Source organism: Rana temporaria, chromosome 3, assembly GCF_905171775.1.
Source record: "Rana temporaria chromosome 3, aRanTem1.1, whole genome shotgun sequence".
In the NCBI taxonomy this organism is placed as follows: Eukaryota; Metazoa; Chordata; class Amphibia; order Anura; family Ranidae; genus Rana; species Rana temporaria.
Genome location: NC_053491.1, coordinates 494,532,448 through 494,604,054, shown reverse-complemented (window position 1 = coordinate 494,604,054; position 71,607 = coordinate 494,532,448). Strand labels below are relative to the sequence as shown.

At 50.2% G+C, this 71,607-nt stretch overlaps 1 protein-coding gene, 1 non-coding gene and 1 pseudogene across 2 annotated transcripts; 1 reads left to right on the top strand and 2 right to left on the bottom strand.

Annotated features, from left to right (window-relative positions):
- Positions 1-14,189: 14,189 nt before the first annotated feature.
- On the top strand, positions 14,190-22,943 carry LOC120933840 (annotated as a pseudogene).
- Positions 22,944-24,717: 1,774 nt separating this feature from the next.
- On the bottom strand, positions 24,718-54,908 carry LOC120933838 (ribonuclease inhibitor-like). Its single transcript, XM_040347251.1, has 6 exons — positions 54,107-54,908; positions 49,798-49,968; positions 38,741-38,911; positions 32,916-33,095; positions 32,204-32,280; positions 24,718-26,080 (listed from the first exon to the last, which is right to left on the bottom strand). The coding sequence occupies exons 1-5, from the start codon at positions 54,361-54,363 to the stop codon at positions 32,238-32,240; spliced, it is 822 nt and encodes a 273-aa protein (XP_040203185.1). The 5' UTR covers positions 54,364-54,908; the 3' UTR covers positions 24,718-26,080; positions 32,204-32,237.
- Positions 54,909-61,194: 6,286 nt separating this feature from the next.
- On the bottom strand, positions 61,195-61,353 carry LOC120933877. The gene has a single exon (XR_005748141.1). It is a non-coding gene; the product is annotated as a U1 spliceosomal RNA (small nuclear RNA).
- Between the last annotated feature and the right edge of the window lie 10,254 nt (positions 61,354-71,607).

The window sequence follows — 71,607 nt, the reverse complement described above, 5'->3', positions numbered from 1 at the left end:
CCACCCCAGAGCACCCTGTCCCCATGTTGATGAGGACAGGACCTCTTCCCGACAACCCTGGCCGTTGGTTGTCGGGGTATGCGGGGGGGGGCTTATCGGAATCTGGGAGTCCCCTCAAATAAGGGGGCCCCCAGATACCGGCCCCCCACCCTAAGTGAATGGATATGGGGTACATCGTACCCCTACCCATTCACCTGGAGGCAAAGTGATAGTTATTAAACACACGACACAAGGGTTTTCAAAATCATTTATTAGTCTGCTCCGGAGGCCCCCCTGTCTTCTTTAGCTCTAATACCAGGGGGGCTTCTTCTTCCGCTCTCCGGGGGGGGTCTTCTCCGCTCTCCGGGGGTCTTCTTCTATCTTCGCCGCTCTCCGCTGTTGACTCGGCGCACCCCGGTTCTTCTCCAGCTGTCCGGTGCCTTCTCCTTCAGCGCTGGCTGCCTGCTATCTTCGTGTGTTAGCTCAATTACTAGCAGGCAGCCGGTGCGGTCTTCTGTGACGTCATCTTCTTCTCTTCACTTCTTCTCCCTTCTTCCGATGTTGACTCGACGCCTCTTCTCGCTGCAATGATGGAAGCGCGCCTTGCATCCCATTTATATAGGCCACACGGTCCCATCATGCACCTGGAGGGGTACTCACGTGGGTACCTACCGGAGCATGATGGGACGGTGAGGCCTATATAAATCGGATGCAAGGCGCGCTTCCATCATTGCAGTGAGAAGAGGCGTCGAGTCAACATCGGAAGAAGGGAGAAGAAGTGAAGAGAAGAAGATGACGTCACAGAAGACCGCGCTGGCTGCCTGCTAGTAATTGAGCTAACACACGAAGATAGCAGGCAGCCAGCGCTGAAGGAGAAGGCACCGGACAGCTGGAGAAGAACCGGGGTGCGCCGAGTCAACAGCGGAGAGCGGCGAAGATAGAAGAAGACCCCCGGAGAGCGGAGAAGACCCCCCCGGAGAGCGGAAGAAGAAGCCCCCCCCGGAGAGCGGAGAAGACCCCCGGAGAGTGGAAGAAGAAGCCCCCCCTGGTATTAGAGCTAAAGAAGACAGGGGGGGGCCTCCGGAGCAGACTAATAAATTATTTTAAAAACTCTTGTGTTGTGTGTTTAATAACTATCACTTTGCCTCCAGGTGAATGGGTAGGGGTACGATGTACCCCATATCCATTCACTTAGGGTGGGGGTCCGGTATCTGGGGGCCCCCTTATTTGAGGGGACTCCCAGATTCCGATAAGCCCCCCGCCCGCATACCCCGACAACCAACGGCCAGGGTTGTCGGGAAGAGGTCCTGTCCTCATCAACATGGGGACAGGGTGCTCTGGGGTGGGGGGGCCTGCAGTGCGCCCCCCTGCCCCAGAGCACCCAACCCCCCCATGTTGAGGGCATGCGGCCTGGTACGGCTCAGGAGGGGGGGTGCTCGCTCGTCCCCACTCCCATTCCTGGCCGGCCGGGTAGCGTGCTTTGGATACGGGTCTGGTATGGATTGTAGGGGGGCCCCCTACGTCGATTTTTCGGCGTAGGGGGGTCTCCTTACAACCCATAACAGACCTAAGGGCCTGGTATGCTCCTGGGGGGGAACCCATGCCGGTTTTGATTTTACAAATTGCTGTGGAGTTTTCCCTCAGGAATGCATACCAAATGCCGTCGCTGGAATGGGCTTTTACAAGGTGTTACTAACTTTACACTTTGTAAAAGCAGCCCTAATTTTACACTTGCAAACTAAAACTTACGGCGAAAAAACAAAGCTGAAAAGCTTTGTGGATCGCCCTAAGTGCTAATTTGCATACCAGAAGCGGCATTTCGACTCGAAATGCCCCCAGCGGCGGATGCGGTACTGCATCCTAAGATCCGGCAGTGTAAGTCCCTTACACATGTCGGATCTTCTGCCTAACTTTGGAAAACTGATTCTGTGGATCAGATCCAAAGTTAGAACCAGGGATACGACGGCTTTCGCCGGCGTATCCCTTTTGAGGATCTGGCCCAGGATGTCTGTCTTCCCTTATCACAGAACAGCAATCTGCCTTGTTTACATAGACTCACCGCCGTTCTGCCTCTGTTGGGAATGATTGGCAGTGATGGGGTCCGCTGGACCCCCTGATTGACTCCCACTGTGTCCAATCACAGTGGGGAACTGGCTGCCGACACAATCCTGGAAGAGGTAATGACATACAGGTACGTGATTTCTCCTGTAGGAGCTGCCCCCCCCCCACCGTAAATGTAAGTGGGGCGGCGGGCAAACGGTTAAAGGGTAACTCCACTTTTGTGGAAAATAAAATAGCAAATAAAAAAAATCTAACGTATACAATCGCTACACAAGTCACATTGTAATTGGATGTCATTAAAAACTCTCTTTCCTTTCCAATCTGCAGCGGCTGTAATTCTCTGTAAAATACAATATGGCCACCTGGAGGCGCTGTGTACACAGAATGTATACAGACCCCGCCCCCCCAGAAACATAATTTCCTGCTTGTGTGATTGGCTGACTGATTTTCCCAGAAGTCTGCACTAACATATATAAAATAAAATTTCCTGCGCTCAGAGCGATATACCATTGAAGTCCTTTAGGGAACGCAGCTGGAAAAACTTTGCTGGTGACAAATAATACAAAATAAAAAAAGAATAATATGCAGCAATTTCACACAATGAATAAAAAGTCTACTGCAGTCCCATAATAAAATCCTGGGGTTGGTAGATGTATCACAAAGGGTCACCAAAATAAAGTGGTCAGCAGAGCTCAATTACCATCAACCCCAAACGGAGCATCTAGATTGTCCTCCTAGTCCTCGGGGGCCGGACCATTCCACCAGAAGCAATGTTATACCATGCCACATAGAGGGACCTCATTGTACAGTATTTCAAAACAGGTATGTTTATATGTATCAAAATACTCACAAAACACTGAAGCATAAACTACATGTCAAGCCGATAATCAAGTCCGAGTTTCCAACCAACAAAATGGCCAACTTCCATGCATGGCGACATCACGTGACCAGGCTCTACACTAAGATAAAGTCAGATTTTGGGCATCCCCTGCGAGGAAAAATCGAATTTTCGGTTAGATACTCCCAATAGGAAATCACTTTAAAAGGGATGCAGACCCTGACCCTTTTTCTCATTAGAGCCCTGCAGGTGCAGCGGCTGATTGATTATAATAATGAAACCATACAGAATCACATATGGACACAGACAGACTTCAGAATAACAAAAAGGTCAGAATCTGCAACAAAGTTTCTTACAATTTCTGCAATGTACCGAGGTCACCCGGGGGAATGTTTTTTCCTCAATAAAAGTCTTTAACATATTTTTACTGTTAAAATTAACAGTTGTGATCAGTTCAAAATGTTACAATTGTATTTTTAGTATTTACAGAATATTTGTGTAAATTTAACACAATTTTATTGCATTTCAATTTAGAACATTTTGGTGCCGTGATTTTATGTAATTTTACAGATTGTTTTACAATGTAGGGTTAAATGTTAGGGTTAAGGGTTATGGTTAGTGTTGAATGTTATGCTTTGTACACATGACCGGTTTTCCCATTGGAATAAACGCGGATGTTTTTTCCGACGGAATCCCGCTCAAGCTTATCTTGCATACACACGGTCACACTAAATTCCGACTGTCAAGAACGCGGTGACGTAAAACACTAAGACAAGCTGAGAAAACAAAGTTCTATGCTTCCGAGCATGCGTCAAATTGTTTCTGAGCATACATGTTTTTTTTTCCATTGGAAAAGCATACAGACGATTGGAATTTCCGCTAGAATTTTTTTTCCAACGGAAAAATTGAGAACATGCTCTCTATCCAAGTCCTTCGGAAATTCTGAAAGAAAAAGTTCGATAGGGCATACACACGGTTGGAATATCCGAGGAAAAGCTCAGATCAGACTTTTTCCATCGGAAATTCCGACCGTGTATACAAGGCATTAGGCCTCGTACACACGACCGAACATGTCCGCTGAAACTGGTCCGTTGGACCAGTTTCAGCAGACATGTTCGGTCGTGTGTAGGGCCGACCGGACAATTTTCCGGCCGACCGGACAGGTTTCCAGCGGACAACTGTTTCTTAGCATGCTAAGAAACATGTCCGCTGGAAGCCTGTCCGCCGGACATGTCTGGTGGTCAGTACGACTCATCGGACATGTCCGCTGGCCCGAGAACCCACGCATCGCGTCGAAGTGAGTCGACGCATGCGTGGAAGCATTGAACTTCCGGGTTCGCGCACGTCGCCGCGTCATCGTCGCCGCGTGGAATTTGGTCTGATGGTGTGTACAGCCATCAGACCAAATGATCCCAGCGGACATGTCTGATGAAAACGGTCATTGGATGGAACTAATTGGCACTAGCAGATGGCACTGATTGGCAGGTGGCACTGGCAGGCACTAACAGGTGGCACTGGCAAGTGGTACTGGTTGGCACTGATAATGTAGCTGTGTGAAACTGCTCTCTGCAGCACCATGTGAAACTGTATGGAGAGAGAGAGAGGAGCTCAGATTCAGCGTGATGTCGGGGGTGGGCGGGCTCCAGCAGCTATCCAGCCAATGATCTCATCCCATTGGCTGGTGTTGGATAGCTGGGTCCCGCCTACCCTGACATCAGACCTCGCTAATGACAGCTCCCTTCTCTCTCTCCTTAATGTTTCACACACGCGGCGCTGCTCTGCAGACAGAGTGTGGAGAAGGGAGGAGGAACTTGGGTCTCCACACTCTACTGATGCAGATGTGTTAAATATAGACCACATTAGGATAATAATCGGCCGATGCCGATTTCTCCAAAATGGCTGAATATCGGCCGATATATCGGCCGGCCAATATATTGGTCAACCTCTAACTATGATAATACATATAAATACATCTTCATAAAATTTCTACAACACCCTTAACTACTTGCCGACCATCCTCCGCAGTTATACGGCGGCAGGTCGGCTCCCCTGCTCGAGAGCCCGTAGCTATACATCGCTCCCTGAAGCGGCCACTAGGGGCACATGCTCCCTGATCCCAACGCATGTGCCCGGCGGGTGTGATCACCACCGGGCACCCGCGATCGCTCGTTACAGAGCGAGGACAGGGAGCTGTGTGTGTAAAACACACAGCTCCTGGTCCTGTCAGGGAGAGAAATGCTGATCTTCTGTTCATACAATGTAAGAACAGAAGATCGTCATTTCCCCTAGTGAGTCCACCCCCCCTACAGTTATAACACACCCAGGGAACATACTTAACCCCTTCCCCGCCCCCTAGTGTTAACCCCTTCACTGTCAGTGGCATTTTTATAGTAATCCATTGCATTGTTATAGCACTGATCGCTATAAAAATGCCAATGGTCCCAAAAATATGTCAAAAGTGTCCGCCATAATGTCGCAGTACCGGAAAAAAATCGCTAAACGCCGCCATTATTAGTAAAAAAAATGTTTTAATAAAATTGCCATAAAACTACCCCCTATTTTGTAAACGCTATAACTTTTGCGCAAACCAATCAATAAACGTTTATTGCGATTTTTTTAACGAAAAATACGTAGAAGAATACGTATCGGCCTAAACTGAGGGAATTTTTTTTTTATATATTTTTGGGGGATATTTATTATAGCAAAAAGTAAAAAATATAATTTTTTTTCAAAATTGTCGCTCTATTTTTGTTTATAGCGCAAAAAATTAAAACCGCAGAGGTGATCGAATACCACCAAAAGAAAGCTCTATTTGTGGGGAAAAAAAGGTCGCCAATTTTGTTTGGGAGCCACGTCGCATGACCGCGCAATTGTCCGTTAAAGCGACGCAGTGCCGAATCGCAAACAGTGGCCTGGTCTTTGACCAGCAATATGGTCCGGGGGTTAAGTGGTTAACCTAACTCGATCCCTGACCCTAATCCTAACTTTATCCCTGACCCTTAACCCTAATTCTATCCCTGGCCCTTAACCCTAACTCTATCCCTAGCCCTTAACCCTAATCCTAACATGCAACTTTGGACACAAAGGTTCCTTTACAGCTTTGATGCAACTTTAATACTACTTGAGTGCCAGAGAGTGTAAAGTCGCATCAAAGTCACACTAAAATCAACAGAACTGTCATACTTTCCTATTAGCAAAAAAAATGCAAAATGCATTAAAAACACAACACTTGCATTTTTTTGTGTGGGTCCATTGAAGTATATTACACGCAAAATGAAATCTGCTCCTGGAAAAAGTGTCCCTGATCCTTTCCAAAACGCAGCAGCTAAAAAATGCATAAATGTAAATGTGTCCCATAGGAAACCATGTTAAATGGACTGTAGTGTGTTTCTGCAAAACACACAAAAAAATACATAGCTGTGAACCAGGCCTTATTATTAAAAAGGGCTTCCAGATTCTGATAAGTCCTCACCCCCACAAACACCAGCCAGGGTTGTAGGGAAGAGGCCCTTTTCTTCACCAACACTGGGACAAGGTGTATTGCATGGAGGTCTTCCCTGGATAGTTACACTCCATGTTGAAGGGATGTGGCTTGATATGGTTAAGGAGGGGTGTGACGGACCCCAGTACTCAAGAAGAGTTTATACATTGTATAAGTTTGCCTTGCCTGCTACCAGAACAATCTAAGACCCCTTAGCTCAGTGTTTCTCAACTCCAGTCCTCAAGGCGCACCAACAGGTCATGTTTTCAGGATTTCCCTCAGATGAAATTGCTGTGGTAATTACTAAGGCAGTGAAACTGATTAAATCCCCTGTGCAAAATAATGGAAAGCCTGAAAACATGACCTGTTGGGGCGCCTTGAGGACTGGAGTTGAGAAACACTGCCTTAGCTCACCCATTCACTTGTCAGGACACAGCATAGGGTGGTGTCTCCCCTATAGCAACTAATAGCTGACAGTGATATAATTAACATGAGCTAATTAACTAATCACTTAAACCAGCCTAGGTGACCAGACTATTCGGTACCTACACCCTGGATACAAAGTACTGTACAATACACATTCTCACAAGTATAAACACATAGATGAGAAGACAGACAGAAACAATAGGGGATCTATTTAGCTATGGAATCCCCATCTAAGCAATGCTTTGATTAATCAGGACTCATGGACTGCATGCCAATGTTCTACAACAGACTATGAGGCAAAGCTCATACAATGTCCCAGCAGTCTGATACAGTGCAATTAATGTATCTCCATATATTTCTTGCAGGATATTGTTGAGTCTGGTGTGTCGCTGTACGGTGTGTCTGGTTAGGGCAGACCCAACTGGGGTTCTCATGTGCCCCTAATAGACACAGAGTAACTTGAACGGAAAAGGGGCTGGGGGAACTGAAAAAGGAGTTTCCCGACCTCTCTAAGGGACCCCTCCACCCAAAGTAACTCCCCTCACAAGGGGGAAGCTACATGCTCATCATTGTCCCCCATTCCTGGCCAGCTAGGCTTGGAAAAATGTCTGGTATGGTTTTTAGGGGGACTTCAAACTTTTTTCTTGATTTTCATGTGGAGTTTCCCTTGCATACAAATCAGACTAGGAAGGTCTGGTATAGAATATGGGGAGGCCTCATAAAATTATGTTTTTGTTTTGTGTGGGGTTACCCTAAAAATTCATATCAGAACTAAAGGGACAGGTATGAGGAAGGGGGAACCCTTTTGTAATTTTTGACCTATCCTGGCTCCTTTGTTTCCATGGCTGGAGGTTCCCACCATGTATGTGAATGGGGCCAGTGACATTAATGGTTGTAAAGGACTCAGCAGTGCTGGATCCTTAGCAACCAGTTACAGTGGGAAGCCATCATGTGTAACAATGGAAGTAATAGCGAGATTATGTATGGCGTTCAACCCCCACCAAACTGGTAAATGTTCAGGGATTTGTATCCATTTGTGTTCAGACCAAACCATAAGCTCCTCCCCCTCTTCTCTTCTACATGAGAGATGGAGGTGTAATGGGTGCTGATTAGATCAGCCTCTCCACAGTATAGGGAGGCATAATGGCTGTGCATTTATTTCATAGAAACCAAATCAACTTCACTTCCCTGTTACAGAAAACAGCCGAGCCCTTTTCACCGGGAGCGATAATTGTCAAACATAGTGACCCCTCCACAGACTAATTATATTTCCCCAATGAATGTTTCCTCATATTTCTGTACAAACCCCGAGAGGGAAATCTCTGACACAGAAATCTTCATCTACAGCAAATATTCATCTACAAAGATATTTCTACTGAAGACAGAAAACCAGAAATACAACATTCTACAGATTTATATCTTGTTTACTGTGTTATAGCTCTGACATATACCGCAGTGCTGTACAGAGAACACTGAGCCAATCACATCAGTCTCTGTACAGAGGCACTTACATTCTAATGTGCCCTCCCCCATAGTCACACACTATTATTAAGTGGTCTTGCATAGCAAGAGCACTTATTGTAATCTCACATATATATTATTCTTATTCTTATTCTAGCCAAATTTGCCACCCTAACTCCTCCCACAGTTTTTACACTACATAGACGAGTAATATATCGAATCGTGCGGATTGTTCCAGCTCAGTGGGCTATTACTTTGTGGAACGTTTCGCTGAATCGTTCGCGAAATATCGTCATTTTTGCGGCAAATTTTTCCCATAGGAATGAATGGGAAAAGCTAGAGTGTGAAATGTCAGAAACGGAAAAATCAGCACATGATTTGTAAACTGCGACCACTCCCTCATTTTCAAGCCGACCTACACAAATCGTATATCAAAACGTTCAGCTAGCCCTGCTGCCACTACACGTGTTCGCAGCTCAGCGATTGATCAAACCGTTTTCACAATGTGACAATTTGTTTGCAACCTACGCCATCCATTATTTCAATGGAAGTCAATGGAGGTCAAAGTTTAGAAAACTAAAATCTGCTGGGGAATTTGTAAACTGCGACTGTGCCTTCAATTTTATTAGTTCAGAGACATACTATACATCAAAATGTAGGTCTGGGTCTTGTGATTCGTAAAATATAAAGATATTCGCTGTACGATTTATAGTTTTTAAAATACAACCATTTGAAGGACAAGTACCAGGCAAGAATCTGAGTCTCTGCTTAGAGTGTGTTTGCTTATGTTTACATTTGTTTCCTAGGAGACGCTGAGGTAATTAAAACTCCTCATAAGGGGATTCTATAACTCCTCCCACACAGTTGTGAGGTGTTTCTGTGAGGTAAATACCTTCATACACACAGCTGTGAGGTAGTTGTGAGGTGTTTTCTGTGAGGTGTTTCTGTGAGGTAAATACCTTCATACACACAGCTGTGAGGTAGTTGTGAGGTGTTTTCTGTGAGGTGTTTTCTGTGGGGTGTTTTCTGTGAGGTGTTTCTGTGAGGTAAATACCTTCATACACACAGCTGTGAGGTAGTTGTGAGGTGTTTTCTGTGGGGTGTTTTCTGTGAGGATTTTTCTGTGAGGTAAATACCTTCATTTGAAGGACAAGTATTCAAAAAACATTCCTCAATTTCTGCTGTGTTTACAGAGAGCCTGCAAACCAAACAATTGGTTTCCTAGGAGACGCTGAGGAGTTTAATAACTCCTCCCAAACAGCTGTGAGGTGAGTTGGCTCCTCCCACACAAGGCTGAGGGAACTTTCCTCTGCGCCAAAGTGTGTTTGCATATGTTTACATTGGTATCCTAGGAGACGCTGAGGTAAAATCCTTCATACACACATCTGTGAGGGCTTTCTATAGCTCCTCCCACACACTGTGAGGTGATATGGCTCAGTTTTTTTTGGCTCTGCGTAACTTCTGCATGCTCTGCATATAGCAACCAGTCCATAGCAACCAGTCCATAGCAACCAGACCATAGCAACCCTCCATAGCAACCAGTCCATAGCAACCACTCCATAGCAACCAGTCCCTAGCAACCAGTCCATAGCAACCAGTCCATAGCAACCGTCCATAGCAACCAATCCATAGCAACCAGTCCCTAGCAACCAGTCCCTAGCAACCAGTCCATAGCAACCAGTCCATAGCAACCAGTCCATAGAAACCATTCCATAGCAACCCTCCATAGCAACCACTCCATAGCAACCGTCTATAGCAACCAGTCCAAAGCAACCAGTCCATAGCAACCAGTCCATAGCAACAGTCCATAGCAACCAATCCAGAGCAACCGTCCATAGCAACCACTCCATAGCAACCAGTCCATAGCAACCAGTCCATAGCAACCGTCCATAGCAACCAGTCCATAGCAACCAGTCCATAGCAACCACTCCATAGCAACCATTCCATAGCAACCCTTCCATAGCAACCCTCCATAGCAACCCTCCATAGCAACCAGTCAAAAGCAACCAGTCCATAGCAACCAGTCCATAGCAACCCGTCCATAGCCATCAGTCCATAGCAACCACTCCATAGCAACCCATCCATAGCAACCAGTCCATAGCAACCGGTCCATAGCAACCGGTCCATAGCAACCGTCCATAGCAACCCGTCTATAGCAACCCGTCCATAGCAACCAGACCATAGCAACCAGACCATAGCAACCCTCCATAGCAACCAGTCCATAGCAACCAATCCATAGCAACCAGTCCATAGCAACCAGTCCATAGCAACCAGTCCATAGCAACCATTCCCTAGCAACCATCCATAGCAACCTGTCCATAGCAACCAGACCATAGCAACCCTCCATAGCAACCAGTCCATAGCAACCAATCCATAGCAACCAGTCCATAGCAACCAGTCCATAGCAACCAGTCCATAGCAACTATTCCATAGCAACCCTCCATAGCAACCACTCCATAGCAACCATCTAGAGCAACCAGTCCAAAGCAACCAGTCCATAGCAACCAGTCCATAGCAACCATCCATAGCAACCGGTCCATAGCAACCAGTCCATAGCAACCAGTCCATAGCAACCAGTCCATAGCAACTGTTCATAGCAACCCTCCATATTAACCCTCCATAGCAACCACTCCATAGCAACCAGTCCAAAGCAACCAGTCCATAGCAACCAGTCCATAGCAACCGTCCATAGCAACCCGTCCATAGCCATCAGTCCATAGCAACCCTCCATAGCAACCAGTCCATAGCAACCACTCCATAGCAACCCATCTATAGCAACCAGTCCATAGCAACCAGTCCATAGCAACCAGTCCATAGCAACCACTCCATAGCAACCATTCCATAGCAACCCTTCCATAGCAACCCTCCATAGCAACCACTCCATAGCAACCAGTCCAAAGCAACCAGTCCATAGCAACCAGTCCATAGCAACCAGTCCATAGCAACCGTCCATAGCAACCCGTCCATAGCCATCAGTCCATAGCAACCCTCCATAGCAACCAGTCCATAGCAACCAGTCCATAGCAACCGTCCATAGCAACCCGACTATAGCAACCCTCCATAGCAACCAGTCCATAGCAACCAGTCCATAGCAACCAATCCATAGCAACCAGTCCATAGCAACCAGTCCATAGCAACCAGTCCATAGCAACCAGTCCATAGCAACCAATCCATAGCAACCCTCCATAGCAACCACTCCATAGCAACCAGTCCAAAGCAACCAGTCCATAGCAACCAGTCCATAGCAACCGTCCATAGCAACCAGTCCATAGCAACCAGTCCATAGCAACCAATCCAGAGCAACTGTCCATACCAACCACTCCATAGCAACCAGTCCATAGCAACCAGTCCATAGCAACCGTCCATAGCAATTGTCCATAGCAACCAGTCCATAGCAACCAGTCCATAGCAACCGTCCATAGCAATCCGTCCATAGCAACCCTCTATAGCAACCACTCCATAGCAACCGTCCATAGCAACCATTCCATAGCAACCATTCCATAGCATCCAGTCCAAAGCAACCAGTCCATAGCAACCAGTCCATAGCAACCGTCCATAGCAACCAGTCCATAGCAACCAGTCCATAGCAACTGTCCATAGCAACCAGTCCATAGCAACCGTCCATAGCAACCAGTCCATAGCAACCAGTCCATAGCAACCGTCTATAGCAACCCGTCCATAGCAACCAGTCCATAGCCATCAGTCCATAGCAACCAGTCCATAGCAACCCTCCATAGCAACCAGTCCATAGCACCCAGTCCATAGCAACCGTCCATAGCAATCAGTCCGTAGCAACCACTTCATAGCAACCACTCCATAGCAACCCGTCCATAACAACCAGTCCATAGCAACCCTCCATAGCAACCAGTTTTTGATGGGGCAAATAGGATGGTGCAGTTTTGATGGTGCAGTTTTGATGGGGTATCTGTGAGGGCTTTCTATAGCTCCTCCCACACACTGTGAGGTGATATGGCTCAGTTTTTTTTTGGCTCTGCGTAACTTCTGCATGCTCTGCATATAGCAACCAGTCCATAGCAACCAGTCCATAGCAACCAGACCATAGCAACCCTCCATAGCAACCAGTCCATAGCAACCACTCCATAGCAACCAGTCCCTAGCAACCAGTCCATAGCAACCAGTCCATAGCAACCGTCCATAGCAACCAATCCCTAGCAACCAGTCCCTAGCAACCAGTCCCTAGCAACCAGTCCATAGCAACCAGTCCATAGCAACCAGTCCATAGAAACCAGTCCATAGCAACCAATCCAGAGCAACCGTCCATACCAACCACTCCATAGCAACCAGTCCATAGCAACCAGTCCATAGCAACCAGTCCATAGCAACCGTCCATAGCAATTGTCCATAGCAACCAGTCCATGTATATACAATGTATACATAGTTCTGTACTTCCTTTATAATAGAAGATAAATGGAAAAGTTCTATGTGCAGCTCATGGATCTATAGTGTTGTGTCTATGTTGTCTTGATTATGATCGGGGCTAAACATTACAGAATGTCTTTTTAGTCAGGGAAATATGAAACTTTTCTGGACGTGTCACGTCTACTACATACAGCCAGCAGGGGATGCAATGGATTCAGCTTACAATCATTTTTACTATTATGTTGTGAATAGCCTGTAGTCTGATCTGGTGTGTAAAAAACAGCACAATGAAAGAAAGATGAAAACCCTCCATTCCTTCAATTGGTATTTCCTACCAGCACATATTGTGTGCGACCAGGAGGTACTTGATATAGTCTGACCGGAATGTACTTGCTGTGACCAGGAGGTACTTGATATAGTCTGCCAGAATGTACTTGCTGTGACCAGGAGGTACTTGATATAGTCTGCCAGAATGTACTTGCTGTGACCAGGAGGTACTTGGTATGTTCTATCAGTACATGCTTGGTGTGACCAGGAGGTACTTGGTATATTCTACCAGGACATACTTGCTGTGACCAGGAGGTACTTGACATGTTCTACCAGGACATGCTTGGTGTGACCTGGATGTACTTGGTATATTCTACCAGGACATGCTTGGTGTGACCAGAAGGTACTTGACATATTATACCAGGACATGCTTGGTGTGACCAGGAGGTACTTGGCATGTTCTACCAGGACATGCTTGGTGTGACCAGACGGTACTTGGTATGTTCTACCAAGACATCCCTGATGTGACCAGGAGGTACTTGCTGTGTTCTACTAGAACGTTCTTGGTGTGATCAGGAGGTACTTGGTATGGTCTACCAGGACATGCTTGGTGTGATCAGGAGGTACTTGTTATGGTCTACCAGGACGTGCTTGGTGTGATCAGGAGGTACTTGGTATGGTCTACCAGGATGTGCTTGGTGTGATCAGGAGGTACTTGGTATGTTCTACCAGGACGTGCTTGGTGTGACCAGGAGGTACTTGCTATGTTCTACCAGGACATGCTTGGTCAATCAGTAGGTACTTGGTATGGTCTACCAGGAGGTACTTGGCATGTTCTACCGGGACATGCTTGGTGTGACCAGGAAGTACTTGATATTTACTGCCAGTACATTCTTGGTGTGACCAGGAGGTGCTTGGTTTATTCTCTTAGGACATGCTTGGTGTGACCAAAAGGGACTTGGCATGTTCTACCGGGACAGGCTTGGTGTGACCAGACAGTACTTGGTGTGATCAGACAGTACTTGGTATGTTCTGTCACTACGTAGTGGATGTGACCAGGATGTAGTGGGTGTGACCAGGATGTAGTGGATGTGACCAGGATGTAGCGCGTAGTGGGTGTGACCAGGATGTAGTGGGTGTGACCAGGATGTAGTGGATGTGACCAGGATGTAGCGGGTAGTGGGTGTGACCAGGATGTAGTGGGTAGTACGTGTGACCAGGATGTAGCTGGTAGTGGGTGTGACCAGGATGTAGCGGGTAGTGGGTGTGACCAGGATGTAGCTGGTATTGTGAAATAATCAAGTTTTGTGTTCTCAGAGGAAGTTGAGGAATCAGCAGGCAGAGGGGGCTGTAGGTGGTCTGCGGCTGGACATCCACTCTCTAACAGAACTACAGCGCAGGGGGGTCCCGGCTACTGATGACTCCCTGAAATACGGCTATACCCTGGGGGATGATGGGAAATACGGTAAGTTCAGTCTTTACATCTCCAGGCTGGTCAGTATACTATTACTACCCAATATTGGTGCTTCTTGGATACACTCTGCCCATACCAAGAGCCAACATCCTGACCATACGTTACACAACCCTCCCCCTAGAGTGTATCTAAGAAGCACTAATACTGAGGTACTGATACCGGGGTATTGATATGTGACTTGATACATCTAGAGAGTGATCAGGGTTCTCTGTATGCAGTGTTCAGTCCCTGCCCGGCCACCATCCTGATGCTGTACAAGGACCAGTCATTACACAGTGCGGTCAGCAGAGGTCAGCGTTGTGGGGTCATCTTGGACCGGACCTGTTACTATGCTGAGCAGGGGGGACAGAGCTCAGATCTGGGGTACTTTGTGCATGAAGGCGAGCAGGTAAGAGATTCCCTACAACAGGTAACATGGATCAATCCTTTCTATATTACATGGAGAGCTAATACCAAGAGATAGCGGAGGGCGCCAACATCAATCCCCAGCAACAGCCCCTCCCCCAAGGGCAAACGACTTCTGCCCCCAGGGCAGCTATAGCTTACAGTAAATAAGCCCTCCATGTACTGATCACCTCTCCACCATACACAACCCTTACAGTAGAGAATCCCTCCTTGTACTGATCACCTCCTCCATAAGATAGCTGTGTACAGTCCTTGAGAAATCCTCTACTGACCATGAACCTTCTCTGTGCTCCACACAGGATGTCCTGTTTCCGGTGGAGTCCCTACACCAGGCTGGAGGTTATGTCCTACACAAGGGGACGGCCACAGAACCCCTGAGGGTTGAAAATCGTGTGGAGCTGTTCCTGGATGAGGTATCTGTGGGAAGTCCTGGGGGTGTCCTCAGCTGCTGGGCTGTGATCTCACTATCCTCCCATCTCCACACAGGCCCAGCGCACCGTGTGTATGGAGAAGCACACCGCCACCCATCTGCTGAACTTTGCCCTGCGCCAGGTTCCGGGGGAGAGCGTGGCACAGCGCGGGTCTCATGTCACTGCCGAGCGACTGCGGTTTGATGTCAGCGTCACGGTGAGGAGCGGAGAACACGTAGGGGTGGGGATTTAGAAAACTGCAAACCTGTTCATCTGGGGTAAATTGCCCGACCCCTAGTAGGATGGACACTAAGGGAAGAGTTGCTTCTCCCCCAGTTCTCATTGTCCGAGGGGGACAGACACTGGAAATTCTCCACTACCAAGTCTCTCTTCCACTTCCCAGTTGGAGTGGACTCTTCCCTGGTTAGTGGTGGGATTGGGGGACTCTTTCTCCTCCGTGGTTAGTGGTAGGATTGGTGGATTCTCTTTCCTTCTTGGTTAGTGGTAGGATTGGTGGATATCTACTCCCTGGTTAGTGGTAGGATTGGTGGACATCTACTCCCTGGTTAGTGGTAGGATTGGTGGACATCTACTCCCTGGTTAGTGGTAGGATTGGTGGACATCTACTCCCTGGTTAGTGGTAGGATTGGTGGACATCTACTCCCTGGTTAGTGGTAGGATTGGTGGACATCTACTCCCTGGTTAGTGGTAGGATTGGTGGACATCTACTCCCTGGTTAGTGGTAGGATTGGTGGACATCTACTCTCTGGTTAGTGGTAGGTTTGGTGGACATCTACTCCCTGGTTAGTGGTAGGTTTGGTGGACATCTACTCCCTGGTTAGTGGTAGGATTGGTGGACATCTACTCTCTGGTTAGTGGTAGGTTTGGTGGACATCTACTCCCTGGTTAGTGGTAGGTTTGGTGGACATCTACTCCCTGGTTAGTGGTGGGATTGGTGGATTCTCTCTCCTTCCTGGTTAGTAACAGGATTAGTGGACTCCCATCTCCTCCCTGGTGAGTGGTAGGATTGGTGGATTCTCTTTCCTTCCTGGTTAGTAGTAGGATTGGTGGATTTTATTTCCTCCCTGGTTAGTGGTAGGATTGGTGGAAATCTCCTGCCTGGTTAGCGGTAGGATTGGTGGATATCTACTCCCTGGTTAGTGGTAGGTTTGGTGGACATCTACTCCCTGGTTAGTGGTGGGATTGGTGGATTCTCTCTCCTTCCTGATTAGTAACAGGATTAGTGGACTCCCATCTCCTCCCTGGTGAGTGGTAGGATTGGTGGATGATTCTCTTTCCTTCCTGGTTAGTAGTAGGATTGGTGGACATCTAGTCCCTCGTTAGTGGTGGGATTGGGGGACTCTTTCTCCTCCCTGGTTAGTGGTGGAATTGGTGGACTCTCCTTCCTGCTTGATAATAGGAGTTCCACATTTGTTTTTTTTGCACCTGTTTGCATGGAACCCCCCCCCAAAACAACCCCCAGCAAACTATTAAATATTCTGTAAAGCCCCTCCCAGGAGGTCTCGGTGAATATCACTTTTCTGTTGTGTTCTCAAAAAAGCCCCTCCCAGGAGGTCTCGGGGAATATCACCTTTCTGGGTGTTTTTATGCTGACAGATTATTTGTCCCTTTTTGTATATTCTCTCACACAGTCTGTATATTTTAGGGGCCGGTGAGCGGTCAGCAGCTGCAGGAAGTTGAGAAGAAATTCCAAGAGGTGATTGGACAGAATCAGGAGGTTTATACTGCGGAGATCCCACTCACAGACGCCAAAAATATCCCAGGACTTTTCAGTGTGGACAAGGTATGTACCCTGAATGGATGTAATCCATCCAGGGTCCGGAGAGTTCTTTTTACTATCGAGAGTCAGAGCAGTAACCTCTCCCCCTTCTCCAGAGCAACAACCCCCCCTCCAGAACGGTGACTCCTCCCCCTACTAACTGACCCCCTCCCCCCTCAGAGCAGTGACTCCCTCTATTCCAGAGTAATGATTTCTCACCCTCTCTTTAGAGCAGTGACTCCTCCCCTTACGGAGCAGTGACTCCTCCCCCCAGCTACTGTTCAGGCTCTGTAGGAAGTTTTCAGTCAGAGAGAGACCGTCTGAAAGGAAGCAGCTTCTGCTGTGCACCGTCTGTAGATAACCCACAGTGCTCTGGGAATTCCGTGTTAGAAGTACGTCTGTTAAATGTTTATTTGTGAAGCTTCTTGTGAGAGAAATTTAAAAATTCATATATTTTGCTATATTTTTATTGGACCATAAACTTCAACTGTGGACGGTCACCACCGGGTGATGCACAGATTGTAACCGCCCACTCAAGGAAGTGTGACATAATTGGGAGAAATTTACCATAGGGAGATATTGGCAGCAGCCATTCGCTGTACACAGGAGCGTCCATTGCTCACATGAAGGGAGGAGTTTGGGGGATAAGAAGGAGGAGAATTTTTATGATGGTGAGGCTGTACTTTGTATATAGAAGTGTTTGCTTTCTGGGTGGAGTTCCCCTTTAACAGACAGACCGGTGGTTGGACTGTACAGGATACCATTGGTGGTTGTGGCCTGGCATTCCTCTACCCCTGGTCTCCTCATTTCTCCTCTCCCCCAGGTGTACCCAGATCCGGTACGTGTGGTCTCAGTGGGCGTTCCCGTTCAGGAGATTGTGAGTCCAGCCTTCAGAGCCGATCAACAGACGTCGGTGGAACTTTGCTGTGGCACGTAAGAGACAAGTTTGTCCCAACTGAATGTGTGTCGCGTTTTGGTGTCTCCTTCCTGAAATTCTCCTGGATCGCCCTCCCTCTCCTGGTTCCTCCCGGGTTCTCATGAATACCCCTGACCCCAACTCCTTCTGGACCCTCTACCCTCCCCACACCCAGATTCCTCCTGAGATTCTCCTGGATTCCCCTTGAATTCTTCCTAAGATTCCCCAACACCCGCCCCCCCACACTTTCCAATTCCTCCTGGGTTCTCCTGGATTCCCCACCACTTCCTGAGGTATCCTGGATAGACTCCTCCTGCCAATTATTTTCAAACTTTTCTGGATTCCCTTCCTCTATCCTGATTCTTCCTGATATTTCCATGGATTGCCCCTTGATTTCTCGAGATTCTCCTGGATTATTCCACCTCCCCTTACAGCCACCATCCTCCCCCATGTCTCTCTTTTGAAATTCTCCTGGATTCCCTTTAGTTCCTTCTAAGATTCTCTTGGATTCCCTTTAGTTCCTTATAAGATTCTCCTGGATTCCTCAACCCTATCACCATGCTTTCCAATACCTACTGATTTTTCCAAAGGTTTCCTGGTTCCACCAATTCATGATTCCTCCTGAGGATTCCCTACCTCTATCCTGATTTTTCCTGAGATTTTCATCCCTTGAATTCCCTGAGATTATCCTGGATTTTCCCCCACCCCAAGATTCCTCCTCAGATTTCCTGCCACCAGTTTTCCCCACCCATTTCCCCTAATACTCAATTTTCTTCTGTGTTCTATTGGCCCATTGATTCTTCTTGGGGTTCTCCAAGACCCAACCCCTCTCCCCTTGAGATTTTAATAGGTTTACCACCCCTTCCTCCTGAGATTCTCTGGGATCCCCTTCCTGATCCTCTTGAGATTCTTCTGTATCCCCTAGCCACTCTCCCATCCTGATTTCCCCTGAGATTCCCTGGGTTCCCTAAATGCTCATGACCCCCCCCCCCGCATTTACTCTTAAAAACTCCCTTGTGTCCCCCCCCAAGAAAGATTTCTCCTCAGGTTCCCTGGGTCCCCCCTCCTGATTCCTCCTGAGATTCTTCAGTATCCCCTACCCTAGAGCCACTCTCCAACCCCCCTGATTTCTCCTGAGCTTCCCTCAATTCTCAATACCTCCCCTAAATTACCCCCAGACATGTTCCTGGGTTCCCCAAATGCTTATGACCCCCTTAATTCTTCCCCTAGACTACAGCCACCCCCAACCCCTCCAATTCCTCTTGAGGATTTCCTGGATTCCCCATATTCTCATGATCACCCCCCTCGGGATTCCTCCTCAGGTTTCTTGAGTCCTCCCCTTCTCAATACCTTCTGAGATTCACCTGTATTCCCTTCCTGACTCCTGAGGTTCAACTGTATTCCCCCCAGACATATTTCTTCTCAGGTTTCCCCTCTCCTGATTCCTCCTGAGATTTTCCGGGAACCCCTACCCTACATCCCCCCCAATTCCTCCTGAGGTTTCGTGGATTCTCCTAATTTTCATGATCACCCCCCCAGGATCCCTCTGTTTACCCCCCCCCAGACAGGTTCCATCTCAGGTTTCCTGGGTCCCCTCCTCAATACCTTCTGAGATTCATCTGTATTCCCATCCTGACTCCTGAGATTCAACGGTATTTCCCCCCAGACAGATTTCCTCTCAGGTTTCCTGGGTCCCCCCCTCCTGATTCCCCCTGAGATTCTCCTGGATCCCCTACCCTACAGCCACCTCCAACCCCCCCCCCAAATTCCTCCTGAGTTTTTTTGTAATACCCTAATTCTCATTGCACCCACCCCCCCATTTCCTCTGATTCCTCCAGTTCTCATGAACTACCCCACAAGTCCTCATAAAATTTCCTGGATTTCCTCTGATTCCTCCTGAGACACCCGAACCTCCCAATTCCTCTAAAAAATTCTTGGAACCCCCACCTCTCATTTCATATTGAGATTCTTCTGGATCCCCCTGATTCCTTTTGAGACACCCAAACCTCCCGATTCCTCTAAAAAATTCTTGGACCCCCCCACCTCTCAATTCATACTTAGATTCTTCGGGATCCCCCCTGATTCCTCCTGACATTCCTCCTGACTGTTTATATGCAGACACCTTCAGAAGACGGGAGCCATTGAGGATTTGGTGATCATCTCTGAGAAACCTCTGCTGAGAGGGATTGTCCGCCTTATCGCCGTTACCGGAAAAGAAGCCAGAGAGGTCAGATTTCTGAGGCCACGCCCAGCACACATCCATTCAATCCTCTGCATGATACAATTTAATTATATTATTTTTATTATTGATGATGATTAAGAATTAATGATCAGTGAAATTTACTGTACAATAAAATATAAGACCTCCCAGGGTCACCTTCATCCTCTGATCTTCTCTCCAGGCACGGGAGACGGGACAGGTTCTACGCAGGGAAGTGGATTCCATCGTTGAGCGGATGAAGATGATGACTCCTTCCCTGAACGACGCTCAGAGGTTGTCCAAGGAGGTCGGACTTGTGACGGATGTGAGTGAAGATCAGGGGGTGTCACAATTCACACCGGGGGGTGCATTAGAAAACGGGTAATGCTATAGAGCGGGGGGGGGGGGGGAATGTGGTCACATGACCTACAGACGAAATAGAAGGGGGTACTGAGGGGAAAAAAAACGATGGACACCAAAATAAAAATAAGGAATATCACATTGGTGGGGATATCTCGTTGATTGAGGGAGACAATCTATCACTGGAAGATCCAACAAAGCCGCCATAACCGTGTCATTGTTCCTTTACATTGCAGAGTGTGGACAGGCCTCCATGCCGCAGTGGCAGAGGAAGGAACTACAGGCGTCTCTCAAGGCTTTGCAATGATCGGCCAACACAGCTGTGCGGAAGGCGATAGGGAGAAAGGTAAAGGAGGGGCGGGGCTATTTTACACATGGGGATAGGGAGATGGGTAAAGGAGGGGCGGGGAAATATATTTTATACTGTGTGGCCGGATGACAGCACAGCTCTTCATTGTATAGAATCATCCCAGGTATAGGATCTCCTGGAATAGAGTGGACTTCAGTCCTGGGAGATCTCCTGCCACCAATCAGATTCTAATGCTCCTTTTCCCCCTCCCCCAGGCTGCAGAGAGAGTCCCGAGTCTGCTGGAGAGGCACGGTCAGCGTCCCGTCATCGTGGACTGTTTGGAGGAGGAGTCTCTTCCGGTGAGATATCGCCATTTCTTCTCCTGATATAGAGAATCTCATCCTTCATCCCTGGAACTCCACCTTCCTGGAACTCCCCCTCCCTCCGCCTTGCTGGAACTCCCCCTCCCTCCGCCTTGCTGGAACTCCCTCTTCCTCCCTGGAACCCCTTCTCCCTCTGCCTTCCTGAAACTCCCCCCTCCCTCTGCCTTCCTGGAATTCTGCCTCCCTCCACCTTCCTCAAACTCCTCCTCACTCTGCTTCCCTCCACCTTCCTAGAACTCCCCCTCCCTCTGCCTCCCTGGAACTACTCCTCTGTGCTCTTCAGGCACTCCCCCTATCAGTAGGCTGATTGTTGTTGCTCCCATCCAGTCTCAGTAGAGCAGCCTGATGATAGACAGCGAGATGGAAGGACAATAGAGTGTTAGTGAAAGGTGTGGGAGTGTAGTCATCAGAGGTTGGAGAACCTCCCATATTGTCTTCTCCCATTAGTAATTGTGTGTGTGGTGCCCCCTGCAGGTCCTGATGAAGACAGTCTTCCTGCTGTGTGAGCAGTGCCCGGGCTCGGCGGTGATGCTATTCAGCAGGCAGAGCTCTGGGAAGGTTCTGTGTGCATGTCAGGTGTCCAAGGTAAGGGGGTGGGGGGCTTTTATTTCACGTCGGATGCATGTGTATTTAGGAATTCCGCTCATGTGATCTCTTCTCTCCTCCCCCTCAGGGCCCCTCCCCTGTTCTGTCTGCCCTGGATTGGGCGGTGTCAGTCTGCTCGGTAATGGGTGGTAAGGCTGGCGGTTCGGAGGGTTCCGCCAATGAAAATGGAAGCTGTGAGAACCTGGATGGCGTTCTGAAGGCGGCACTGAAATTCGCACAGAGAAAACTCAGGGACTCTGGACATGACACACGGCGGGCGGGAGAGGACTGACCCCCCTGGTCTCCTATTGGTGGAACGTGAGAGGTTGATGGGGGACAAAGAGGTCATGTGACAGATGTGGACATCACACAGGAGAACATACGTGTATTTTGGGATGCTGCAGATGGGGTCATAGGGAGGAGTCATGTCCCTGAACACAGCTGGGTGTGGTGCCGCCATATTGGGGGCCCAATTCATAGCCAGCCAATCGGAACAGAAGGAGCCTCACATGGTGTTATCACATCTCACAGTGATTTGTGGGTGCACAAAGATAGAGGTTGGCCTTCCACCCTGGGCCCTCCAATGGGATCTGACTTCAGATTTACATTACTGCTGTTGGGTGTGACTTTCACATTATTAATGTATGTGCTTTGCTGTTCCATATTTCCATGGCTGTATTTCCTATGCAGATACATATTTTCTTTATGTATAACAAGGACAGCCAGTGGCATTGTTGCGGAATAGTGAAAATAAGAGGACCTGTCCATGGATGGAGTGCAAGAAGATCTGCGCTTGGGCCCCTCTCCTTTATAACAATGACTAGATCCCAGTGATCTGATAGGAACCCATCTGGGTAATATTGATCCAGCTGACACCATAGATGCCCCTTTGAGACAGGTCCTCTATCAGTGTCCCTTTAGCAGCAGGTGGAATCATTGGCTCTAGATGGGCCCCTGGCTGGTGTGCTGTATCTTTCCAGGGGGGCATCTGTTCTGATGACCCTGCCGTGTGTTACCATTTTTAAAACTAAATCTGTATTTATTTCTTCTTTAAGGGGCCCAGGAATTCAGAAACTGTCGGGTTATACTGCCACCTACCGGAAGAAAGGGACACTGGCAAACAAACTGTGGGCCCAGTATAGCCCCTCCTACTCCCAGTATGCCTTAGTTTTGTGGGAGTGTCCAGGAGAAGGGTTGCCTTTTCTCTGTCTATTTTTATAATAATAAAAGATGAATTTTGGGATAAAGTTTGGCCGTGTTCTGACATTGTGTACGGGTGGAAATCTCAGGAAGAACGCCATGGGGGAACAGAAAAGAGTCTTCACCAACCACAAGATTGGAGGAGCACAACTTTCTACAATGTCTTTGTATGATGGAGGATTAGCACTGGGAACACCTGAGCTTATTTGGGGGGCAGCATATACTTTTGCCTCCACCTGAGAAGATCACACCTCACCCAATCTTATCCCCTCCACCTGAGGAGATCCCACCTCACCTCATCCAATACCATCCCCTCCATATGGGAAGACTCCACCTCACCTAATATTGTTTCCTCAACCTGAGGAGACCCCCCTTAACTAATGCCACCCCCTCCACCTGAGGAGACCCCCCTTAACTAATGCCACCCCCTCCACCTGAGGAGACCCCACCTAGCCCAAGGAGATCTCACCCAACACCATCTCCTCCACCTGAGGAGACCCCACCTCATCCGATACTGTCCTTGCACAAGGAGACCTCACCTGTTACCGTCCTCCTCACCTGATACTGTCCCCTCTACCTGAGAAGACCCCACCTCACCCAATATCTTCACCTGAGGAGACCCCACCTCACCAAATACCATCCCCTCCACCAGAGGCCCCTCCTCACCTGATACCATCCTCCCTGCACAAGGAGACCCCACCTCACCTGTTACCGTCCTCCTCGCTCGATACCGCCCCCCACCCGAGAAGACCCCACCTCACTCAATACCATCCTCCCTGCAAAAGCAGACCCCACCTCACCCGTTGCAGTCCTCCCTGCCCGAGGAGACCTCTCCTTGCCCGATACTGTCCCCTCTACCTGAGAAGACCCCACCTCACCCAATATCATCCCCTTCACCCGAGGAGACCCCACCTCACCTATTACCGTCGTCCTAGGCTGAGGAGATCTCTCCCCGCCTGATACTGTCCGCTCCACCTGAGGAGACCGCACCTCACCAGATACCGTCCTCACTGCACAAGACCACCCCACCTCACCCATTACTGTCCTCCTCGCCCGAGACCTCTCCTTGACTGATACTGTCCCCTCCACCTGAGAAGACCCCACCTCACCCAATATCATCCCCTTCACCTGAGGAAACCCCACCTCACCCAACACCATCCCCTCCACCTGAGGAGACCTCCCCACCTTCCTCAACACCATTCCCTTCACCTGAGTAGACCCCCATCACCATCCCCTCCACCGTGTGTATGATATCTGGCAGACTTGTCTCACACTGTCCACAACACAGACATCTCTTCCCTATTCCTACCTATAGCATTGGCTGCAGCTCTGACAGACTCTTATTTCCATAGAAGGGAAAGGTGCTTCACTAGAGACCTCAGGATTTCCTGCCTGCACCTACCCATCTTACCACCCATATCAAGGTGTGATTTGCCTGAGCTGTAACTTCTTCACCCACCACTAGGTGTCCTCAATGCTCATATGCATTCAATTTATAATATATATGAAACATGCATGTATTTTATGGTTCAAATTTTATGTTATACATACAAACAGTATATAATAGGAACATATTATGTGGTAAATATAGACAGTGCAAGGAAACTAATAAATGCAGGGGAAGGGAGAGGAAGGAAGCAGTGAGAGGGAAGGAAGAGGTGAGAGGGAAGGGAAAGGAGTGAGAGGGGGGAGGGAGAGATGAGAGGGAGAGAGGGGAAGTGAGAGGAGAGAGGGGTAAGGGAGTGGTGAGAAGGGGGAAGGGAGATGGTATCAGCTGTGGAGAACAAGCTGAAAAGTTGATAATAATCAGAGAATCGCAGAATAAGGTTAAAACAATATACAAAACTTTATTGATGAGTAAAAAACCTCAGTGGGGTAAATCTATAGAGAATAACACCTTCCAATAACTAGGTAACAATATTCGTAGCCCAATAATCAATTTGGATAATCAAGTCCCTTTGGGTAATGATTCATGACATGAAAACCTCCGGGGAATAATACATGATCCTCATATACAATATACCAGACATAAAATGTAATCAGAACAACCTATAGATAAATAATGGTAATAAAAATAGCAGCAAGTAGGCAGTGAAAGGTAAAGCGGCTGGACAGACTCGGCACAATGAGATAATGTCAGCAACATGGAGAAAGCGATTGCAGAGAGATGCAGCAAGCAGAGAGGCACTGGGCGCCGGTAATGCTGTATATGTTGGATAGAGCCAAAACACTTTATTACATCCAAGGAGAGGAGGGAGTGCTGGAAAAAGAGAAAATGCAATGAAGGGAGAGGAGAGAATAGAGAGCACAGGGAGAGGAGAAAGGGCAGCTAGAGTGCAGGAAAAAGAGAGTACAGGGAGAGGATGGCGAGTAGTATGAAGGATGGAGAGTAGTGTGGAGGATGGAGGGTAGTTTAGAGGATGGAGAGTAAGAGACCAGAACTTATCCAAAAATCTCTAATCCTGTTGCCAGTGCACTATATTGTGGCCTCGTCATACAAACTGGCTGTTGTTTACTTAAGAAAGCTTGCAGGGAAATTATTTAAATTTTTTTTTATAAATGCTTTGCTACAGCAGGTTCTATACAGGGTACAAATGTGCCACTTTACAGGCGTACTAAGGAGACCTCCCTGGCACTATGTAGAGTAGTATGGGGGATGTAGCATAGGATGGAGAGGAGCGAGTAGTATGAAGGACGGAGAGTAGTATGAAGGATGGAGAGTAGTATGGGGGATGGAGAGTAGTATGAAGGATGGAGAGTAGTATGGGGGATGGAGAGGATTATGAAGGATGGAGTGGATTATGGAGGATAAAGAGGAGAATGGAGAGTTTTAGGACAGCAGTAAGAGAAAGATGCGGTCTCTGTGGCGGTAATAGTGATTGTTCCAGTCAGCTTTTATTGATGAGAAACTTTAAAAAATTTATTTTTCCCGCCATGAATGAGTCCTTATGAGTCGGATCCTCATTATCATCATAGTAAGTATTGATAATATTGGAAAGTGCGGAATCCTACAGAGGGGAGAAGAGGGAATTCACAATGGGAGGCGACCATTATATCCATGAAGAGTAGAAGACTTTCCTTTAGAGGATTGCAGAGAAAGGTGTCGGTGAGTACATCCTCTATACATGGAAGAGGACCAGCAGACCCAACACCGGGACACAATCACCAGACAAATCTCTGGCCGTCTACAAGAGATAATTGTACAATTACACCGAGATATTACATTGTATACAGTCCATGAAATGTTTCATCAATACATATATATGTGAATGTGATGTGTATATCATTCCATTTTTACACAGGGACTCGATCATATCAGTACTTTCCATCCACAGAAGAATTGGGATCATGTGACCCGAGGAAGATCTGCAGATCCCAATATCAGCAGCAGAGACGACTGAGGAGATGATTGTATTCAGAATATTGAAGGTCGGCCCCATTCCCATCCCTGATACAGCCAGGACGGGTTTTATTATTTTCTGTTAGGAAGTGATTCAGATTTATTGAGGGGAGAAGCCAGAATCCAGGAACTGGGACTGATCAGCACCAGAGATGGATGAACAGTTCAAGCCGAGCAAAAGTTTGGCCCGAATATGGCCTGCTCGCCCATTCAGCAAACACCTGATATTGCAGTTAGCTTGGCGGGATGTTCACCCGCTGAGCGCCCCACAATGCACTGTGCACTTTGCAGTGCATTCTAGGGCCCTAATTGGATGAAGCCAGCGGTCAGGTGCAAGGCTTCACCAATTAGCACTGTCAGGGCCCTAATTGGACAAAGTGATAATGACTTTCTCCAATCAGGGCTCAGTGCTCATAGTTCCACCAGCCATGGTAGAGTGTGCATTTGTGTTATAATGCTGATGATTTTAAGCTCACTGTGTTGCCGTTTGCGATCAAGGCTTTCACACTGAGTAGAATCTGTTTTGCTCAGAGGGGAATCTGTCCACTGATCCTCCGCTGAGTGGAGTGGGCTGATGACAGGTTGATGTAAACAAACTAGCTGTCCATTTACACCTGACTGCCCTCCAATCCACTAGATGGAGGGGAACGGATCCCTTTCTGTTTTGTGTAGCGGAGATAGAGCAGAGGAGGAAAGTAAGGGTGAGGCACAACCCCAACAAGGCAGTCATCATGGAATAGTAGAGAGTAGCCCCCCTATTTCATCACATTGTGGCGCTGTTATCTCCTGGCCCACTTCCCACAGCTCAGCTGTCTGGGCCTTTTTTTGGACATATATATCCGAGTGCACTGTTGCAATTTGAAGCTTTGTCTCAAGTGCATCAAGCATGGAAAGATCTCCAACCATTTGGGTACCACATGCTTGACAAGGCATTTAACCTCCCACCACTCAGCCCGTTGGCAAGAGCACCTAAAAGCCACACAAAAGGGGCACAAATCTGTCCCTTCTCCTTACCTCAGTCTGCCCCCACTATACCTCATGAGCTCTCAACAGCTTCCACTGACAGGGATAATGGCAGTGGTGGCTGGTGCTCAAAATGTTTGGGGGCGCAAACAATCTGAAAAAAAATCAATTGCTGCCACTGTGCATCCCCCGCCCTGCACTTACCTGTCTTGGTGGGGCAGCGGGTCATGGCGATGTCCTTCACGCTCCTCGATATCTTCTCCCATCCTCTCTTCCCATCCTCTGCTATGATTGGATGCCTGATAGGCGGCGTACAATCACAGCGCCTGTTGTTTCAGCCAATCAGGTGACAGGTAACAGACCCAAGCATCTAATTGGCTGAGAGGCGGTTCAGTGTTAGGAAAGTGAATATTTATTCACTTTTCTAACACAACAGTGAGTGATCTGTGAGCGCCCAGCATATCGCCCGCTGTTCAACTTTTTGGGTGCCTATTAGAGCCTATGGCTCATCAGGTGCTTCCAAAAATACCCTGCTGTGTAATTCTCGTGCCTGGCACCCGAAAAGGGGTCGGGCACCTGAATAGGGGGTGGAAGCAGTGGCCATAGATAGATTCATGCATTGCATGAATCTATGGTGATAGACAGGTGGCGGAACCCATGCGCTCTTTATGGATGCACCACCACTGGATGATGGTATAGTGCAGGGTGTCCCAGGTCCTTGTAGCTCATCTGCCAGTAGCACACCACCAGCTACAGAGTAGTAAGGCTTGCTCAAAGTGGTGCAAAAATTTTTTATTTCCATCCAAACTCTGCCAAAAAAAAACTCTAATCCTGTTCCACATCATACAAACTGGCTGTTATTTATAAAATAAAGAAAGATTGCAGGAAAAAACTATTTAGATGTCAAGATTTTTTCTTTATAAATGTCAGTTTTGCTGCAGCCGGTTCTAAATATGGTACAAATGTGCTACTTTACAGACAGACTAATGAGACCCCCCCAGCACTATATTTAAAGGATTATTTTTTCACTTTAAGCAACAATAAAATCACTGCTCCTTTAAAAAAAAGATTGTTCTTAAAAATGTTTTTCATTGATGTCCCCCAGGGCAGTACTTGGTGTAACGGCTTCCCAGCTAGGGAGAGGGTCTCAGCCGTTGGAGAAGTCCTTTTCCCTGGCAAGCTGCGATATGCAAGTACCGCCGGTATCCCCGTCCAATAGATCCAGAGAGAGGGTTCCCCTTCAGGAACGAGACAAGGTTATGTTGAAGGGTCAAACAAGACTGATTTTTAATGGTTCACTCTGAGATTTTATACAGTATTCAAGGCACATGAACAATCAAACTGTCCCCACCCACACATCACACCGTGGGGAAGCTTCAATCACCTTCTTTGAGCTAATTATAAACATTTCTTCATTACCAGAACTCAAACACAATGATCTCCTTCCAATCCACAACAGACGTTCTGTCTCCGATAAGTTCATTCCACACACAAACAGTATGTAGCATACATAAAACCTTTACACAAGGGACAATGAAATGTCTAGAAGTCTATGCAATTAACAACTTTCAAAAGAATGTGTCCCCACATTGAATAGCCAACAACTTGTGACATCTCCAGACATCATGCAAACATGGATCATTTGCCACCCCATCTCCTGGCTAAATCTGTGCCCAAAAGTCACTCTACAATTAACCCTTGGTATGCCTCACTGCATGATGCTTATAAATGTCCCAGGAGAATACATAGTTCCATTACACTTGGGCCCCCATACCATTTTTATTGCCAATTACTTGCATATAAGCCATCAAAATGGGGACTTCTGATTTTTGCAGTTCGGGTCCTATAGGCTTCAATGGGGTTTGTCGTTAGGGTCCAATTTTTTGTGATGTTCAAAAGTTGATGTGGACCGATTAAGGCCCATCACTAGTGACTACACGTAATACTCTGCAGTTTGATGGGTGACACATAATAATGTGCAGTTGCATGGGTGACACATAATGCTCTGCCGTGGGATGGGTGACACTTAATTCCCTAAGAGGGGGTGACACAGAATAAACTGAGAATGGGGTGGCACACACAATGCCCTGGGGGTTGAGAGAATCTGCCTGGGGGTGACACACAATGCTGGGTGGTGATTGTTAAAATAAAAATTTGCCTTGAGGTGATTTGGTTCGCATTTGCTAGCGCTATAGTTACTCACTCAATGAAAATTGAGTCAGTAAAATGTATTGTCAGTAAACTTTGACACAACAGGACAGTGTCACTCTTGTATGAATAAAGTTTGTTGTCATTTTTGGTCCTTGTGCCGTTGTCACAGAACGTCATCCAGGAGCCAATCCACATGCAGCTCTGAAAGTGCGGGAGCCGATGTCACTCATAGAGAGGATGCGGGGCTGGAGCTCAGAGCCCCGGATTTCCAATCAGATGACAATGGAGGTAGAGCTGTAGCGGTATTCTGATGTCTGGGCCCCTGTACATGCGGTGCAGCCAGTGTGTCACCGCAGGCTTGTAGTACAATAGATGGGAGCGCGCATGCGTGGGTGTCCCTATCAGATCAGCACTGTGAAGGGGGCACTGGTCACACAGCAACACAGGAAGTGGACAATACTGAGCAGAAATGACGCCATTTAGAAGAGGAAAAGAACACAAAGATTATTATTTCTGGAATTCTATATTTAACCACTTAAGACCCGGACCAATATGCAGGTTAAGGACCAGGCCCCTTTTTGCGATTCGGCACTGCGTCGCTTTAACAGACAATTGCGCGGTCGTGCGACGTGGCTCCCAAACAAAATTGCCGTCCTTTTTTCCCACAAATAGAGATTTCTTTTGGTGGTATTTGATCACCTATGCGGTTTTTATTTTTTGCGCTATAAACGAAAATAGAGCGAAATTTTTTAAAAAAATGCAATATTTTTTACTTTTTGCTACAATAAATATCCCCCAAATATATATAAAAAACGTTTTTTCCTCAGTTTAGGCCGATACGTATTCTTTATATTTTTGGTAAAAAAAAACACAATAAGACCTCGTACACACGATAGGATAGCCAGAGGACAATGGTCTGATGGACTGTTTTCATCGATCAAAACCGATCATGTGTGGGCCCCATAGGTTATTTAACCTTCAGTTAAATAAAAGCAAACTTGCTTTAAAATTTATCCGATGGATTGCTGACCGATAGGTCAAAGCCGATCGTTAGTATGCAAAACCATCTTTTAAAAACCTGTGCATGCTCAGAATCAAGTCGACGCATGCTTGGAAGCATTATACTTCGTTTTTTTCAGCACGTCGTTGTGTTTTACGTCACCGAGTTCTGACACGATCGGTTCATTAACCGATGGTGTGTGGACGCGACAGACCATCAGTCAGCTTCATCGGTTAACCAATGACAACGGTCCTTTGGACCGTTCTCATCGGATGGACTGATCGTGGGTACGAGGCCTAATGCCGCGTACACACCATCACTTTATGTGATGGAAAAAAAACTACATTTTTTTAAGTAAAAAAGCGACGTTTTTGAAACTTCATTTTCAAAAACGACATTGCCTACACACCATCGTTTTTTCAAAATGCTCTAGCAAAGCGCGGTTACGTTCAGCACTCTTTTCCATTGAAACTCGCTTCATAACTTGCTTCTGAGCATGCGCGGGTTTAAAAACGTTGTTTCAAATGCCGTTTTAACTACACTAGGTGATTTTTTGTGACACAAATAACGACGTTTTGAAAAGCGACACAAAAAATTGAAGCATGCTCGAATTTTTTTGGGCGTTTTTCAGAAGACATAAAACAATGTTTTCCCCACACACGGTCATTTAAAATTACGTTTTTGTAATGGTGTGTACGGGGCATTAGCGTTTATTGATTGGTTTGCCAAAATTTATAGCGTTTACAAAATAGGGGATAGTTTTATGGCATTTTTATTAATATTTTGTTTTTTTACTACTAATGGTGCCAATCAGCAAATTTTTTCGTGACTGCACCATTATGGCGGACATATTGGACAATTTTGACACACTTGGGACCATTGTCATTTTCACAGCGAAAAGTGCTAAAAAAATGCACTAATTACTGTGAAAATTACACTGGCAGTGAAGGGGTTAACCAGGAGGGGCGCTGTAGGGTTTAAGGGTGTGTTCTTACTGTGGGGGGCGTGGTTGTGCGTATGACATCACTGATCATCGTTCCCTAACACAGGGAACAGACAATCACTGACAGCCACATTAGGAAGAATGGGGAAGGTTTGTTTACACTCACCTCTCCCCGTTGTTCCTCTCTGTGACCCGATCGCGGGACACTGGCGGCAATCGGGTCCCGCGGGCGTGGTCACAGAGGACAGGACCGGGTCACGAGTGTGCCACGGACGATGCGCTCGTGACCCACGGCTGGGCATCTTAAAGGGGACATACCTGTATGTCCATGTGCCCAGCCATGCCATTCTGCCAACATATCGTGCAGTGGTCCTTAACCGGTTAAGTATCAGAAAGAGAAAATAAAATGTGAGAGTTCATATCACTTTACTCTGATATCATTCCATTCTGGACATTCTCTTCATATCAGGATCCGTGTATTACCTGAGAGGGGGAGGAGCCGTGTATTACCTGAGAGGGGGAGGAGCCATGTATTACCTGAGAGGGGGAGGAGCCGTGTATTACCTGAGAGGGGGAAGAGCCGTGTATTACCTGAGAGGGGGAAGAGCCGTGTATTAACTGAGAGGGGGAGGAGTCGTGTATTACCTGAGAGGGGGTCGTGTATTACCTGAGAGGGGGAGGAGTCGTGTATTACCTGAGAGGGGGAGGAGTCGTGTATTACCTGAGGGGGCAGAGCCGTGTATTACCTGAGAAGGAAGGGAGCCCTGTATTACCTGAGAGGGGTGGAGCTGTGTATTACCTGAGAGGGGGGAGCCCTGTATTACCTGAGAGGGGGAAGAGCCGTGTATTACCTGAGAGGGGGAGGAGCGCCCACACACCATCTTCTTATCTTCTTCTGTCTATAGATACTTGCCAGCCTCTTCCATCCCTTCATAGAAGAATAAGATGAGAGTGTTAGAGGAGGAAATGTTGCTGTGATGATGAAAAAGAGGGGAGGGGCTCATACTGTGCTCTGTAAGAAATGATGGAAAAGTGAGGGGCCCTCGCCATGGCAGGGGCCACACACTCATGGCCATCCAACCATTGGGATAGCAGACTGTATGCCGGGTGTGCTGGGCTGTCATGTGTACAGGATGAGAGCTTACATCTGATTGGTCAGTTATACTGACACATTGGATAGACAGCGGGGGATGGGGGGGGGGTAAAACCTTGTGGAAGATTGTAGGACCTGACTAAGATTATTATTGGTGGATCTGATTTCCCCATCCCCCATCTGTAATGATAAAACTTGGGGTGAGGAATAAATTCTCCATCATCTGGGAAATGTGTGACTGGCACAGGAAATCTCAATCATCTCTCTCATTATCTGTATAACTCCAGAGACCTCCAATGGGATCTACAGAAATTGTCACCCCGTTCCATTTTCATTACAGTGCAGCCCGGGTGTCAGAAGACCTCCCAACAACGTCCCCCTTCCATCATCCCCACCCAATCTTCTCTACATTTTACTATTCACATTCTAAGACTTAGTCTGTGTGTTTCCTCCAATAGAACAGATCTTACCAGTCTCTCCTCACAGAGAAGCCGACATTCCGGAGGACCTTACAACAACGTCCCACTTCTGACTCCGACATCTTCTCATCATCATCCAATCTTATCTCCAGAGAGGTCAGAGTTCGGTTTGTGGAGATAACGGAGGAAAGATCATCACAGCTCCGCAATGTCCCTTTACAGTCACCAATCCTGGAGAGAGAAGCAGGAAAGAGGTGAAATGTTCTTCCAGGGAGGGGCAGAAGTGGACACATCCAATGAATAATCAGTGGGCGGAGTCTTAGAGAATGAAATGTTTTTCCAGGGAGGGGCAGAAGTAGACACATCCAATGAACAATCAGTGGGCGGAGTCTTAGAAAATGAAATGTTCTTCCAGGAAGGGGCAGAAGTAGACACATCCAATGAACAATCAGTGGGCGGAGTCTTAGAGAATGAAATGTTTTTCCAGGGAAGGGCAGAAGTAGACACATCCAATGAATAAGCAGTGGGCGGAGTCTTAGAGAATGAAATGTTCTTCCAGGGAGGGGCAGAAGTAGACACATACAATAAATAATCAGTGGGCGGAGTCTTAGAAAATGAAATGTTTTTTTCATGAAGGGGCAGAAGTAGACACATCCAATGAACAGTCAGTGGGCGGAGTCTTAGAGAATGAAATGTTCTTCCAGGGAGGGGCAGAAGTAGACACATCCAATGAATAATCAGTGGGCGGAGTCTTAGAGAATGAAATGTTCTTCCAGGGAGGGGCAGAAGTAGACACATACAATAAATAATCAGTGGGCGGAGTCTTAGATAATGAAATGTTGGGACATTTGGAGGGATGATGTCATGGAATATTGGTTGGACCTCCCCTGTGAAATGGAGGTAAGTTGTCACCCACCTGATAAGTCTTAGTGTGGAGTTACACTGTTGCGGGTACATTGCGGCGTACGTGGTAACGCACACATTGGAGGGGTGATTGGCTCCATATAGATTCCCTTTCACACTAAACTGCGGCACATCGATGGGAACCGCCCACATAGGAAATAATGGGATTTCTACTTCACATGCGTCTCCATGCAGCAAAATCCATGAGGATCGCTAAACACACTGACAACCAATGATAATATGTCAGCAGATCAACCAATCATTGGGCAGGCGGCCCTCGGGCAGAGTCGGGTGATGTCATTTCCTGCCTGGAACTGAAACAGGAAGTGGTGCTGGTGAGTGATATTATCTGCTGCCCAATTGGTTGCTGGATATGCTGACATATTATTGGTTGTCAGTGCATTTATTGTAAATAAAGAGACAATTGTTTTGAAGGACGTACTTCACTATTGGTGGCATTTTTGTTTTGTTTGGAGTTCTATATCCAGCCAATCAGGAGGGACCAGATCCCTTAAAGGGACCCCACACTTGTGACAGGTGATCTTGTGGGAAGTCCCCCGGGCCCATTGAGCCCCCCAGAGGGGTGACAAGCACATGACACCTATACTGTATATGGGGCCAATCAGTGCTGAGTTCTGGCCTAGGCCAACTAGGAATAAAAGCCCCCCGAAAAAAAAAGCCCCTGCACCCTCCCCCCGCACACAGTGACAGCGCTGCTCCATGTGCCAGAGAACTCGGCAGCGGCGCTGTGATAGGGGAGAGGAGAGCTGAGGACTGTCTGTGTATTTCCCCCGCTCACCCCTCCCCTTTCTCCTGTCAGCCAAAGAGAGAGCGGCTCTAATCGGGGAACCGCCCACTCAGAGAAGAGCGCACGCTCTGACCGCCCTCCTCTCTCTCATATGTGTGTCAGTGGAGACACCGTGTCCTAGGAGACACCTACCTGCCCCCACCCCCTCCACTCACCTACCTGCCCCCATACCCCTCCACTCACCTACCTGCCCCCATACCCCTCCTCTCTCTCATATGTGTGTCAGTGGAGACACCGTGTCCTAGGAGAGGTGAGTGATCTGTGGACACAGCCAAGTCATCACCCTGTGTACTGACACCCGACATCATTGTCACCCTCCTCCTCAGCCTGGGCTCTCCTCTACACCTCCCCCCACTTGTCATCTGTGTCTCCCCCATGCAGAGTGTCACCTACCTGTCCCCACCCCCCCCTCCACTCACCTACCTGTCCCCACCCCCCTCCACTCACCTACCTGTCCCCACCCCCCTCCACTCACCTACCTTCCCCCACCCCCTCCACTAACCTACCTGTCCCCTCCCCCCTCCACTCACCTACCTGTACCCCACCCCTCTCCACTCACCTACCTGCCCCCACCCCCTCCACTTACCTACCTGTCCCCACCCCTTCCACTCACCTACCTGTCCCCACCCCCCCTCCACTCACCTACCTGCCCCCACCCCCTCCACTCACCTACCTGTCCCCACCCCCTCCACTAACCTGCCTGTCCCCTCCCCCCTCCACTCACCTACCTGTACCCCACCCCTCTCCACTCACCTACCTGTCCCCACCCCCCTCCACTCACCTACCTGCCCCCACCCCCTCCACTCACCTACTTGTACCCCTCCCCTCTCCACTCACCTACCTGCCCCCTCCACTCACCTACCCCCCCTCCACTCACCTACCTGCCCCTCCCCCCTCCACTCACCTTACCTGTCCCCACCCCCCTCCACTCACCTACCTTCTCCCACCCTTCCACTCACCTAACTGTCCCCACCCCTCCACACACCTACCTGCCCCACCCCCTCCACTCACCTACCTGCCCCCACCCCCTCCACTCACCTACCTGCCCCCACCCCCCTCCACTCACCTACCTGCCCCCACCCCCCTCCACTCACCCACCTGCCCCCACCCTCCTCCACTCACCTACCTGCCCCCCCACTCACCTACCTGCTCCGACCCCCTCCACTCACCTACCTGTCCCCACCCCCCTCCACTCACCTACCTGCCCCCACCCCCCTCCACTCACCTACCTGCCCCCACCCCCTCCACTCACCTACCTGCCCCCACCCCCCTCCACTCACCTACCTGCCCCGACCCCCTCCACTCACCTACCTGCCCCCACCCCCTCCACTCACCTACCTGCCCCCACCCCCTCCACTCACCTACCTGTCCCCACCCCCTCCACTCACCTACCTGTCCCCACCCCCCTCCACTCACCTACCTGCCCCCACTCCCCCTCCAATCACCTATGTGCCTCCACTCACCTACCTGTCCCCACCCCCCTGCACTCACCTATGTGCTTACTTCTTTAATCCAAACCCCGCACAACCACCAGGAACCCCACAAAGCCACCAAGGACCCCATAGAGCTACCAGGGACCCCACACAGGGACGAGGGAACCCACACAGGGACCAGGGAATCCACACAGGGACCCCACACACCCACCAGGGACCCCGCATAGCCACCAGGGACCCCGCACAGGGACCCCACACAGCCACTAGGGATCCCGCACAAGGACCCAACACTGCCACCAAAGAACCTGCACAGCCACCAGGGACCCTGCACAGGGACCAGGGAACGCACACAGCCACTAGGGACCCCACAGAGGGACCCCACACAGCCACCATGGACCCCGCACAGATACCAGGGACCCTGCACAGCCACCAGGAACCACACACATTCACTAGGGACCTCACCTAGAGACCACGCACAGCCACAGAGACCCCACACAGGGGCCCCTGCAAAACCACTAGGGACCCTGCACAGCCGCCAGGGACCCTGCACAAGGACCCTGCACAGCCAGACACCCCACACAGGGGCCCCTGCACAACAAACTGGGACCCCGTACAGCCACCAGAGACCACACACTGGGACCCCACACAGACAACAGGGACCTCACAGAGCCACAAGAGACCCCACATAGGGACCCTGCACAGCCACCAGGGACCCCACACAGTGACCAGGGAACCCACACAGTGACCCCGCACAGCTACCAGGGACCCCACACAGCCACCAGGGAACCTGCACAGCCACCAGGGACCCCATACAGCCACCAGGGAACCCACATAGAAACCAGAAACACTGCACAGCCACCAGAGACCCCAGTCACCCTGGACCCCGCACAGCCAACAGGGACCCCATACAGCCACCAGGGACCCCACACAGCCAACAGGGACCCCATACAGCCACCAGGGACCCCGCACAGCCACCAGGGAACCTGCACAGCCACCAGGGAACCTGCACAGCCACCAGGGCTCCGCACAGGGACCCTGCACAGCCACCACGGACCCCGCACAGGGACCAGGGAACCCACATAGCAACCAGAAACACTGCACAGCCACCAGAGCCCCCACACAGACACCAGGGACCCCACACAGACACCAGGGACCCCACACAGCCACCAGGGAACTTACAGAGCTACAAAGGACCCCACACAGACACCAGGGACCCCACACAGCCACCAGGGACCCCACACAGCCACCAGGGAACTTACAGAGCTACAAAGGACCCCACACAGACACCAGGGACTCTTCACAGCCACCAGGAACCACACACAGCCACTAGGGACCCCACACAAGGACCCCACACTGCCACCAAAGAAACTGCACAGCCACCCAGGACCCCACACCGCCACCCAGGACCCCACACAGCCACCCAGGACCCCACACAGCCACCAGGGACCCCACACAACCACCAGCGACCCCACACAACCACCAGCGACCCCACACACCCACCAGGGACCCTGCACAGGGAACAGGGAACGCACACAGCCACTAGGGACCCCACACAGCCACACAGATACCAGGGATCCCGCACAGCCACCAAGAACCACACACATCCATTAGGAAACCCACCCAGAGACCCCACACAGCCACCAGAGACCCCACACAAGGGGCCCCTGTACAACCACTAGGGACCCTGCACAGCAGCCAGGGACCCTGCACAAGGACCCTGCACAGCCAGACACCCCACACAGGGGCCCCTGCACAACAAACCGGGACTCCATACAGCCACCAGAGACCACACACAGGGACCCCACACAGACACCAGGGACCTCACAGAGCCACAAGAGACCCCACATAGGGACCCTGCACAACCACTAGGGCCCCTGTACAGCCACCAGGGACCCCACACAGTGACCAGGGACCCCACACAGCTACCAGGGACCCCACACAGCCACCAGGGAACCTGCACAGCCACCAGGGACCCCACACAGCCATAGAACCATTCTGGGGGTTTCTCCTGGATTCTATCCTCACTACACATACAATGTTATATGTACATGTACCCCAACATGTGTACAATCAGGAGGAATTATTTCCATCTCTCTGCAACTAATATTTTCTAGGAGAGATAAAATAGATTCCTCTGATCTCTGACATAAATCAATGTCTGGCAGACAGTTGGGGGTCTTCTCACTGTATCGGCCTCGTCCCCTGCTGGGCTTGTAGATGAAATGACTAGGACTTCTCTCTGAGGCTCAGTGAGGTGACAATTTTATATCTACAAGGATGGGGGGATTTTATTGGCATCTAGGGGTCACTTCTGGTCTAGAGACTCGCTCTGTCCTTCCAGACCATCTGTCTATGATTGGTCACTGAATGAAGAGAATACAGAGTCCTGTGTGTCTTCTGGTCCATTTCAGATCTGAATTCAGCTTAAAATTTGTGTTGAAATCGGACCTGAAATGGTGAATGGAGACGCACCGGACCCCCTGCTGTGAGCCGCTGTGACCTTCAGTGTGACCCCAGCCAAAGTCTGATCTTTGATAGTCAGTGGAGGGGGGAGGGGATGAAAGCCAATAACAGTGAGTGACCTGAAGGACTATGATGGGAACTCCCAGTGTAACTGGCCAATCAGAAGTCTGTCTTTGTATAACTTTCATCTGACATGTCTGGATCCCTCACATAGAAGATTTATATCAGAATCCTGCAGAATATTATATCATTTATAGGATAATTCTCACCACAGCCTCTGCAGAGTACAGCCAGGATCTCTGAGCCCCTCACATAGAAGTTTTATTCCAGAGTCTTCCAGATTATTCCGTGATAAATACAGTGTGGTGAGGGATCGATTATTGATAAGAATGGATCGGAGATCATCACAGGCGGAGGAAGTCACACCACATTTATACAACCTGCAGAGACAAATCCAGACACATGATATTATATTATAAGATGAATAGGAGGAATTATTCCCATTTAGTGAAAAGTAACATAACATCACTAGACCAGGGACCCCGCACAGCCACCAAGGACCCCGCACAGCCACCAAGGACCCCACACAGATACCAGGGTCCCAACACAGCCACTAGGGACCCTGCACAAGGACCCCACACAGGCACCAGAGACCCGCACAGGGACCCTGCACAGCCACCAGGTACCCCACACAGCCACAAAGGGACCCCACACAGCCACACAGGGACCCCACACAGCCACCAGAGACCCCACACAGGGACCGGGGAACCCATACAGGGAACCCACAGCCACCAGAGACCCCATACAGGGACCCCACACAACCATCAGGGACCCCCTACAGCCACCAGAGACCCCACACAGCCACCAGGGACCCCACACAGGGACCAGGGAACCATCATAGCCACCAGAGACCCCACACAGGCACCAGAGACCCCATACAGGGACCCCACACAACCACCAGGGACCCCCAACTGCCACCAGAGACCCCACACAACCACAAGGAACCCTGTAACCACCAGGGACCCTTCAGTGCTACCAGGAACCCTGCACAACCACCAGGGACCCCACAGAGCTACTAAGGACCCCACACAGCCACCAGGAACTCCGCACAGCTACCAGGGACCCTGCACAGACACCTGGGACCCCGCACAGCCACTAGGGACCCCCGCACAAGGACCCAACACTGCCACCAAAGAACCTGCACAGCCACCAGGAACCCCGCACTGCCACCAGGGACCCTGCACAGCTACCAGGGAACCCACACAGCCACCAGGGAACCCACACAGGGACCCCGCACAACCACCAGGGACCCCACAGAGCTACCAAGGAACCTCGCACAGATACCAAGGACCCCGCACAGCCACCAGGAACCCTGCACAAACACCAGGGACCCCACAGAGCTACCAAGGACCCCGCACAGCCACCAGGGACCCCGCACAACCATCGCACAGGGTCCCCGCACAACCACCAGGAACTCCACACAGCCACCAGGGACCCCGCACAAGGACCCCACACTGCCACCAAAGAACCTCCACAGGGACCCTGCACAGCCACCAGGGACCCCGCACAGGGAACCCACACAGCCACCAGGGACCCCGTAAAGCAACCAGAGACCATGCACAGGGACCAGGAAACCCACACAGAAACCAGAGACCCCACACAGCCACCAGAGACCCCGCACTAAGACCCTGCACAACCAACAGGGACCCTGTATAGCCACCAGAGACCCCACACAGGGACCCTGAACAACCACTAGGGACCTTGCACAACCACCGGGGACACTGCACAAGGACCCTGCACAGCCACCAGGGAACCCTGCACAACCAACAGGGACCCCATACAGCCACCAGAGACCCCACGCAGGGACCCCGTACAGCCACCAGGGACCCCACACAGCCACCAGAGACATCACACAGGGACCCTGCACAACCACTAGGGACCCTGCACAGCCACCAGGGACCCTGAACAGCCACCAGAAACCCCACACAGGGGCCCCTGCACAACCAACAGGGACCCTGTACAGCCACCAGGGACCTCACACAGCCACAAGAGACCCCACACAGGGACCCTGCACAACCACTAGGGACCCTGCACAGCCATCAGGGGCCCCAGCACAGGGACCAGGCACCCCGCACAGGGACCAGGGAACCCACACAGACAGCAGAGACCCCACACAGCGACCCCACACAACCACCAGGGACCCCGCAGAGCTACCAAGGACCCCACACAGCCACCAGGGATCCTGCACAACCACTAGGGACCCTGCACAGCCACCAGGGGCCCAAGCACAGGGACCAGGGACCCCGCACAGGGACCAGGGAACCCACACAGACATCAGAGACCCCACACAGCGACCCCACACAACCACCAGGGACCCTGTAGAGCTACTAAGGACCCCACACAGCCACCAAGGATCCTGCACAACCACCAGGGACCCCACAGAGCTACCAAGGACCCCACACAGCCACTAGGGACCCCACACAGCCACCAGGGACCCCACATAGCCACCAGGGACCCCACACAGCCACCAGGGACCCCACACAGCCACCAGGGACCCCACATAGCCACCAGGGACCCCACACAGCCACCAGGGACCCCACACCGCCACCAGGGACCCCACATAGCCACCAGGGACCCCACACAGCCACCAGGGACCCCACACCGCCACCAGGGACCCTGCACAACCACCAGGGACCCCACACAGCCACCAGGGACCCCACACCGCCACCAGGGACCCTGCACAACCACCAGGGACCCTGCACAACCACCAGGGACCCCACAGCGCTACCAAGGAGCCCACACAACCACCAGGAACTCCGTACAGCCACCAGAGACCCAGCACAGCCACCAGGGACCCATACAGCCACCAGGGACCCCATACAGCCACCAGGGACCCCACACAGGGACCCTGCACAGCCACCAGAGACCCTGCACAGGGACCCCAAACAATCACCAGGGACCCCACACAACCACCAGAAACCCCACACAACCCCCAGAGCTAAATGTGGCATGATTGGTTATGATTAAGGATGACCTCTGGCGTGTTCGCAGAGCCACCAAGGACCCCACACAGCCACCAGGGACCCTGAACAACCACTAGGGACCCTGCACAACCACCGGGGACACTGCACAAGGACCCTGCACAGCCACCAGGGAACCCTGCACAACCAACAGGGACCCCATACAGCCACCAGGGACCCCACACAGCCACCAGAGACATCACACAGGGACCCTGCACAACCACCAGGGACCCTGCACAGCCACCAGGGACCCTGAACAGCCACCAGAAACCCCACACAGGGGCCCCTGCACAACCAACAGCGACCCTGTACAGCCACCAGGGACCTCACACAGCCACAAGAGACCCCACACAGGGACCCTGCACAACCACTAGGGACCCTGCACAGCCATCAGGGGCCCCAGCACAGGGACCAGGCACCCCGCACAGGGACCAGGGAACCCACACAGACAGCAGAGACCCCACACAGCGACCCCACACAACCACCAGGGACCCCGCAGAGCTACCAAGGACCCCACACAGCCACCAGGGATCCTGCACAACCACTAGGGACCCTGCACAGCCACCAGGGGCCCCAGCACAGGGACCAGGGACCCCGCACAGGGACCAGGGAACCCACACAGACATCAGAGACCCCACACAGCGACCCCACACAACCACCAGGGACCCTGTAGAGCTACCAAGGACCCCACACAGCCACCAAGGATCCTGCACAACCACCAGGGACCCCACAGAGTTACCAAGGACCCCACACAGCCACCAGGGACCCCACACAGCCACCAGGGACCCCACACAGCCACCATGGACCCCACACAGCCACCAGGGACCCTGCACCGCCACCAGGGACCCTGCACAACCACCAGGGACCCCACAGCGCTACCAAGGAGCCCACACAACCACCAGGAACTCCGTACAGCCACCAGAGACCCAGCACAGCCACCAGGGACCCATACAGCCACCAGGGACCCCATACAGCCACCAGGGACCCCACACAGGGACCCTGCACAGCCACCAGAGACCCCACACAGCCACCAGAGACCCTGCACAGGGACCTCAAACAATCACCAGGGACCCCACACAACCACCAGAAACCCCACACAACCCCCAGAGCTAAATGTGGCATGATTGGTTATGATTAAGGATGACCTCTGGCGTGTTCGCAGAGCCACCAAGGACCCCACACAGCCACCAGGGATCCTGCACAACCACTAGGGACCCTGCACAGCCACCAGGGGCCCCAGCACAGGGACCAGGGACCCCGCACAGGGACCAGGGAACCCACACAGACATCAGAGACCCCACACAGCGACCCCACACAACCACCAGGGACCCCGCAGAGCTACCAAGGACCCCACACAGCCACCAGGGATCCTGCACAACCACCAGGGACCCCACAGAGCTACCAAGGACCTCACACAGCCACCAGGGACCCCGCACAGCCACCAGGGACCCTGCACAACCACCAGGGACCCTGCACAACCACCAGGGACCCCACAGCGCTACCAAGAAACCCACACAACCACCAGGAACTCCGCACAGCCACCAGAGACCCAGCACAGCCACCAGGGACCCCATACAGCCACCAGGGACCCCATACAGCCACCAGGGACCCCACACAGGGACCCTGCACAGCCACCAGAGACCCCACACAGCCACCACCACCAGAGACCCTGCACAGGGACCCCACACAATCACCAGGGACCCCACACAACCACCAGAGACCCCACACAACCACCAGAGCTAAATGTGGCATGATTGGTTATGATTAAGGATGAGCTCTGGCGTGTTCGCATAGTACACGTGCAGAGCCCGCCAGGAAGTGTGCACGGTGCTGTGCTAATCACAGTCAGGGAGACATTGTCCCGATGCTCGGCTGCAGGGATCGTGAAATGTCTCCCTGGCTGTGATTAGCGCAGAGCCGTGCACACTTCCTGGCGAACACGCCAGAGCTCATCCTTAGTTCTGATGGATGAGAATTGGATTTTTAACACCGGCATGTCAGTCTGATCCCAACAAGACCAATCACTGCTTGTCTGGTGTGATCAGACTCCATAGAACCATTCTGGGGGTTTCTCCTGGATTCTATCCTCACTACACATACAATGTTATATGTACATGTACCCCAACATGTGTACAATCAGGAGCAATTATTTCCATCTCTCTGCAACTAATATTTTCTATGAGAGATAAAATAGATTCCTCTGATCTCTGACATAAATCAATGTCTGGCAGACAGTTCGGGGGTCTTCTCACTGTATCGGCCTCGTCCCCTGCTGGGCTTGTAGATGAAATGACTAGGACTTCTCTTTGAGGCTCAGTGAGGTGACAATTTTTTATCTACAAGGATGGGGGATTTTATTGGCATCTAGGGGTCACTTCTGGTCTAGAGGCTCGCTCTGTCCTTCCAGATTCTAATGGAGGACCATCTGTCTATGATTGGTCACTGAATGAAGAGAATATGGAGTCCTGTGTGTCTTCTGGTCCATTTCAGATCTGAATTCAGCTTAAAATGTGGTCTGAAATCAGACCTGAAATTGTGAATGGAGACGCACCGGACCCCCTGCTGTGACCTCCAGTGTCACCCCAACCAAAGTCTGATCTCTGATAGTCAGTGGAGGGGGGAGGGGATGAAAGCCAATAACAGTGAGTGACCTAAAAGGACTATGATGGGAACTCCCAGTGTAACCGGCCAATCAGAAGTCTGTCTTTGTATAACTTTCATCTAGGTGACATGTCTGGATCCCTCACATAGAAGATTTATAGCAGAATCCTGCAGAATATTATATCATTTATAGGATAATTCTCACCACATCTCCTGCAGAGTACAGCCAGGATCTCTGAGCCCCTCACATAGAAGTTTTATTCCAGAGTCTTCCAGATTATTCCCTGATAATTCCAGTCCGGTGAGGGATCGATTATTGATAAGAATGGATCGGAGATCATCACAGCTGGAGGAAGTCACACCACATCCATACAACCTGCAGAGACAAATCCAGACACATGATATTATATTATAAGATGAATATGAGGAATTATTCCCATTTAGTGAAAAGTAACATAACATCACTAGACCAGGGACCCCGCACAGCCACCAAGGACCCCGCACAGCCACCAAGGACCCCGCACAGCCATCAGAGACCCGCACAGGGACCTTGCACAGCCACCAGGTACCCCACACAGCCACACAGCCTCCAGACTCTGCACAAAGACCCCGGACAACCACCAGGGACCCCACACAGCCACCAGGGTCCCAACACAGCCACTAGGGACCCCGCACAGTCATCAGAGACCCGCACAGGGACCCCGCACAGCCACTAGGGACCCCCACACAAGGACCCAACACTGCCACCAAAGAACCTGCACAGGAACCCTGCACAGCCACCAGGAACCCCGCACTGCCACCAGGGACCCTGCACAGCTACCAGGGAACCCACACAGCCACCAGGGACCCCACACAGGGACCCCGCACAGGCACCAGGGACCCCACACAACCACCAGGGACCCCACAGAGCTAACAAGGAACCCCGCACAGATACCAAGGACCCCGCACAGCCACCAGGAACCCTGCACAAACAACAGGGACCCTGCAGAGCTACCAAGGACCCCGCACAACCATCGCACAGGGGCCCAGCACAACCACCAGGAACTCCGCACAGCCACCAGGGACCCCGCACAAGGACCACACACAGCCATTAGGGACCCCACACAAGGACCCCACACTGCCACCAAAGAACCTGCACAGGGACCCTGCACAGCCACCAGGGACCCCGCACAGGGACCAGGGAACCCACACAGCCACCAGGGACCCCGTAAAGCAACCAGAGACCCTGCACAGGGACCAGGAAACCCACACAGAAACCAGAGACCCCGCACTAAGACCCTGCACAACCAACAGGGACCCTGCACAGCCACCAGAGACCCCGCACTAAGACCCTGCACAACCAACAGGGACCCTATATAGCCACCAGAGACCCCACACAGGGACCCTGAACAACCACCAGGGAACCCTGCACAACCAACAGGGACCCCACGCAGGGACCCTGTACAGCCACCAGGGACCCCACACAGCCACCAGAGACCCCACACAGGGACCCTGCACAACCACTAGGGACCCTGCATAACCACCAGGGACACTGCACAAGGACCCTGCACAGCCACCAGGGAACCCTGCACAACCAACATGGACCCCATACAGCCACCAGAGACCCCACACAGGGACCCCGTACAGCCACCAGGGACCCCACACAGTCACCAGAGACATCACACAGGGACCCTGCACAACCACTAGGGACCCTGCACAGCCACCAGGGACCCTGCACAGCCACCAGGGACCCTGCACAGCCACCAGAAACCCCACACAGGGGCCCCTGCACAACCAACAGGGACCCTGTACAGCCACCAGGGACCTCACACAGCCACAAGAGACCCCACACAGGGACCCTGCACAACCACTAGGGACCCTGCACAGCCACCAGGGACCAGGGACCCGCACAGGGACCAGGGAACCCACACAGACACCAGTAGTGTTGAGCAGAATATGCCATATTCGATTTCGCGATATATCTCGAATATATATTCGAATATTCGAGATATATTCGCTAAATTCGAATATTCGTGATATTTTATCGAAAGTAAATGATTGCGATTTTTCGCTATTGCGAATGCGAAAATAATTGCGATTTTTTGATAACTGCGGTAGGAGCACTCTGATTGGCTCAGAATATTCGTGATATTTTATCGAAATATCGCAACATGCGAATGCGATATTTATTGCGCAATTTCGAGAAATGCTGGAGGAGCGCTCTGATTGGCTCAGAATATTCGTGATATTTTATCGAAATATCGCAACATGCGAATGCGATATTTATTGCGCAATTTCGAGAAATGCTGTAGGAGCACTCTGATTGGCTCAGAATATTCGTGATATTTTACAATACAAAATAATTGCGAATATTCGGCAAATGCGGAAGGAGCACTCTGATTGGCTCAGAATATTCTTGATATTTTACAATACAAAATAATTGCGAATATTCGGCAAATGCAGAAGGAGCACTCTGATTGGCTCAGAATATTCTTGATATTTTACAATACAAAATAATTGCGAATATTCGGCAAATGCAGAAGGAGCACTCTGATTGGCTCAGAATATTCTTGATATTTTACAATACAAAATAATTGCGAATATTCGGCAAATGCGGAAGGAGCACTCTGATTGGCTCAGAATATTCGTGATATTTTACAATACAAAATAAAAAGTGTTTTGCATTGGTGGTGATTCTTTACTCTATCCATCTGTCACAGCCGTTTGTCAAACACCTTAAAGATTGAACACGTTCATGCTGCATGCTTTGGACTTTTTTTCACTTCACATATCAAAGACATTTTTATGAAAGATTATTTTTCTATTATTGGGACTATATTTCTTTATATATTTGTTTCACTGTGTATTTCACAAGTTATTTGCGCTTGCTTATTTTATAATTTGCCCACATGTCTTGTCACTAGACATATTTTTTATTCTTGTAGAGCGACTCCATTTTCTGTCTTGTATTAATTTATGTTGTATAACATTTTTGAGTTGCTGCTGTATTCTCCCCTTTTTTAAGGTATGCGCAATTTTTTCCTTCTTACAAAAAATAATAATATCAAACATACAAATATTCATAACATACACATACACAAAGCCCCCCCCTTTTGCATCAGAGACAATCAGAGTTCTCCTACCACAGTTATCGAAAATTCGCAATCATTTTCGCATTCGCAATAGCGAAAAATCGCAATTTTTTTTTTTTCAATTTGGCAACATAATAGGATCGCCTCAGCTTAGCTACTCGGCCCAGGGTCTCTAATCATACCAGCAATGCTTTTAGACGTCGATAGGATGTGATCTGTTTTAAAAATCAAATTGAAAAAATGCGAATATTCGGAATTGCGAATATTCACCGCGAAATTCGAAATATAGCGCGATTTCTCGAATATGCTATATTCGAGTCGAATATTCGCAATGCGAATATTCGTGAGCAACACTAGACACCAGAGACCCCACACAGCGAACCCACACAACCACCAGGGACCCCGCAGAGCTACCAAAGACCCCACACAGCCACCAGGGATCCTGCACAACCACTAGGGACCCTGCACAGCCACCAGGGGCCCCAGCACAGGGACCAGGGACCCCGCACAGGGACCAGGGAACCCACACAGACATCAGAGACCCCACACAACCACCAGGGACCCCGCAGAGCTACCAAGGACCCCACACAGCCACCAGGGATCCTGCACAACCACCAGGGACCCCACAGAGCTACCAAGGACTCCACACAGCCACCAGGGACCCCACACCGCCACCAGGGACCCTGCACAACCACCAAGGACCCTGCACAACCACCAGAGACCCCACAGCGCTACCAAGGAGCCCACACAACCACCAGGAACTCCGCACAGCCACCAGAGACCCAGCACAGCCACCAGGGACCCCATACAGCCACCAGGGACCCCACACAGGGACCCTGCACAGCCACCAGAGACCCCACACAGCCACCAGAGACCCTGCAGAGGGACCCCAGACAATCACCAGGGACCCCACACAACCACCAGAGACCCCACACAACCCCCAGAGCTAAATGTGGCATGATTGGTTATGATTAAGGATGACCTCTGGCGTGTTCGCGAGAGCCACCAAGGACCCCACACAGCCACCAGGGATCCTGCACAACCACTAGGGACCCTGCACAGCCACCAGGGGCCCCAGCACAGGGACCAGGGAACCCACACAGACATCAGAGACCCCACACAGCGACCCCACACAACCACCAGGGACCCCGCAGAGCAACCAAGGACACCACACAGCCACCAGGGACCCCGCACAGCCACCAGGGACCCTGCACAACCACCAGGGACCCCACAGAGCTACCAAGGACCCCACACAGCCACCTGGGACCCCGCACAGCCACCAGGGACCCTGCACAACCACCAGGGACCCCACAGCGCTACCAAGGAGCCCACACAACCACCAGGAACTCCGCACAGCCACCAGAGACCCAGCACAGCCACCAGGGACCCCATACAGCCACCAGGGACCCCACACAGGGACCCTGCACAGCCACCAGGCACCCCACACAGCCACCAGAGACCCTGCACAGGGACCCCACACAATTACCAGGCACCCCACACAGCCACCAGAGACCCTGCACAGGGACCCCACACAATTACCAGGGACCCCACACAACCACCAGAGCTAAATGTGGCATGATTGGTTATGATTAAGGATGACCTCTGGCGTGTTCGCATAGTACACGTGCAGAGCCCACCAGGAAGTGTGCACGGTGCTGTGCTAATCACAGTCAGGGAGACATTGTCCCGATGCTCGGCTGCAGGGATCGTGAAATGTCTCCCTGGCTGTGATTAGCGCAGCGCCGTGCACACTTCCTGGCGAACACGCCAGAGCTCATCCTTAGATGGATGAGAATTGGATTTTTAACACCGGCATGTCAGTCTGATCCCAACAAGACCAATCACTGCTTGTCTGGTGTGATCAGACCCCATAGAACCATTCTGGGGGTTTCTCCTGGATTCTATCCTCACTACACATACAATGTTATATGTACATGTACCCCAGCATGTGTACAATCAGGAGGAATTATTTCCATTTCTCTGCAACTAATATTTTCTATGAGATATAAAATAGATTCCTCTGATCTCTGACATAAATCAATGTCTAGCAGACAGTTGGGGGTCTTCTCACTGTATCGGTCTTGTCCCCTGCTGGGCTTGTAGATGAAATGACTAGGACTTCTCTTTGAGGCTCAGTGAGGTGACAATTTTATATCTACAAGGATGGGGGATTTTATTGGCATCTAGGGGTCACTTCTGGTCTAGAGGCTCGCTCTGTCCTTCCAGATTCTAATGGAGGACCATCTGTCTATGATTGGTCAGTGAATGAAAAGAATACGGAGTCCTGTGTGTCTTCTGGTCAATTTCAGATCTGAATTCAGCTTAAAATGTGGTCTGAAATCGGACCTGAAATGGTGAATGGAGACGCACCGGACCCCCTGCTGTGAGCCGCTGTGACCTCCAATGTGACCCCAGCCAAAGTCTGATCTCTGATAGTCAGTGGAGGGGGGAGGGGATGAAAGCCAATAACAGTGAGTGACCTGAAGGACTATGATGGGAACTCCCAGTGTAACCGGCCAATCAGAAGTCTGTCTTTGTATAACTTTCATCTAGGTGACATGTCTGGATCCCTCACATAGAAGATTTATACCGGAATCCTGCAGAATATTATATCATTTATAGGATAATTCTCACTTCAGTGTCTGCAGAGTACAGCCAGGATCTCCGAGCCCCTCACATAGAAGTTTTATTCCAGAGTCTTCCAGATTATTCCCTGATAATTCCAGTCTGGCGAGGGATCGATTATTGATAAGAATGGATCGGAGATCATCACAGCCGGAGGAAGTCACACCACAATCATACAACCTGCAGAGACAAATCCAGACACATGATATTATATTATAAGATGAATATGAGGAATTATTCCCATTTAGTGAAAAGTAACATAACATCACTAGACCAGGGACCCCGCACAGCCACCAAGGACCCCGCACAGCCACCAAGGACCCCGCACAGCCATCAGAGACCCGCACAGGGACCTTGCACAGCCACCAGGTACCCCACACAGCCACACAGCCTCCAGACTCTGCACAAAGACCCCGGACAACCACCAGGGACCCCACACAGCCACCAGGGTCCCAACACAGCCACTAGGGACCCCGCACAGTCATCAGAGACCCGCACAGGGACCCCGCACAGCCACTAGGGACCCCCACACAAGGACCCAACACTGCCACCAAAGAACCTGCACAGGAACCCTGCACAGCCACCAGGAACCCCGCACTGCCACCAGGGACCCTGCACAGCTACCAGGGAACCCACACAGCCACCAGGGACCCCACACAGGGACCCCGCACAGGCACCAGGGACCCCACACAACCACCAGGGACCCCACAGAGCTAACAAGGAACCCCGCACAGATACCAAGGACCCCGCACAGCCACCAGGAACCCTGCACAAACAACAGGGACCCTGCAGAGCTACCAAGGACCCCGCACAACCATCGCACAGGGGCCCAGCACAACCACCAGGAACTCCGCACAGCCACCAGGGACCCCGCACAAGGACCACACACAGCCATTAGGGACCCCACACAAGGACCCCACACTGCCACCAAAGAACCTGCACAGGGACCCTGCACAGCCACCAGGGACCCCGCACAGGGACCAGGGAACCCACACAGCCACCAGGGACCCCGTAAAGCAACCAGAGACCCTGCACAGGGACCAGGAAACCCACACAGAAACCAGAGACCCCGCACTAAGACCCTGCACAACCAACAGGGACCCTATATAGCCACCAGAGACCCCACACAGGGACCCTGAACAACCACCAGGGAACCCTGCACAACCAACAGGGACCCCACGCAGGGACCCCGTACAGCCACCAGGGACCCCACACAGCCACCAGAGACCCCACACAGGGACCCTGCACAACCACTAGGGACCCTGCATAACCACCAGGGACACTGCACAAGGACCCTGCACAGCCACCAGGGAACCCTGCACAACCAACATGGACCCCATACAGCCACCAGAGACCCCACACAGGGACCCCGTACAGCCACCAGGGACCCCACACAGTCACCAGAGACATCACACAGGGACCCTGCACAACCACTAGGGACCCTGCACAGCCACCAGGGACCCTGCACCGCCACCAGGGACCCTGCACAGCCACCAGAAACCCCACACAGGGGCCCCTGCACAACCAACAGGGACCCTGTACAGCCACCAGGGACCTCACACAGCCACAAGAGACCCCACACAAGGACCCTGCACAACCACTAGGGACCCTGCACAGCCACCAGGGACCAGGGACCCGCACAGGGACCAGGGAACCCACACAGACACCAGAGACCCCACACAGCGAACCCACACAACCACCAGGGACCCCGCAGAGCTACCAAAGACCCCACACAGCCACCAGGGATCCTGCACAACCACTAGGGACCCTGCACAGCCACCAGGGGCCCCAGCACAGGGACCAGGGACCCCGCACAGGGACCAGGGAACCCACACAGACATCAGAGACCCCACACAACCACCAGGGACCCCGCAGAGCTACCAAGGACCCCACACAGCCACCAGGGATCCTGCACAACCACCAGGGACCCCACAGAGCTACCAAGGACTCCACACAGCCACCAGGGACCCCACACCGCCACCAGGGACCCTGCACAACCACCAAGGACCCTGCACAACCACCAGAGACCCCACAGCGCTACCAAGGAGCCCACACAACCACCAGGAACTCCGCACAGCCACCAGAGACCCAGCACAGCCACCAGGGACCCCATACAGCCACCAGGGACCCCACACAGGGACCCTGCACAGCCACCAGAGACCCCACACAGCCACCAGAGACCCTGCAGAGGGACCCCAGACAATCACCAGGGACCCCACACAACCACCAGAGACCCCACACAACCCCCAGAGCTAAATGTGGCATGATTGGTTATGATTAAGGATGACCTCTGGCGTGTTCGCAGAGCGACCAAAAACCCCACACAGCCACCAGGGATCCTGCACAACCACTAGGGACCCTGCACAGCCACCAGGGAACCCACACAGGGACCAGGGAACGCACACAGGGACCAGGGAACCCACGCAGACATCAGAGACCCCACACAATTACCAGGGACCCCGCAGAGCTACCAAGGACCCCACACAGCCACCAGGGATCCTGCACAACCACCAGGGACCCCACAGAGCTACCAAGGACCCCACACAGCCACCAGGGACCCTGCACAACCACCAGGGACCCTGCACAACCACCAGGGACCCCACAGTGCTACCAAGGAGCCCACACAACCACCAGGAACTCCGCACAGCCATCAGAGACCCAGCACAGCCACCAGGGACCCCATACAGCCACCAGGGACCCCACACAGGGACCCTGCACAGCCACCAGAGACCCCACACAGCCACCAGAGACCCTGCACAGGGACCCCACACAACCACCAGAGACCCCACACAACCCCCATAGCTAAATGTGGCATGATTGGTTATGATTAAGGATGACCTCTGGCGTGTTCGCATAGTACACGTGCAGAGCCTGCCAGGAAGTGTGCACGGTGCTGCGCTAATCACAGTCAGGGAGACATTGTCAGGGACCCCGCACAGAGACCAGGGAACCCACACAACCACCAGGGACCCCACACAGCCACCAGGGATCCTGCACAACCACCAGGGACTCCACAGAGCTACCAAGGACCCCACACAGCCACCAGGAACCCCACACAGCCACCAGGGACCCAACATAGCCACCAGGGACCCCACACAGCCACCAGGGACCCTGCACAACCACCAGGGACTCCACACAGCCACCAGAGACCCAGCACAGCCACCAGGGACCCCATACAGCCACCAGGGACCCTACACAGCCACCAGGGACCCTACACAGCCACCAGAGACCCTGCACAGGGTCCAGAGCCAAATGTGGCATGAATGGTTCTGATTAAGGATGACCTCTGGCGTGTTCTCATAGTACAAGTGCAGAGCCCGCCAGGAAGTGTGCACGGTGCTGCGCTAATCACAGTCAGGGAGACATTGTCCCGATGCTCGGCTGCAGGGATCGTGAAATGTCTCCCTGGCTGTGATTAGCGCAGCGCCGTGCACACTTCCTGGCGAACACGCCAGAGCTCATCCTTAGTTCTGATGGATGAGGATTGGTAACACCGGCATGTCAGTCTGATCCCAACAAGACCAATCACTGCTTGTCTGGTGTGATCAGACTCCATAGAACCATTCTGGGGGTTTCTCCTGGATTCTATCCTCACTACACATACAATGTTATATGTACATGTACCCCAACATGTGTACAATCAGGAGGAATTATTTCCATTTCTCTGCAACTAATATTTTCTATGAGATATAAAATAGATTCCTCTGATCTCTGACATAAATCAATGTCTAGCAGACAGTTGGGGGTCTTCTCACTGTATCGGTCTTGTCCCCTGCTGGGCTTGTAGATGAAATGACTAGGACTTCTCTTTGAGGCTCAGTGAGGTGACAATTTTATATCTACAAGGATGGGGGATTTTATTGGCATCTAGGGGTCACTTCTGGTCTAGAGGCTCGCTCTGTCCTTCCAGATTCTAATGGAGGACCATCTGTCTATGATTGGTCAGTGAATGAAAAGAATACGGAGTCCTGTGTGTCTTCTGGTCAATTTCAGATCTGAATTCAGCTTAAAATGTGGTCTGAAATCAGACCTGAAATGGTGAATGGAGACGCACCGGACCCCCTGCTGTGAGCCGCTGTGACCTCCAATGTGACCCCAGCCAAAGTCTGATCTCTGATAGTCAGTGGAGGGGGGAGGGGATGAAAGCCAATAACAGTGAGTGACCTGAAGGACTATGATGGGAACTCCCAGTGTAACCGGCCAATCAGAAGTCTGTCTTTGTATAACTTTCATCTAGGTGACATGTCTGGATCCCTCACATAGAAGATTTATACCGGAATCCTGCAGAATATTATATCATTTATAGGATAATTCTCACTTCAGTGTCTGCAGAGTACAGCCAGGATCTCCGAGCCCCTCACATAGAAGTTTTATTCCAGAGTCTTCCAGATTATTCCGTGATAAATCCAGAGTGGTGAGGGATCGATTATTGATAAGAATGGATTGGAGATCATCCCAGGCGGAGGAAGTCACACCACAATCATACAACCTGCAGAGACAAATCCAGACACATGAGATTATATTATAAGATGAATATGAGGAATTATTCCCATTTAGTGAAAAGTAACATAACATCACTAGAGCGGAATATCAGGATATACAGAATGTTATACAGAGGAAAGATCTTCTTATTAGGGAAGATGATAAAGGTGAAGCTGTTGTAGTACTTATGTCTACACAGTATAAAGAGGGGGCGCTGTGACAGCTCAGTCACCCCCTTATGTACCCGGTTATTAAGCAGGACCTCACACAGTGCCTCATACAGGGGCTTCTGAAATTGATAGATAAAGGAAAGGATCTGGGGGGGGTTTATGAAATAAAACAGCATAATTTCTGATAGTGGATACCCCAGTGACCCCAATATTCCATCACCTTCCTAAAGTCCACAAATCAGGAGTTCCCATTGAAGATCACCGGATTGTGGCAGGAATAGGATCCCTTATAGAGAATGTAGGGGGGAGGGGTGGATATACATTTACAGCCTTCAGTGCTGAGACTTCTGGGATATATTAGAGATACAAGTACTATATTGGTGGATATTCCACATTTACACTGGGATTCTACATTCACATGGGGGACACGTCACATTAAAGCACTTCAGCCCCGGACCATTTTGGCTGATTAAGGACCAGGCCACTTTTTGCGAATCGGCACTGCGTCACTTTAACTGACAATTGCGCGGACGTGCGGCGTGGCTCCCAAATAAAATGGACATCCTTTTTTCGCCACAAATAGAGATTTCTTTTGGTGGTATTTGATCACCTCTGCGGTTTTTATTTTTTGCGCTATAAACAAAAATAGAGCGACAATTAAAAGAAAAAAAATTCAATATTTTTTACTATAATAAATATCCCCAAAAAATATATAAAAACTTTTTTTTTCCCTCAGTTTAGGCCTATACGTATTCTTCTACATATTTCTGGGAAAAAAATCGCAATAACCATTTATTGATTGGTTTGTGCGGAAGTTATAGCGTCTACAAAATAGGGGATAGTTTTATGGCATTTTTATTAATATTTTTTTTTACTAGTTATGGCGGCGATCAGTGATTTTTATCATGACTGCGCTATTATGGCAGACACCTCGGACACTTTTGACACTATTTTGGTGCCATTGTCATTTTTACAGCGAAAAGTGCTATAAAAATGCTCTGATTACTGTGAAAATGACACTGGCAGGGAAGGGGATAAGTAAAAGAGGGGTGGTAGAACCCGCGCTACGGATCTAATAGTTTCAAAGTACTGCAGTGGTACTGGTAGGTATATGCTAATTGTTTAAGTGGCAGCCCCTACATGAAATTCCACCTAAATGGAATTTGGAATGTGAATAGGGGTGAGGTAGTAGGTGTTGGCGCCTCTTAATAAATATGTGAAAAAATGTATAAATATATAAAAAAATATAAATGAAAAATATAAATGAAAATGATGATGTGGTGCTTAACCAATATAAAACTATAACTTGGTCCACTTGTGACTCATTATGGCATGTGAATTAAACCATATATTAAACCATAAATAATATAGATTGTATAAAAAAATCTGTGCTAATTAAAAAATAAATGATTAAAGTGCTCTGTGCTGTGAATACATTGAAATAATATCTGATGCTAGTTTCAATAGTCCATGCAAAAAGTGCTTCATATATTTGTGCAATTGGCAGTGTTCACTCAGTGCTCCCTCTACTCATGCTCTGGTAGGTCCCTCACTCACCAGATCCAGGCACCCTCAAGGGGTGAAAGGCCTTCACAGTATTAGCCCTGTGTCGCTCTCTGTAAAACCTCCACTTGTTTAGACCCATTCAGTCTGGTATGTAGCTCAAAAGAGAGAGAGTGCCCACATAGTGTAATATAGTCGATTAAATGTTATTTCACAAAAATAGGTCAGGTACTCACATTTGACAAATGAATTTCAGGCGTATCAATATAGATTTCTCACGAGTGTTTGCGACTGAAACGCTATCCTGCTCGACCGGTTTCGTCTGGTGACTTCATCTGGAGCGTCATTTTTATTTTTCATTTATATTTTTTTTATATAATTATACATTTTTTCACATATTTATTAAGAGGCGCCAAAACTTACTACCTCACCCCTATTCACAGGGAAGGGGATAACCCTACAGGGCGATGAACAGGTTAAGTGTTTTCTAGGGAGTGATTACTACTGTTAGGGGGCGTGGCTTGCCATGTGACATCACTGATTGTTGTTCCCTAAGACAGACTCAGTGGCAGTCACACTAGGAAGAATGGGGAAAAGTTTGTTTACACCTCTCCCGTTCTTCAGGCCTGTGACCTGATCATGGGACACCGACAGCAAACGGGTCCAAGGCTGGGCTCTCAAAGGTGATGTACAGGTGCATGCTTGTGCCCAGCCGTGCCCTTCTGTCAACGTATATCGGCGTGAAGGGGTCCTTCAGCGGTTAAAGCACTTTATTCTTCCATCCCCCGTACTTTAGGCCCTTTTCACACAGATGGATGGAATCACAGTTTTTTGTGTCAACTGCGGATAGCAGCGTGAGGAAAAAAAGAACAGGAAGCACATCATTTTAAAAAATATCTAAAAGGGTTGCTATAGAAATGACTACCGCAGCTAAACGCGGCCACATGTAACCACACGTAATCGCAATGTACAAATGCAGCTAATCACAGTACCCGGAGCCTTGAATTTCACAGAAAATATTCATGCTTTTATCTGCGGCAAAACAGCCGTCCGTGTGAAAGGCGCCTTAATGTCTCCAGCAATCAGATATCATCTCCATAGATAGAAATCATATACTAGGATGTCACAGGAATTATTACAGAGGATGGAAAGGATGAAGGATTTTTATCATAACCACTTCAGCCCCGGAAGGTTTTACCCCCTTAATGGCCAGAGAACTTTTTACAATTTGGCACTGCGCTGCTTTAACTGGTAATTGCGCGGTCATGCAATGTTTTTGCATCTTTTTTTCCCACAAATAGAACTTTCTTTCGTGGTATTTGATCACCTCTGATTTTTTTTTTTTACAATATTAATGAAAAAAGAGACCAAAAAGTTTTAAAAAATATATATATATATATATATATATATATATATATATATATATATATATATATATATATATATATATATATATATTCTACTTTTTTTTTATAAAAAAATCCAACAAACTCTGTTATTCATACATTTAGGCCAAAATATATTCAGCCACATGTCTTGGGAAACAAAATAAATTCAATAAGTGTACAGTGGAACCTTGGATTACAAGCATAATTCGTTCCAGGAGAATTCTCGTAATCAAATCGAGTTTCCCCATAGAAGTCAATGGAAAAAAAAAATATTTGTTACGCATTGACTTCAATGGCACGCAATACCGCATGCGGCCATAGGTGGGGGAGCACCGCAGAGCCTCATAAATGATTGGATACAGCTCGGCTGACCTCAGAAACCCTCGGAAAGACTCATAAACACCCGGGAACTGAGTATTTCCGAACAGCTCAGATCGGCTCTGCTCCGGCCCCCCCACACCTCAGGCAAATTGCGGTATTGCACCCCCATTAGCTTGAATTCTGCACAACACTCACAAACCGAATCAGAATTTAAAGAAAAGTTGCTCGTCTTTCAAAATGCTTGTTAACCGCGTTACTCGTAAACCGAGGTTCCACTGTATATTTATTGGTTTGCAGAAAAGTTATATAGCCGGATTCAGAAAGACTTACACCGGCGTATCTAATGATACGTCGCGCAAGTCCATGAATGCGCCGTCGTATCTATACGCCGTATTCAGCAAACAAGATACGCCTGAATTTTGGCTTCCTACGACCGACGTAAGTCTCTTACGCCGTCGTATCTTGGGTGCATATTTACACTGGCCGCTAGGGGCGCTTCCATTGATTTACGCATCAAATATGTAAATGAGCAAGATACGCGATTCATGAACGTCGCTGTAATCTACGTTGTTTACGTAAGGCATTTTTCCAGCGTAAAGATAAACCACCAAATAGCTGGTCTAAGTCATGTTAGGGTATGGACGTCGGAACTGCCGTCGGATTTTATGTTGTTTACATAAGTCGTACATGAATGGGGCTTGGCGTAGGTTACGTTCACGTCATTGCCATTGAGCCATCGTATCTTAGGGTGTAAATTTGACGTGATTCTGCGCATGCGCCCTTTCGTTCCGCGCTTCATTTACATGGGGTCACGATTCATTTTAATACAACACGCCCACTACCTGCCTACTTTGAATTAGGCGGGCTTACGCCGGCCCATTTACGCTATGCTGCCGTAACTTAGGGAGCAAGTGCTTTGTGAATACTGTACTTGCCTCTCTATGTTACGTCAGCGTAGCGCATATGAGCTGCGCTACGCCCGCTTAAACATACACCGCTCTACGTGAATCTGGCTCATAGTTTCTACAAACTATGGTACATTTACTGGAATTTACACAGCTTTTAGTTTATGACGTCCTATCTCATTTCTTGTGGTAATAAAATGACAGGGCAGTACAAACCCCCCAAATTACCCCTTTTTGGAAAGTAGACACCCCAAGGAATTTGCTGAGAGACATGTTGAGCCCATTGAATGTTTAATTTTATTGTAACGTGATTGAAAATGACAATCTATGTACACACTATAGAAGGATGTACTTTGTTCATTTCTCATTTCCGAGGTTTACAAGAACTTTAAATCTGAGTGTGTAACTATAGAGGAAGGAGTAAAGAGGAGGCTCCCCACAGGGGGCAATACACAGGGGGGAGGGGAATATCTTCTCTGATGGGACAAGGAACAGATTATGAAGCGATAAGAAACACAATTAGCCAGATTCAGGTAGAGCGGCGCTTCTTTAGGTCGGCGTAGCGCATCCCATTTGCACTACGCCGATGTAAGATAGTGAGGCAAGTACTGTATTCACAAAGCACTTGCCTCCTAAGTTACGTCGGCGTAGCGCAAATGGCCAGGCGTAACCCCGACTAATTCAAATTAGGCAGGTAGGGGCATGCTCCATGTAAATTACCCGTAAATGTAAATGAGGGCCGTTAGTACGGCGCATGCGCGTGCATGCTCAGAATCACGTCGCAAATACTCCTTGCTTTCGACGTGAACATAACCTACGCCCAGCCCCATTCACGTACGCTTACGCAAACGTATGCATGGGCTGCGCCATCTTTTTGGTGGTTTATCTTTACGCCGGAAAAACGCCTTACATAAACCGCGTATCGGGTGCAAGTACGTTCGTGAATCGGCGTATCTAGGTCATTTGCATATTCTAAGCGTAAATCAACGTTCACGCCCCTAGCGATCAGCGTAAATATGCGGCTAAGATACAATGGCGTAGGAGACTTACGCCGGTCATATCTTAGCAACAGAGAAGTGTATCTCAGACTGAGAATATGCTTAAAGATACGACGGCACGGATTCGGACTTACAATGGCGTATCTACTGATACGCCGTCGTAAGTCTTTGAGAATCCGGCTATATGTATCTAAACAGAAGCACAGTCCAGACACGTGAGACTTGTGTAATCTGTTCTTCAGAGGAAGAGCAGGAAATGGGGAGAATTATGAAGAAGAACTCACCTGTTCTCTATTCTGACAAACAATCATCTGATATTCTACAAAAGGGCTGCCAAGGAGAAAAGCCCCCACTTTAGGAGCTCTATTGTCTCCCCACTATTCCATCTCTGATAATCTGCAGATAGTGAAGGGACAGAATGTCAGCCAGGAGATGACATCTAAAGTCTCCAATCAGACAATATATGACCTAATTTTTTTTTGAAAAGCCTATGGCGTGTGAACACACCCAAAAAACTCCACCCGGTGCAGAAAAAATGTGCACACACATAAAGAGTGTTCACAAAAACGTGCAGACAGGTGCAACGTCAAGTGGTCCTCCTGTGAAGAGGGACCCAAACCCTGATCCCCCGGGGCGTTAGGCTCCAGACGGGGACTGAGGTACTGTGGTCCGAGCAACCGAAGCCGACACGGACCCAACTTCCTCGGAGGGACTGCCGAAACAGAACCCTCCCAGTACTAGGTGGGGCTCCCCCGAAGGGAGACCCCATGAGAGCAGGCGAACTAAGCCAGAAGGCCATGTCCACCCACTCCCAAGACGTTCAGGGCTGGCCCGAGGACCCTCACCCTACTAATCACACTGTGACAAAACGTGCACAACAAAAAAAGACAAAAAAGTGACAAACACAGGCTTAAATAAAATAAAGTGGGGGAAGGGATAGTGGAGAGGAGAGTGAAAGAAGTGGCCATTGTGGTGAAACAATGACCAGGACCTCCGGCCAGGAATAAAAAATTCCTCCGGTCCTAGCCAAAAGGCCCGGCCCAGGAGGCAGGTGCTAAAAAAAGCGTGTATCTGGTGCAGTGACCGTGGTATCTTAAATCAAAGTGTCCCTCACACACAGTGATCTTCAGATACCCCTGGACTGCCACTCCAGGGGCACATGCACCATAGGCTTTTCGTTCCATATCCGACCCCCCGACCGGCCAGTGCAGCCCTCCACCCCTGTCAGCTAGAGAGCCCTTCAAGGTTTTCTTGGGGAGAACTGCCGCTCCAGTTAGCAGCCTCCACCAATACTAGCCCCTCCAGACCCTCCGTCAACCCAGCGGATTTGCATGGCTCTGCCCCGTCCTACCACAGGGCATTACCAGCTCCTCCAACCGGATCGCTGACAGAGATAGCACTTACACCAGCCAGCCAGAAGGCCAGACTAGAACTCGGCAAAAAGACCAAGACCAAGCACAGCACCCATCCTCACCAGGAGCACCCTTCCAGATGGCTCAGACTCAACCATGGGCCGGCCCCCAGTATTCTGTCGGGCAGCACAGCGTAGTCCCTGCTAAAACCATCCTTCCAGGTGCAATGACGTCATTGGATTGCATCCACCCTCCCCATGTAGGAGGTGCTTCAGCGCTCTGCTGACAACTGATAAGGACAGATACCACACCCAGTCCCAGCCAAAAGGCCGAGAAGCGGCAGGGAAGACAACCACGATCAGCACGACCTAGAGTGTGCAATAGCCGTGCCTCGCCCTGGGAGAACCACCTTCATGATCATGGTGTCTCCCCTGCCAGGTAAGTATAAGTAAGACAATATATGACCTACAACCCACGTCATGTAGTGTATGTTATAGAATACAAGGCGTGTTCCTCCAATACGTGGGATGGACCCCCCGACCTTTACACATCCAGGTTGGTGAGATCCAAACAATTGTCTAATGTTTCAGACCCTTCAGAGGTGTCCATGAAGGGATAGGACCCCCTTTTCTTTTTGTGGTATAGATATGCTTATTAATTCATGTTATATGTAACCCCGCCCATGGCTGTGTGAGGTTGGGGGGCATCTAATGGGGTGTTGTTGAACCTAACAGACAGCTATGGCTAAGGCCTGAAAGAGTGAGAGATGAGGGCACTCTGGTGAGGCTGGGTATCCGGTCCTTAGTAGCAGGGGAGAGATGAGGGTGCTCTGGTGAGGTTGGGTATCCGGTCCCTAGTAGCAGTGGAGAGATGAGAGCGCTCTGGTGAGGCTGGGTATCCGGTCCTTAGTAGCAGTGGAGAGATGAGGGCACTCTGGTGAGGTTTGGTATCCGGTCCTTAGTAGCAGGGGAGAGATGGGGGCGCTCTGGTGAGGTTGGGTATCCTGTCCTTAGTAGCAGTGGAGAGATGAGAGTGCTCTAGTGAGGCTGGGTATCTGGTCCTTAGTAGCAATGGAGAGATGAGGGTGCTCTGGTGAGGTTGGGTATCCGGTCCTTAGTAGCAGTGGAGAGATGAGGGCACTCTGGTGAGGTTGGGTATCGGGTCCTTAGTAGCAGTGGAGAGATGAGGGCACTCTGGTGAGGTTGGGTATCCAGTCCTTAGTAGCAGTGGAGAGATGAGGGCGCTCTGGTGAGGTTGGGTATCCGGTCCTTCATAGCAGTGGAGTGATGAGGGCGCTCTGGTGAGGCCAAGTATCCGGTCCTTAGTAGCAGTGGAGAGATGAGGGCGCTCTGGTGAGGTTGGGTATCGTGTCCTTAGTAGCAGTGGAGAAATTAGGGTGCTCTGGTGAGGTTGGGTATCCGGTCCTTAGTAGCAGTGGAGAGATGAGGGCGCTCTGGTGAGGTGGGTATCTGGTCCTTAGTAGCGGTGGAGAGATGAGGGCACTCTGGTGAGGTGGGTATCCGGTCCTTAGTAGCAGTGGAGAGATGAGGGCACTCTGGTGAGGTTGGGTATCCGGTCCTTAGTAGCAGTGGAGAGATGAGGGCGCTCTGGTGAGGCCAAGTATCCGGTCCTTAGTAGCAGTGAAGAGATGAGGGCGCTCTGGTGAGGTTGGGTATCTGGTCCTTAGTAGCAGTGGAGAGATGAGGGCACTCTGGTGAGGTTGGGTATCAGGTCCTTAGTAGCAGTGGAGAGATGAGGGCGCTCTGGTGAGGTTGGGTATCCGGTCCTTAGTAGCAGTGGAGAGATGAGGGCGCTCTGGTGTGGCCAAGTATCCGGTCCTTAGTAGCAGTGGAGAGATGAGGGCGCTCTGGTGAGGTGGGTATCCGGTCCTTCGTAGCAGTGGAGAGATGAGGGTGCTCTGGTGTGGCCAAGTATCCGGTCCTTAGTAGCAGTGGAGAGATGAGGGCGCTCTGGTGAGGTGGGTATCCGGTCCTTAGTAGCAGTGGAGAGATGAGGGTGCTCTGGTGAGGTTGGGTATCCGGTCCTTAGGAGCAGTGGAGAGATGAGGGCACTCTGGTGAGGATGGGTATCCAGTTCTTAGTAGCGGTGGAGAGAGGAGGGTGCTCTGGTGAGGTTGGGTATCAGGTCCTTAGTAGCAGTGGAGAGATGAGGGCCGCTCTGGTGAAGTGGGTATCCGGTCCTTAGTAGCAGTGGAGAGATGAGGGTGCTCTGGTGAGGTTGGGTATCAGGTCCTTAGTAGCAGTGGAGAGATGAGGGCACTCTGGTGAGGTGGGTATCCGGTCCTTAGTAGCAGTGGAGAGATGAGGGTGCTCTGGTGAGGTTAGGTATCAGGTCCTTAGTAGCAGTGGAGAGATGAGGGTGCTCTGGTGAGGTTAGGTATCAGGTCCTTAGTAGCAGTGGAGAGATGAGGGCACTCTGGTGAGGTGGGTATCAGGTCCTTAGTAGCAGTGGAGAGATGAGGGCGCTCTGGTGAGGTTGGGTATCAGGTCCTTAGTAGCAGTGGAGAGATGAGGGCACTCTGGTGAGGTGGGTATAAGGTCCTCAGTAGCAGTGGAGAGATGAGGGCGCTCTGGTGAGGTTGGGTATCCGGTCCTTAGTAGCAGTGGAGAGATGAGGGTGCTCTGGTGAGGTTGGGTATCCGGTCCTTAGGAGAAGTGGAGAGATGAGGGCACTCTGGTGAGGATGGGTATCCAGTCCTTAGTAGCGGTGGAGAGAGGAGGGCGCTCTGGTGAGGTTGGGTATCTGGTCCTTAGTAGCAGTGGAGAGATGAGGGTGCTCTGGTGAGGTTGGGTATCCGGTCCTTAGTAGCAGTGGAGAGATGAGGGTGCTCTGGTGAGGTTGGGTATCCGGTCCTTAGTAGCAGTGGAGAGATGAGGGCGCTCTGGTGAGGTTGGGTATCCGGTCCTTAGGAGCAGTGGAGAGATGAGGGCACTCTGGTGAGGATGGGTATCCAGTCCTTAGTAGCGGTGGAGAGAGGAGTGCGCTCTGGTGAGGTTGGGTATCTGGTCCTTAGTAGCAGTGGAGAGATGAGGGCACTCTGGTGAGGTTGGGTATCCGGTCCTTAGTAGCAGTGGAAAGATGAGGGTGCTCTGGTGAGGTGGGTATCTGGTCCTTAGTAGCAGTGGAGAGATGAGGGCACTCTGGTGAGGTGGGTATCTGGTCCTTAGTAGCAGTGGAGAGATGAGGGCGCTCTGGTGAGGCCAAGTATCCGGTCCTTAGTAGCAGTGGAGAGATGATGGCGCTCTGGTGAGGTTGGGTATCAGGTCCTTAGTTGCTGTGGAGAGATGAGGGCACTCTGGTGAGGTTGTGTATCCGGTCCTTAGTAGCAGTGGAGAGATAAGGGCGCTCTGGTGAGGTGGGTATCTGGTCCTTAGTAGCAGTGGAGAGATGAGGGCGCTCTGGTGAGGTTGGGTATCAGGTCCTTAGTAGCAGTGGAGAGATGAGGGCACTCTGGTGAGGTGGGTATCAGGTCCTTAGTAGCAGTGCAGAGATGAGGGCGCTCTGGTGAGGTTGGGTATCAGGTCCTTAGTAGCAGTGGAGAGATGAGGGCACTCTGGTGAGGTGGGTATCAGGTCCTTAGTAGCAGTGGAGAGATGAGGGCGCTCTGGTGAGGCCAAGTATCCGGTCCTTAGTAGCAGTGGAGAGATGATGGCGCTCTGGTGAGGTTGGGTATCTGGTCCTTAGTAGCAGTGGAGAGATGAGGGCGCTCTGGTGAGGTTGGGTATCAGGTCCTTAGTAGCTGTGGAGAGATGAGGGCGATCTGGTGAGGTTGGGTATCCGGTCCTTAGTAGCAGTGGAGAGATGAGGGCGCTCTGGTGAGGTTGGGTATCAGGTCCTTAGTAGCAGTGGAGAGATGAGGGCGCTCTGGTGAGGTGGGTATACGGTCCTTAGTAGCAGTGGAGAGAGGAGGGCGCTCTGGTGAGGTTGGGTATCAGGTCCTTAGTAGCAGTGGAGAGATGAGGGTGCTCTGGTGAGGTGGGTATCCAGTCCTTAGTAGCGGTGGAGAGAGGAGGGCGCTCTGGTGAGGTTGGGTATCTGGTCCTTAGTAGCAGTGGAGAGATGAGGGCGCTCTGGTGAGGTTGGGTATCCAGTCCTTAGTAGCGGTGGAGAGAGGAGGGCGCTCTGGTGAGGTTGGGTATCCGGTCCTTAGTAGCAGTGGAGAGATGAGGGCGTTCTGGTGAGGTTGGGTATCCGGTCCTTAGGAGCAGTGGAGAGATGAGGGCACTCTGGTGAGGATGGGTATCCAGTCCTTAGTAGCGGTGGAGAGAGGAGGGCGCTCTGGTGAGGTTGGGTATCTGGTCCTTAGTAGCAGTGGAGAGATGAGGGTGCTCTGGTGAGGTTGGGTATCCGGTTCTTAGTAGCAGTGGAGAGATGAGGGTGCTCCGGTGAGGTGGGTATCTGGTCCTTAGTAGCAGTGAAGAGATGAGGGCGCTCTGTTGAGGTTGGGTATCCAGTCCTTAGTAGCAGTGGAGAGATTGCACTGAAGGCAGCACTTTATAGAGAAGAAGCAGCTTTGGAAGGTCAGAAAAGAAAGAGAAAGGCGCCTCTAAATGTAGTAGGTAAAATATTTATTACAGACACAATGGGGTTACAAACACTTAGGCCGGGTACTCACGACCAAACATGTATGGTGAAAGCGGTCCGTCGGACCGTTTTCACCATACATGTCTGCCAGAGGGCTTCTGTACGATGGTTGTACACACCATCGTACAGAAGACCGCGCGTAAACAATACGCGGGGCGTGTCCGCGGTGTCGCCGCGTCGATGACGCGGTGTCGCCGCGACAATGACGCAGCGACGTGGGCGGGCCGCCTTTAAAATGCTTCCACGCATGCGTCGAAGTCATTCGACGCATGCGAGGGACGGCGGGCGCCTGGACATGTACGGTAGGTCTGTACTGACGACCGTACATGTCCGAGCGGGCAGGATTCCAGCGGACTGTTTTAAAACAAGTCCAGGAATATTTGTCCGCTGGGAAAAGGCCCGGCGGGCAAATGTTTGCTGGAATTCGGCCCGCTCGCGCCCACACACGACCAAACATGTCTGCTGAAACTGGCCTGCGGACCAGTTTCAGCAGACATGTTTGGTCGTGAGTACGGGGCCTTAGAAGATAGTAAGAGGTCCTAGACATATAATGATTGGTCCTCATGTGGATCTCTATAATCCTCGTCTGTCTGGGGGAGAGAGAGAGCCGTCCTGCAGCTGTCAGAGTCCCTGGTGATGTGGATGAGCGAGGAGGTGAAGATGCGATGAGGCGGCCCGGGTTCTGGAACCAAGCTGGAAAGCACACGGCTGATGTAACATCAGATGAAGGTGGTGGGCGGTAACGCGTTTCAACGCATGCACGTCTCATTCATCTGATGTCACATCAGCCGTGTGCTTTCCAACTTGGTTCCAGAACCCGGGCCGCCTCATCGCATCTTCACCTCCTCGCTCATCCACATCACCAGGGATCTTTGACATCTGCAGGACGGCTCTCCCTCCCCCAGACAGACGAGGATTATAGAGATCCACATGAGGACCAATCATTATATGTCTAGGACCTCTTACTATCTTCCAAGTGTTTGTAATCACATTGTGTCTGTAATAAATCTTTTACCTACTACATTTAGAGGCGCCTTTCTCTTTCTTTTATGACTAAGGCCTGAATGGGTGAAACGGGTCAGCTTCTCTGTTAGGATGATTTTTAGCCATATGTGAAAATAAATTGGGATTATTATTTGGGAACCGGACGGTGATGACGACTTCTCATTACAAACATCTCATTGTGGAGAACAAACAAAATACAATAAGATGAAGCTGACTGGCCAGCTCTACATAGTATAATATGTGGTTGTGGGGGACTCCGGAGGGGTTATGTCCATAGGATACGACCTTCATACCTGAACAGAACCCCCACTGTAGTGGATGTGATAAAAATAGTCAAAGTAAGATAATGAAATGCCTATTTCAATGCACAAACATATGCTCTATATCACATATGTGTCCTATATATCGCATATGCATATATGTTATTGATTGCTATAGGAATAATCATACATAATCATAATTCATAATTCACCCTTGCACCCCTTGCTCATATGATATCATTATCAGACATGCGTCACATGGGTTGAAGGAAAAAGGGAAGTGTCGGTCTGCAAAACAAGCTGAAATTAAATCAGTGAAAAGTCCCTGGAAACCGCAGAACCAGGGATACCAGACATCAGACATCAGCATTGCTTCACCCTTCGCATCATCCTAACATGAAATAGTTAATAGCTTACAAATCAGAATGTCACAAGAATAATATTACATATTAATGAGAATGTTGAATATTCATGATCATGTGTTTGATCATGTGTTTGAATATGCTTGCAGAACCATATATAATGAAGAGCTTGAAATAAAAAAGGAGAAATAACTTTCTTCACAGAGCTGTGTGGATAATTTACTTTGTGTTTGCACGCAAACATTTCTTATCAGATCTGGCCAGGAAGCAGATACCAAAAACCGGACACTTGGCTCCGTTCCAAAACAACTGTCGCCCAACGTGGGCCTTCAGGCTTCCTGATTCGAAGGGCCAAGCCGATCGAGAGGGGACCGGGACGGAGACCAACGCGGACAGGGCACAGAGACTGATCACCTCTGAGAACGCTAAGACACTTTTAATTTTGTCTACTGTTCATCCCACCCGTGGTTGGTTAGTTCCTGTTCCCGTGTCAGCTTGCCCTCGATCAGCAAAGGCAGGTAATATAGCTTGCCTGAAGGTCATTTATACATTTATAACAACCTGCATAACTGGTATCTGCAGCCTGTATATTTTGTTTCCTGTTTTGTTTTGTCAAGCTTGTGACGGCTGTTGGGAATAAGGGGATTAATTATATAGTCACGGATGAGAATTGACGTGGTCAAACTCCTACTGGGGGAATAAATAGTTGTGCTGTGAAGCACGGATGACCAGGAGGGGGGGTCAGGAGAACGCATTGTTGTGTGGGGATCCTGTGAGGACTAATAATCCTATATTTCACTGCGGTTGTCACTGGTGGTTTGTTATATGTGCTGGCTTCTGATGTTTGGATGAGACAGGCAGAAAGGAATAGAGTCACAGATGCGATAACTGGCTGTGAAACGTGGTCAAACTTCTCTCGGGGTTAGAGTGTACTGGAGAGGGGGCGCACAGCCCAGGGTATCAGGATATTATTAGAGGTGCACAAGGAAATCCTGTGACGGTTGTTCTGAGGTCTCATCTTTTCATCACATGAGCCAGGAATGTCATGTCCTGAATGTGTCATGTGTCGTGTGACGTGTTGTTGTTCAGATTAAACGTGCACTACCCGGTTAGAATTGCAGTCGGTGCATCATTGCCAGCGATAGAAGGTGAAGCTAGAGAGAGGGGATACTTACCTATTAGGTGTCCATTCCAGCCAGGACAGCCAGAAGAGTGTGAGGAGAGTGAAAAGGACAGAGTCAGAAGTCTGGGTTTGCCTCTGGGACACGTAGATGACATTTAAAGGAACGCACTGAATTTAACTGCTGTTTTGTTAAAGCCCGTCTGCAGCAGGCTGAAGACACTTTCGATTTCAAAGAAAGGAAAACAAAAGAGAAAATTGTACTTTTAAAAAGGGGAAGTGACAGCGCAGCAGCTCTGAGAGAAAGATTTCAAAAAACACACAGCCAAAACTTCAAACTTGAGTCCCAGACAGCCTCGTAATACAAAATCCTGAGCCTGAACGTGTATCCCTCCATTAGATAATGATGGGACAGAAATTACAGAAGCCAAAGGAAGGCAGCCTAGCTTACAGCTTGTGCAGCTTGGTTGCATGGAGGGAAGGAAGGGGGAGGGGTGGTTAGAGCGAGAGACAAATCAACATGGATATATTGTATATGTGTATCATAAACCAGAAAGTACACTGGAGTCTGGACGGCCACCACCCTTAATTGCATCCGAACACAAGACAGGAAACCCTGCCCCTCAGCAACCGCCCCCTCGCTTGATCCTCCCATCAGGCTCCGCCCCAATGTACCACCTTCCTTACCACCCATGGCACCTCCCCAGGACAGTGGCCATCTTGCTACACCCAACACTGGTGACACACCCAGTCAACCCACAGGAAGACTCCCTATAACTGCTTCCTGTGATGGCCATATTGGTACACCCATACCTATATGCCCAGTGTTAGATCAGACTGTAGCATATTACAAGGAAGATGTTAACCCATTAATGATGTTCAAAGACGATGAGGACGGGGCAGAGGCAAGCAGTGGCAGTCACTGCCACTCACCTGAGCTCCAAGAAGTACTAGTGACCAAGGGGGGCGTCATTCCAACTGGTACCACTCCCAGTTAAGCCAGTCATGGAAGCCATGGCCCAGCTCAGATTATAGTGTCCGGAGGCCTGTCAGATGTGAACACCAGGACAACTACACTTCCCTACCAGGACCATGAACCAGTACATCCCCCCCTTCCAGTCACCTCACAGGGCACTGCGGGAAATCTGTATGGAATCTGACCGAATGATATCCTCACATCCCCATCCCACATCCACAGCAGCACGGCCTACATCCGCAGGCCCATTGGGAGCAGTGCAAACAGCCAGAGTAGGTGCTAGGTACTCACTTCCACTGTATTCCCCTCCTCTTTCACAACCGTTCTCCAAGGACATGGCGAATGTCTCAGGAGGACCCACAGGTGATTCACATGACACCATACAGTATGGTCCCCCCACCAAATATGGGACTACCTCTTCAACCAACACAACAGGGAAATGACTGGAGACCTCCACCCAGTGGGTTGCAACCTCACATATCAAGGGGGAAATGCCGCCTGCACCATTAGGCGCACCCCTGATGTATGTGACCTTTAACCCTCAACAAGCATACAAGATATTACACAAGACAAGGCTGAATCAGTTGAGAAATTTCATACTAGGATGTTACAGGTGTTCACTGATTTGGGATTCAGCACACAAAGCAAGGCACATACGCAGATGTTATCCTCTGCATTTGTTGCAGGCCTCAGGGAGGCAATCCAGAAAGGTCTGCTACTAACTCGGCCAGAGTACAGAGTGTTACCGCTTGACACTCTTCTACTGGTAGCAAAGGGCATAGAGTCCTCACAGGGTAATAGGAAGGCAGTCCCTCTCATGTTGGCTTCTGACACACCATACCCGCCACCACCAACACGAAACCCGTGATCCTGCCGAAGTGTGATCAGAACGAAAGAACTACCCGATACCTCCTTCCTATCGGACAATGACATCACATGCGTTGGAGTGGGTGGAACCCTCCGAAAAAGTCCTCTAACCCACCCCCTACAAGTTGGCAACATCCCTGACCTACTAACAAGATTTGTGGTCTCCGACACCTGTCCCTTGAACTTACTAGGGGCTGACGTCTTATCCAGACTCCAGGCCTCAATCTCCTTCCAACCTGATGGTAGTATCCGAGTGACCTCACCACTGACTGATGAAGACACCTCAGCATTATGCTTTATTCCGCTCTTGCTGTCCCTAAACGTAGAAGACAAGACTGGAATTCCGGAAGAGGTTTTAACCCAAATATCTTCTTGCCTTTGGTCTACAGGCCCAGAAGACATCGGTCAACTGAAAGTCCCGCCCGTCATGGTCAGAATGAAGCCTGGTGCCCCTTTCCCCAGAAAACCCCAATACCCCCTCAAGCCCTCCGTGTCAGCAGCAATCACTCGCCAGATAGAAGCCCTCCTCCAGAGTGGGGCTCTTATACCCTGCACAAGCCCCTGCAACACCCCACTCTTCCCAGTCAAGAAAAACAAAACAAAAAGGAGAACCTGTGAAATATCGCATGGTGCAGGACCTCTGAGCAGTAAATGAAGCCACTATACTGGAAACGCCCATCGTACCCAACCCACACACCTTGCTGGCAGGAATGCCACCCATGGCCAATTACTTTACTGTGGTGGACCTAGCGAATGCCTACTTCAATGTCCCCCTTTGTCAATTCTTATTCAGTTTCGTCCACGAAAGGAAAAGCTACACCTGGACTGTAATGCCGCAAGGTGCCCAGAACTCTCCATCCCAATTCTCCAAGGCAATGAAATTCATTCTGGACACATGGATCAAACTCCACCCAGACGTTGTGCTTCTCGAATATGTGGATGACCTCTTGCTCTGTGCAGATACCCAAGATGAGGCTGCAACCCACTCTGAAGACCTTCTTTGTTACCTGGCTGAACAAGGCTGTAAAGCATCAAGGCAGAAGATCCAGTGGTGCAAGCAAACAGTGGTCTTTCTTGGACATTGTATCTCACAAGGCGTAAGACATCTTACTCAAGAACGAATAGCTGTGATCAAGGCAAATCCGGTGCCAGTTGGCCACAAGTCTCTCCATGCTTTCCTGGGCCTAATATCTTATTGTCGTTCATGGATTCCAGAAGCATCTCTGCTAATGCAACCACTCTATGATGCTCTAAAGACTGATCCTTTCACACTGCCACCAGAGGCCCTTACGAACTTTGAAATTCTGAAACAGATCCTGTCTTCGGCCCCAGCGCTCGGCCTCCCAGACTATGATAAAAGCTTCAAGCTATTTGTCTCAGAGAGAGATGGACACGCCACAGGAATACTGGCCCAATCTTGTGACAGCAGACCTATCGGGTACTATTCCTGTCGATTGGATCCAGTAGCTAGGGGGGCACCCTCCTGCCTCAGAGCTGTTTTCGCA

Excerpts from the sequence above, each read along its gene's own strand:
- LOC120933838 (XM_040347251.1), bottom strand. The coding sequence starts at position 54,363 with ATGTTATGTTACTTTTCACTAAATGGGAATAATTCCTCATATTCATCT. Across the intron at positions 49,969-54,106 it reads TGTACTCTGCAGACACTGAA|GTTGTATGATTGTGGTGTGA; the intron begins GTGAGAATTATC and ends TTGTCTCTGCAG. Across the intron at positions 33,096-38,740 it reads TGTACTCTGCAGAGGCTGTG|GATTGGTGACTGTAAAGGGA; the intron begins GTGAGAATTATC and ends TTCTCTCTCCAG.